Below are 72,089 nucleotides of genomic sequence, written 5' to 3' on the forward strand. Positions count from 1 at the left end.
CACTATGTTGCTGAGATTGATGTGCCATGTGAGTCATTCACGCCTACACATACATGCAAACAAGCCTTAACTGCAAGTGTAACCTTGCCACAGAGCTGTCCATTCCATCAAATAAGACACATTAGAGCTGTGGGTCATTAAAGTCACTCGTTAGCAACGAGCAGAACAAGCATCATCATCCTCAGTGTGTGGATGAGATGATTTAACGAGGGTCTGGAGGGAAGCATATTACGGGTCAGATGGGAGAATGTGATTACCTGAGCAATGAGCTGGAAAAAATATTTTGGTTGTAGGTGTTTTCTTTTTCTTTTCTTTTTTTAAATTTGCCTCAATGAAAAGTGATTTGGACCTTTTTCATGATAGCAATGATGTGCACTAATTGGGTGTTTAATATCGATGGCCCATACAGGCTGCCTCCTGTGTACTGCAAGGTATGGCTCTGATGTTGAAATGGTGCAACAAACATTGACATCAAATATGCTTTGTTATAGTGAGAGAAAGCATGTTTATTGGTTTGTTAATAGTATTGAGATTATGGTCCGGGGGCCATTTGCGGCCCACCACCCATTCTTGAGCGGCCCATGGCTTACACTAAAAATGACTTTTGACACAGCCCACAAATTTGTTTGTTTTTCAAAGGTGCCTCTATTTCTAATAAATTGATTAACATCAAGGGTGGTCAATTCTTTTGAAGCTGAGAGTTACTATTTGGGCCTACCAATTTGGTACGCACTTCTTAAATTTGGTGGTAAATCGTCCCCTCACCATTGTTTCTTCTACTAGCTTTTATCCACAAAATGCTATGAAACGTCAGAATTTGCTACAATGCTGACCTTTGACCTATATTTTCCCCCACAGATATTGTTACTATTAAATTTTAAGGCTGGGTTTAAAAGATCAAGTAATTGACACCAAATCGATTTTTCCTTTCCGAGCCCGATGTTGATTCATAAAACCATAAATCGATTATTTTAATATCTATTTTTCCCATAAATTCTTAAGAAACTAGAGTTTTAAAGGACATTTTTTTGTATCTTACTATTTTCTTGAAATTTAATGTTCAGGTGAATTTAAAAGTATTTTCTTACATTTATAAAATACCTGACTTATTCCACTTTAAGACAAATCCAAATCGATTTAATTTCTATTGACAATTATTAAGTTAGAATTATGAAAATATTTTCATCTCAGTCTTGCTGATGTTAATGTTTGTGTAACACTTACGTGATTATAGTCTGTTACTTTTTTTATAAATCATTTGACCGGTTACTGCCTCTGCAAAATGTACTTTGTAATGTAATATTTGTGGATATTTGATCATGTCTTTGACATTTAAGAACAATTGATGTTCCATAATTAAGCGATAACGTATAGAATTTAAGTGAATCGAATCAAATCAGGAAAAATCCAAATCGAATCGAACTGAACTCTTGTGAATTGAAATCAAATCGATTGATGAAATTAGAATCCATACACAGCCCTATTAAATTTACACCAATGCAAGTGGATAAAAGTGCTAAAAAAAAAAAGAATACAGTGCATACATACATATTGTACATACATACGCAGAAATTGCCTAGTTCCGAATGGAGTTGGCAGCAATGTGTATCCTAATAGTTTTCTTGCCCATGCACAGTGTGAGGTTATAGTGAGACATTTCTGCACAGAGACAATAAAGGTGGCAGAGGTTAGAGGTGGCAGATTGGTGTTTCTACCAAACACCAGTGAGTAAAGGTCTTATTCGGTCAGGGACCTGCAATTACCTTCCCTTCACAGTGACAGTAATTTTCCAAAACAATGGCTCACAGCATCTCAGGGGTGATATTGTTACATGTATACTGAAACGTACATAAGGCTAAAACATGGCTCAATGCAAAGTCACGTCCAACTTTTTCTACAGCTGCTTTGGTGCTTATCCGTCAGTTTGTCATTTGTTTTACTCGGTCGTCAGAGGTTGTTTTGCTTGCTTTCCAAAAATATACCTCTCAATAAAATGAAAGTGTGTTTACATGCCATCATTTGAAGCAAAAGTATTATCTTCAATGTGATAAAACGTTCAGGCACCTTACTAGCCAGCCCAAGCACAGACTCAGCTTGTTTTTATCATCACCAATAAGAGTTAGGAAGTTGGGGAAACATAAAGCAAGGCACAAATATGAAAAGCACTGACTTACTGACTGACTGACTGACTGATTATTGGATCTCAAATGGGAAAATATATATATTTTTAGAGGGAGAGCAGAAAAAAGGAGTCTATGTTTGCTATGCCAAACTTGTTGCATTTGAAACCTGAAGTGTCATTTTAGTTCACTTTACACTATCATTGACAAGGTTAACAGTAAACTTTACAAGCACACAAATAGCATGCATCCTTTCTTCTGTTTCTTATTTTCATGATAGGGACTGCTGACTTTTGCAAGGTGGAAAGCTTAATTGCCTCCAGACAAGAATCTAGGGTGTACCTAATGGTTTGTCCAACATGGCCGCCCCATTGAACACATGCAGGCTGTTACGTACAGCCTTATACTGCTGTAGCCTACTGTACTTGTTTATCACACACGGTTGTCCTGGCAACTGCATGGTTAATAACAAAGGTCAGTCATCTCTACATTGCTTTAGTGTGACAGACTGAAGCTAGCTTTACTGCAATTCCCATAAGGATTTAACATTCAACATTACTTAATTGCTTCGTCAAAGTGATCCACAGCATGTGTGTGCACATACAGTATGACATACCGTCGGTACGCTACACGACTTATACAGCCATTCTCTCTAGTGAGTTTGTCAGTATGTAAATTAATGTGCAATTCAAGAGAGGACTGAATCAGCTGCCAACAAAATGTCTGTTACTTACAGCTTAGATGAATTCAGCTGAGGCGTACAACAGACTGTCCACAGAGAGAAAGTGGAAAGCCAGTGATTCACCTATACTTTATATTTGTTGGCTTCCCTTTACCTGCGAAAACATTTCGCTACCTGTGGAGACCAGCTGAGAAGTTGTAATCAAAATCAGAACAAAACAAAACAAACAATCAGCTTTGAAAATCTCATTCAGGGTGCTGTGATGAGAATTAGCTTCCTTGTTTTTGGAATAATAATTCAAACAAAATTACCACACCCTGACAATACAATGGGATTACCTACATATTGAATTTGATGATGAAAATGATGTGTTCACATTGTGTTAATATTGGTTGATTTAAATGAGAGCATTGTATATATTCAATGATAATTAATTGCATCATTTCATCATCGCCATTATTCTTTTTTATTTCTTCATGCGGGGAAAAGTACTGCAGCAGATTTAGTGCACATCCAAGAGTTTATAAACCAATTTAACTTGATTATCCATCACAAAAATGTATCTGAAGGGTAGGAGCTGTTTTTGAAATTATAGATGCTTCACATTGTTGGGATCTATCCTAATATCCTACCCTGGAAAAATGATTTTGTTGGATTGACTTTTTGTTCATGGTTCTGTCCACATTACATGAAGTAGGCAATATATGCAGTTTTGTGTTGATCATCTGTGTAGGATAGGGAGACCGAGGCTAGTTGTATCACTTTTTATACTTTTATATATTTCTTGTATTCAATACATCATAAAAACAAAATGTATACCAGATGGAAGTCTTAAGTATGTATTTTTTGTATTCATGTAATTTTCATACTTTGTGTCAGTGCAGAGTTATAAGTCATCAAATAGAGGGAGTGAACATGTGACATGTTGCCCCACCAATGGGTAGATTATCACACTATAAGGGGTAAAATGTCACACTGGATTTTGCAACTAATAAAACAAGGAAATTATCCTTGTTCTCTTGTTTTGTTTTTGTTTCTATTTACAGCCAGATAAATTGTTTGTCATTGATCTTGAAAATTTACCATAGTCATTAAGCAAACGTTAACATTATTATAATGAAATAGATTAAAGTCTTTAGGAATTGCTGGCATGTAGGTCATAGCTCTCAGCCGCCCTTAATCTGGAAATTTGAAATAAAATTGAATCTAAAATAATAAAGCATTTCAGTTAATGGATTGATGGATGGTTCATCATGAAACTTCAATCAGTCCTGTTGTGGGCATACTGTAGATCTAACAACAACTGGAAAATACATTTTAAAATAATGAAACAAAACCTAGAAAACTAATTTCCTCACTCTTCAGACTCATCATCTGAAGGGCAATTCATACAAATTGTGAATAAAAACTGAATGCAATTATGTGGAAGTGCCAAATTTCAATATTTTGTTCAGAATAGAACATAGATGACAGGTCAACGGTTTAAACTGAGAAAATATATAATTTTAAGGGGAAAATTTGTTGATTGTAAATTTCATCGTGCCAACAAATCTTAAAAAAGTTGGGACAGGTAGCAATAAGAGGCTAAGTCATATGCACTTATAAAAAAAAAAACAGCTGGAAGACCAGTTACCACTAATGAGGTCCATTGGCAACTTGATTGGAGTATAAAAAGAGCTTCTCGGAGTGGAAGTGTCTCTCAGAAGCAAAGATGGGTAGAGAATAACCAATTCCTCCAATGTTACGCAGAAAGATAGTGGAGAAATATCAGGAAGGTGTTTAATCATCCAAGGATTCAGATAATCTGGAACAATCTGTGTGTAAGGGTCAAGGTTGAAAAATCATACCCATGATCTTCGGCTCTTAAACGGCACTGCACCGCAAACAGAAATGCTTACTGTAAGGGAAATCACAGAAAGGGCTCAGCAATACTTCCAGAAAACATTGTAGGTGAACACAATCCCCCGTGCCAGCCGCCTTTGCCAGATTAAACTCTACAGTACAAAGAAGAAGCCATTTCTAAAGTAGACCAAGAAGTGCAGGCGTTTCTCTGGGCCAGGGGTTATTTAAAATGGAGTGTGGCAAAGTGGAAACCTGTTTTGTGGTCAGACCAATCACGATTCCAAGCTATATCATACTGACTAGGGTTGCATGAGTGCATGTGGCATGGGCAGCTTCCACATCTGGAAAGGCATCGTCAATGCAGAAAGGTACATTCAGATTCGAGAACAACATATGCTCCCATCAGGCATCATCACTTTCAGAGAAGATCTTGCATTTCTCAACACGATAATGCCAGACCACATGCACCACCAATTACAACATCATGGCTGCGTAGGAAAAGGATCCGGGTATTGAAATGGCCAGCCTGCAGTCCACTTCTTTCATTTATAGAGCACATTTGGCGCATCATAAAGGGGAAGGTGCAACAAAGAAAGCCCAAGACAGTTGAACAGTTAGAGAGACGCGTGTTGGACAAGAATGGGACAGCATTCCTATTTCTAAACCTGAGAAACGTGTCTCCTTGATCCCCAGACGTTTGCAGACTGTTGTAAGAAGAAGAGGGGATGCCTCACAGTGGTGAAAATGGCCTTGTCCCAACTTTTTTTTTGATTTTTTGACACCATGGAATTTAAAATCAAATCGTTTTCCCTTAAAATGATATATTTTCTTAGTTTAAACTTTTTACCTGTTCTCTATGTTTTATTCTGAATTAAATACAAAAATTTGGCACTTCCACATAATTGCATTCAGTTTGTATTCACAAATTGTATAGTGTCCCAACTTTTTGGGAATTGGGTTTATACAAAGAAAACTAGTATTCCACTTTTTTGTTGCGCCCGCTGGTGGAGAAGAAAATTGCAATGTGACAACTTACTCGTGATACAACAAGCCCCGGTTTCTCTACACTTTTCCGATCTGGACTCATCTGGGCAGCTTCCTTAAAATTTTCAAGCCATGAAATTGCCAAAAATGGCTGCTTCATGCATCCTTTCTACCCATTTTTTGTCAAATAGGTGGAGGGCAAATTGTTTTCTCACTTTTTTATGGGAAAGCACTACTGAGTATGATATGAATAGGATTTTAATAATGTAGCAGATTTCTATAGCACTTTTCTTAAAAGACGCTTTACAATGGATACATTATTGATGCACTCACACATTCACACTGTGGTGACGGTAAGCTACTTAAATAGCCACAGCTGCCCTGGGGCAGGCTGCCGGAAGCGTGGCTGCCAGTTTGCACCTACGGCCCCTCCGACCGCCAACAAACATCCGCACCTTCCATACACCAGTGTGAGTAGCACTGGAGGCAATGTGTGTGAAGTGCCTTGCCCAAGGACACAACGACACATGACTCAGGGAGAGCAAGTATCGAACAGCCAAACTTCTGGTTACTGGACGATCGGCTCCTGAGCCACGTCTTGGGTCTGGCATAGACCTCAAAATAGTGACTTCATTAATTGTACTAAGAATAATAAAAATAAAACAAAAGAAATTTCAAGGCAACCTTCACACCACTTGCTCATAACCTCATAATGTTTTGGACAACAAAAAGCATTAGAGTGACAACATCACTTAATGAATGCCAGGGTATCATCCTGATGCTCCATTAATCTGACCAGCATCCATGCTATGATTTATATGGGGACGCTTGTTCACCTCTCCACATTCATCATATACATTTTTTAAATACATTATATAAATCCCACTGGAGGTAGTGGATACAAGAAAATGTAGGCGAGGTTTTCATGGTCGACCAGTGTTAGGGTGGTTATTAGCAACTCTGTGTTTGTGGTGGTGTCACTGCCTGTTTTCAATACCACTTCATTACAAGAATAGCTAGACTGCCATATAATATCATACCAACAGGCAGAGCAATGTTTCCCAGTCTTAAAAAAAAAGATGCAGAGATTCAGTTTATTCATCTGATTCAGTTTTAAATTTTGATTTAGGGTTTGCACGCTACACAACAAATTAGACTGTAATTTACTTAATGGCCATGTACAATATTAGCTACACCAAACTCAATATTTCTGATTAGTTTACCGTATAAAGCTGCATGAGAAGTTTAATATTATAAGAACTGTCCAAGCATTATGCAGTTTAATAACAATAACGGACATTTAATTATTACTTCTGACATGGTCAATCAATATGGAGCATTATGTAAAGGGAGATTTGTGCATACACTTATTGTATGTGGTGGCAGGTTGGAATCCAAAGTGTATATTTTCTTATTCTGATTGCCATCGTAAAATACTAACCAGTGTTTCCTATACTGTCCTTGATAACAAAGTTCATATTGTTTTGCTCTAATACAACATCGAATTTTGAGGGGAAAAGAAAATGTCTCAGTGGCGCAAAAAAACAGACATTCAAGCCAACATTGTGCAGGATATCATGTGAGATTACCATTTTGACTTTTCATGACACTACAAAGTGATACCAGTGATGACAAAAAGAATAATTGTGATTACGACCATAGAAAAGGAAATTTAAGTCGTTATGGCTGCCCATTAAAATAAGGCTGTCAACATTAAATTGACAACAGCCATAGGTGGCAAATCCAGGTCCAGAAAGTAAAAAACCATGCCACAGTTTGGCTTTAGCCCCTAGTGCTAGCTAGCTAGCTAGCTCCCTAGGAGCACCATGGGAGCTAGCTCTAGCTCCCTAGCTAGCTCCAGGTCCAGAAAGTAAAAACCCCGCCACAGTTTGGCTTTAGCCCCTGGTACTAGCAAGCTATGGGAGCTAGCTCTAGCTCCCTAGCTAGCTCACATAGTGCTCCTAGGGAGCTAGCTAGCTAGCTAGCACCAGCGGTTAAAGCCAAACTGTGGCAGGATTTTTACTTTCAGGACCTGGATTTGCCACCTCTGGCAACAGCAACAAAAGGTCAAAATCATATTAGATTTTTTTGTGACGACTGACCAGGTCGGGTACAAGTAGTAATCTATTAACCTATGAATTGTTCTCACCTTTATAACGACATATAATCAGAGGTGGGCACTTCCATCTCTCCATTAGTTGATTATTCAATTGATTAATTGACTAATCAGATTCATTTAAATTTTGCATTAAAGTGTATTACAAAAGCACACCCCCGCTCCCACCCTCCCACCCCCAGATTTATTTTTATTAATCAGTGGTTGGTATATAGTGATTTTTTTTTTAAAGTAAAAACAGATGTTTGCAAATGCCTTATTTTGATTAAAAACAGAAGCTAAAATAAGAGAAGTCTTCTTTCATGAAGGACTACAGATACTAGTGAACAATTACTGTGTGCTGAAATCAGAGGAAAATGGCTCCAAACTCAACTATTAAAATAGTTGTCGATTAATTTGATAATCGATTACTTGTCAATTAATTTATTAATTTTAACAGCTTTACTCTCCATCAGCCCGTCATTGACGGATGCCATGCCCGTTTTTTCGGGAAGTGCTTTATGATGCGAAGCCTCGAAAAAATGCACGGGATGAGAAGGTTCGGCTTACTAACCGGTTCGACAGACGAAAACCTGTTTCAGTCGGTGCTCAGTCTGTGTATTTTTGTTTTTAGGCTTTGCATCGTTGCTGAAGAAAATGGGTACTTCCCTATAGGAAAATTTCATTCTAAATTTGAACATTTGAAAGAATGTGTATGAGACTTTAGATCTTCCAGTGTTTGTGTTTACCTGCCACTTTGTCATGAGACACTTTATCGTCTGAGAGCAAGATATTTAGGCTATCTCTGCCACTATTATACCTTACCTTTATTCATAAGCAGGAACAATGAGACATTGCAGATCTTTTATCAGACTCCCCCTCAGGTTATAACCTGTGCACTCGTCTTGGGAGTGTTTCCTAATCTGCTGTCAAAAGAGGATGTACCTAAAGCAAGATATGCTCTGCTAGTCTCACCGTAGAGCTCAATCAAAAGGTGACAAGGTTACAAAGAAACTGCATCCAATCAGGAAAAGCCAGCTTTGAGATATCAAATCAAACTCAAAGAGTGTGTTTTTGCATATTGTATGTGTATCTAAAATGGAAAAGTCAGAAGGAAGGGGAGGACAAGGGACCAAGAAAGATGACTTTTAATCTCATGAGAGAAACATTTGCAGTTCCTGGAAAAATGCAATTTAAAGTAAATACAAGTATCACCCCCTTGCCCGCCAGCAATACAAACATGGTTTTCCATTTCACGACTCAGATTCAGGTTTCGCTCTGTACTTTTACTTGGGTACCCATTGGGCTATTTATTCTGGACTATAATATACAGTATTTGCTTATATATTTTCCCTTTCATTTTTCTGTCCAACTGCACTCCACCGCCCCTTTTGAATTGTACTCTGCACATCTCTAAGGAACTTCTCTCCTTAGTTCTTTGTTGTCATTAGCCACTTTATTAGCACTACAAAAGACTGGATTTTAAATTGTTCAAAGTATTTTATTGCGTCATTAATATTAGATGTGTTGTGCAATGGAGAGCAGTTACGCTATTCTTTCTGTGTAGGCCAGTCTTTAAAACCACATACATAATGCTGTCTGCAGCTATGAGTGAACACCCTGACAACACCCCTCCATGATGCTCGTTGCAAACATGTACTTACATTCTGAGCGAGGACAGCTTCCTGACAAGAATGCCTTTGTTGGATGTCCCTTATAGGTCCACTGACCTTGAAGGAGTGATAAACCAAATTGCTGGATTGGAGCCCAAATGGGATTGTGACATTTTTTCAAGCGCTTTATCACATGATGCCATAGGCATCTTCTTAAAAAAAAAAATCCCGATTTTTCAGGAAACACAAAAACTTGAACCATTTGCATCTTGAGGAGATGAAACTGTAAAGTGCTGTGGCGGCCTTGTAAGGGGGGGGGGGGGGGGGGAACGCTGTATAAGTGAAGGACCATTTACCAGAGTAAAGTGTAGTTTCAGTTAAAATGTTAACTCTGACACTAGTGCAATATACTTATAAGTGTTTAAACACCAGAGTTAAGTGAAGTTTGGCAGAATTAAATGTTTAACACTTACACTAGTGTAGAGTTCTTTCAGCCCTACACAGTGTTTATCAGTGTAGAGTTTTAACACTATACTGTGTTGGAGTAACACTGGTTAAGTGTGGAAAAAAGTAACACTTTGAAATGTGTCAGATTTACACTCATTGGTGTGGACACAAGCACTTTTCTAGTGTTAGATTTAACACTCTCAGTGTTAATCTAACACTGCCGATTTTGCTGTGTATTTCCAAATGAAACGTGTCATGTTTGACCAGCTGTCTCCCTGCACCAGCCACTTTGATGTCTGAGTGGCGGTAAGGTTTTAAATTGACTTCGCTACCATTAAATGGTTGTTTCACCAGGTGCATCTTCGCCACCAGTGTTGTACTCGCTACCTAGAAATAGTAACTTGTTACACTTACTATTTACTTCATTTTAAAAGTAACTCAATTACTCTGATGATTACTTAAGAGATCTTTGTGCAGTTTGTCACTTGTTTAGTCTCGACTGCCACCTCTGGACCAAAGTGTAACTGCAGCATCTGTGTCAGGCTCGTTCATAGTGCGCGTGCGAGTACGTGCACGATCTTAAAGCGACAGCCAGGGTTGACAAACGAAGACATGACTTCAAATGAGGTAAGAAAAACTCTGCCCCTTCCCTCCACAAAGAAACTGCGGAGTGTGCAGGGTCCGCACACTCTACTATAAAGGGAAGATAAAAGCTGATAGGTGCAGTCAGAGTAAAACAGTCAGGGCTCTTCGTATTCATCTGGGCATTGGTGGAGCATGCATAATGATGAAAAAACATTAACATTTTCTTTTTAAATGGCACAATGCACCTTTAAATAAAAAAGTAATGCATTACTATTAACAGTAACTCTAACACTGTTCCTTTATGCTCGACTAAAGTAAAGTAATGAGCGTAATTCCTTGTCGAAAAACTTGTCTTGAGCTCGCCTCGATTCTCCGTGACTGCCTAATCCAATACCCGCCCACAAGGCATCTTTTTCGTTAGCACGGCAGCGGCAATCCAATGTCAACAGGAAGTATAGTACAGTTCACATGAGCAGCCATCTATTCATTATGATTCTGAACCGCTTATCCTCACGAGTGTTGCATGGTTAAATTATTAAATTAAATAATCAAGTAAGAGACTAACTCACCATATTGTAACTGTAACTTAGTTTATGTATTTAAAAAGTAATGCGTTAGAGTATTGTTGTAAAAGTAACTAAGTTACAGTAACGCGTTACTGTAATTTAGTTACTGCCCAAGCCACCCGTTCCATGATTTTAGAGAATGTCACAGACAGTTAGACACCTGGAGAACGTACACTGCATAACGTGTTCAAGTTAAAGATTCTAATTTTCATCCTGGTGCATGTCAAATGTAGGCTAACGTGTAATATGTATTGTGAAAAATGTGAAAGCATATAGCCTAATTATTGATTACGTTGTGTTACGTGATCATCGTTCTTGCGCTCCTTGGAAGGGTGGGGGCTGAGAGGGGTTAGGAGGGTACGAGGGCGCACCGTACTTAAAATGAGCGAGTGGGCTACAGAGGAGAAGCAGACGCGAGAGGCGCGTGTAAAGATCCACACTGTAATTAGCCGCGGATATATCAACAGGGATAATCGGATTGAGGGGATTTGAGGAAACGAAATCACTCGAATCCGGGATTAAGTCGTGCGCCTTCACTCCTTCGGTGTTTCCGACGCTATGGGAATAGACCGGCGGCGGAGAGCGTCGCTGGCTCTCACCTTGAACTTTCTAGCCTTGTTCCTCGCGGTGTCGGCTCTCGGAACTAGCCACTGGTGCGCCGGTACCCGCAAGGTGGTCAAGCCGTTCTGCACCGGTCCGGTGACGACCAAGCAGTCGTTCTGCATCAGGTTCAACAGCTCCAATTTGAACGACACGCGGCTGGTGCAGTACATCTGGGAGACCGGTGAGGACAAGTACGTGATGAGGAAGTTTCACACCGGGATCTGGTTCTCCTGCGAACAGAACATCAACATGACCGGTAAAGCGAAGTTTTGTATTTGCTGGTATTTGCCAAATGCACTAAACGATTTTACTCCAAACTTTTGGCATTTTGAGAGTTTAGCATATACATTTTTTTAAGTCGTTCTGAAAAGTCTACTTTGAGTGCTGGGAGATAAACATTCACATACGTAGGCATCATAATAAAGAAGAAATATTTGTAGAGAGACATTCATTGATTGTCTTGAGCATCAATAAAATAAAATAAAAATCTGCAACAGTTAATGCAGACACGATTTTTTTCATTCTTGCTGAGAGACAATCACACAATGTGCTCAAAATTCCATAGTCTCGCTGCTACTCTACTTATCTACTATTAACATTAACACTAACACAATACAGTAATCCACATATTCTCCTTTTCTCATTATTATATCCGGAAACTCAATTAGACTAATACGATTCTACAGCATGAAACTTGCCCTTCTGTTTTTGTTACTGTGAGAATGCTGAGACACTATAAAATTCAGATTCCTGCGTATGTGTCTGGAAAATTGCTTTTCGTATACTTTTGTGTGAATACTGAGAGAAAAGCATTAAATAATTATTTTAGGCTATAGCATAAAATTATGAGTTGTAATTGTGTACAAACATAAAATATAAGTTTCCTGCTTGTTCTTCTCATTGCATGAATGCTGAGACAAGAATTTGCATTGTGCATCCAAGTATCAAATAAATTAATGCTAGTGTGCACAAAAAAAAATCTCCTTAATAGTCATGCTGTGTAAATGCTGAGATTCTATAGTTCAGAATCTAGACACTGAATGATGTTGATGTTGATTCTCATGAGCATCAAATAATAGGTTCTGTCTGTTTTTAAAAGTCCACTTCAGTTGACTCCAGGTTCCTATTTTCAGGTGCCAGTGGTGCGCTTGGCGTAAAAATGGGTGCATCTTCATTTTCGTGCCATCAAAGTGTGAATCTCGGTGTATTCTATTGCATACCCCGAGCGCTTCTGGAAATTTGGTAACCAAAAGTAGACTACATTTTAGATTAGCTAAAAGTTGGTCTAACTTGTGGCGCATTTGGTATAATCCGATTTTGATGGATTTATCTGCGGACGTGTGTGGCATGTCATGTTAAACTACATGCCCTTCCTAAAACAACCCAAACATTTTTTATCTTATTTGTGTATATGTTACAAAATTTTCAACATGACTGCAAAAGGATCAAAGACCCATGGGCAAAAAAAAGCAATGACTGTAGCATCAAATCAGATTGCTCTCCAATCATCCCTGGAGTGCTCACAGCGCCAGGGGTCATACAGTATTTTTATGGTATTGCAGGATTGCATTGGTATGCTGGGGTGTGTCAACTAGCTTGTCATTTTTTGATATACAATATAAAAATACTCATTTTAAATACTTTCTATGCATGTTTTTATACCATTTACACTTATTATGTCTTTAAACTAACTTTTAAAATAATACAAACACATTTAAAAATAGACAGGGCAAGAGAAAATAATAATAATTATAGTGTACCCTTTCATCAGTCTTTACATAAAAACATATCACCCCCCCCCCTCCTCCTCCCAAAATTAACTTATCTAACAATCAGAGGTGGCAAATCCAGGTTCAGAAAGTAAAAACCCTGCCACAGTTTGGCGTTAGCCCCAGGTGCTAGATAGCTAGCTCCCTGGGTGCTTGTTTGCCTGCTAGGGAGCTAGCTAGCTAGCACGAGGGGCTAAAGCCAAACTGTGGCAGAATTTTTACTTTCTGGACCTGGATTTGCCATCTCTGCTCACAATCTAATCATGTCTAAAGATGTATATTGTAAAATTAACCTATAGTTTTCGCTTTCTGTAGGTAAAAAGCAGGATTAACGAGGATTTCACATTGAATAATCTTCAGCAAAAACTATGCTGATCTTGAAATAATTCCTGTTTTCACTCTTCTTTCAGAATTACAGTCACAAATAGAGTGCAGCCAACTAGTGGCCGACAGTGGAACTATACCCAAAATAATCAGCTTTCTAATAAGGACAAGTACTATAAAAAATGGATAGATAGATATTTATGTTCATGTTAAAGTTCATGTTTTATTCAATGGTAAACATTGTATCTGAATGCACTTTCACTTCCAGTTAAGCCATCTGGGAAAAAGACGGTCTCCCACAGCACCTGCAAAGCTTTTTGAGCATTTCTTTGGTAGACAATGAAATCCTTGAAATCTCAGAACACTCCTACAGTCAAGATAGAAGGCAGTTTGTTTTCAGAATAGCATGGCTTTTACTTACACTTAGGAAATCCCTTCATCGATCAAATCAGATTATCCGAGCTGAACTAGCAAAGACTCTGAATCCTTTGAAGTAAATGCTAAGAAATGATGTCAGAATGTAGCCGTAGTAACGATTCACTGTCTGTTTCTATCTTGCAGGTGAAAACTGCAGAAATTTCATCTATGTTGCACCTACAAATGAAAGAGGTAAGATGACAATGAATATTAATGCTCATTCATATTCAAGCTTGTCATAGATTTTTTTTAGGACATAAACTTCATCACAATATACGTTAGCATCTTTTTTTATACTGTTGATACAGTGGTATTAGAGCAACAGGCAGTGAGCATTCCCCTTTCTCTTATTTGTAAGAAGGAAAAAAAACTATGTTAATCGGTCAGGGATGGGCGAGTACCGATACCAGGTATCTGTTTCGGGCTGCGATCAGGAACTAGAAATCAGAAGAATAAAAACTTGCCATTCGTTTTATGCAATTTTAAGGAAAAAAAATATATTGGGAGTCTTTAAAATTGTGTCTTTTTGGGGGGGGGGGGCATCAAATGTACTAATGGTATCGTTACTTGGTATCTGTGACTACTAAAGAGTTGAGTACTCATACTGGTGTCAGTCTGGAAAAAAGTGGTTTGGAACATCCCTATTTAAAATTGTCCAATTGTCCAAAGTTCAACTTCCGATTAAATTACTGTAAAAACGTCATTAGAAAATGTTTGCATTATCTCATTATTTATAGTATTACATGTGAAAATTTGAAATGTTGGTATAGAGTCGCCAAAAGGCGAAGCTCTTGATTTACCGGTCAATCTACGTTCCTACCCTCACCTATGGTCGCGAGCTGTGGGTCGTGACCGAAAGAACAAGATCCCGGATACAAGTGGCCGAAATGAGTTTCCTCCGTAGGGTGTCCGGGCTCTCACTTAGAGATAGGGTGAGAAGCTCGGTCATCCGGGTGGGATTCAGGGTCGAGGGTCATCTGGTTCGGATGCCTCCTGAACGCCTCCTGGACGCCTCCCTGGAGAGGTGTTCCGGGCATGTCCCACCGGCTGGAGGCCCCGGGGAAGACCCAGGACACGCTGGAGAGACTATGTCTCTCGGCTGGCCTGGGAACGCCTTGGGATCCTGCCGGAGGAGCTGGTTGAAATGGCTGGGGACAGGGAAGTCTGGGCTTCCCTCTTAAAGCTGTTGCCCCCACGACCCGACCCCGGATAAGCTGTAGTAAATAGATGGATGTAGGAGGTGCAAATCAATCTCCTCCATTGGCTCGCTCGCATTCGCCTTATCGCTTCTCTCAGCTGTGCCGCCTGGGATGAATCCTTTATGTTAGTCCCCACTGAGTGTTAACGCTGATAAACAATTTTTCTGTAATCCCCCTTCAATTTCCTTTTCATTATTAGTGGTGATATACCTTAGTTGAGGTAATAAATATTTCATTGAGAATATACACCAATACTATTCTGGTGTAGTTTCTGAAATAGAAACTCAGTTACCTTAACATATATGAATGGCAAACAAATTGTAAAATGTCCCAAAGAGGTTAATGCACAATTTCATATCTAAATAGCAAAAACACAGACATATTAAGGGGTTCCGTCTGGAGTTTGTGCAGCAATGAGTAAACATTCTGAAACTACGAACATTCTAGGAATGAGCTACAACACAAACAGACCAGATGGCTGCACATGGCTGCACAGGGAACACTTAAATGCCTGCCTATTCTTTGGCCAGCAATCTTTATTAACCAGACAACATTAATTGTGAGGCATACTAATGTCAGTTGGCTTTAGTTGATTGCAGAACTGCTTAAAACACTAGACAAAGTGCCATTTCTGCAGAAGCTGAATGCTAGTAGCTGAATGCTAAGATTTGATTGCATGTTCTTATGAAGTCAATTATGTGAACATTTCACAAATAACAAATGAATAAAAGGAAAACTTGAACTGCAATCTGTCTAAATTGGGATTTAATAATTTCAGAGAAATTATAATCAATTTGCTGATTTGATAGTCAGTTGGTATCAAACCATCGAATGTACTCAAATGTGGTCCAATCGAGGTTTGAACCCAGGTCCTCCATGGTGGGAGAGAATTGCTCTAAGCACTGACCTAACTTGACTTGTTCAAGTTCATGGCTAATGGCGTATTTATTTTGAAAAGTGTCATCTGATGCTGAAATGTAACATGCATTTAATCATTTGAGTGAAATTATAATCCATGTCCTGATCTGATAGTCAGTTGGTATCAAACCATTGAATGTACTTAGCATAACGGCCATGGATATATTTGCAATGTACAGTCGGAGGTGGGATTTGAACCTGCAACCTCCTGGTACCACCAAGCAGTATCAGGCTCCATGCAATGATGATCAATTGTATGTATGGAGTGGGCGTGGAAAATGGTACTTAGAAAAAGTTCAATGTCAGTCCCATTGAAAATTAATGGAGAAAAGTTTATATTTAATGTTAAATTGTGCGAATACTGTAAGTAATATGGAATCAGACGATATATATTCCCATTAAAGCGTGAATTTTTGAAAATAATTTAAATTTGAACAGTGTAAATCAGAAGTATTAAATGGGAGTTGCTTCATGGCAAAACAGTGTGGAGAATAAAAATCACAATAACATATTCAGCATTCCCACAATAAAGTGAGGTACATACAATGGTCCTAATTGCCACCATGACTGATGGATAAACATCCTCATCTGAAGTCATAGTTAGTCATGACTGCATATTTGATTGAGTATGTTATGTCAGTTGAATTCTCGGTGATATAAAATCCTCTAGATACTGTCGAGAAAGGCTGGCTGATGCGCCGCTTAGGTTAATTATTTCTTGGCTTCAGTTCCTAACGCTGACTTAGGTCATCTCATGTGAATGTGTCCTTGAAATCAACCTATTTTCCAATATTGTTACTTGTCTGGAACATATGCAAATCTGAAGAAGCAAAACAATACTGCTGATAAGATTTCATTTCATGTTTTCTACTAATTTTTCAGAAATTTAAATTGAGCCATGCTTTGCTCTACTGGATACATGTATCCTACATTATGCATCATTCCAAACATTATTAAATATATATTTAATTCAGTATGCATGCTTTCTTCATAATTACAAACTGGGGAAAAAAAGGCTTTACATTTCAGCAAATGTGTTCAAAACCATACTCTCAGACATTTTTACTCAATAAGCAACCGACTGTTCAACAACATATTTCACGTTGCCACTATGGGCCTTGGGCACTTAATTCAAGTACAATGGTGCCTTGAGGTATAAGTGTAATTCATTCTCTGGCCTTGCTCATATCTCAAATCATGTTTCCTCATTGAAATAAATGGAAAGGCCTTCCCAATGGGGTTTTCTAATAAGAAAGCACTCTATGATATTGTACTATAGAAACATATTTTAATCAACATAATCAATAGAATGTAAAGAATGAAATAGTTTATGCATCATGATTAATTATTTGTGGCTCCTTTTTTTATGTGACTTGGCCACTGGGGGCAGTATAATACAATTACGCAGGCACAAACAAAAAAGACTAACACAACTACTGTAAGTAACTCGGTAAGTTCAGTAATATTAGTCATTTTTTTGCAGAGGATAAAGAATATACACGGGGTGCATATAAACGGTGTGCAGGTGTGCATGCGTACTAAAACTCGTCATGTGCGCACTACTTGAGGGATGACGGCGGTGGTAGAACGCGGGGACAGCCTCGTTGCACCGCGTCTTCGACAGTCTGTCAACAGGTTTCCATCCAATTGTTTTGAATTTTTTAAGCAAATTTTCTGAAAATGCGCAAAACGGACATGCGACCTATGCCTGTTTCTATATGTTCTTCTTTTGCAAATATTGAGAGGGAACTCCACCGCTGTAGGTGGCATTATACACCATAGAGATGTGATCCACCCTTAATTTAAAAGAAAAAGAAGAAAAACAGGAAGCGACTGCGCCGTGCGATGACGTCGTATGAATTAGCTTATGTAATTATTGATAAATCATAACGTTTCTTTGCTGTTTTCCATCTAAAATTGCATTAATGTTCGCTTCTTTGTTTAATTCCAAAAATATTTCGGTTTTGTCGTCCCCCCCAAACTTTACTTTATCGTCCGACATTGCTTTGGGACTACAAACGTGTGACGTAATATCCGGTCAAAACGTGCGACGTGTATCCGGTCTTGCACAGCGGTTATCCGCAAAACATGATTTCATCGCCAAAATTTGCATTTTCCTTTTTTTCGATACGCTTCAAAATCAACTCCCTCCAAGCTTTAAAAACATTTTGGGCGAATTTTGGGCCCTTTTCGATTTTTTAGCAATTCGATTCAGCATTTCTTGAAAATTTGAATAAAAATGGGTGGATGGAAACCCCACTATAGATAATGGATACATGCGCTTATAGAAAGTGCCTCAAGTTTGAAAAACCTCCATCCATAAGCCTATCTATTTAAAAAAAATTAAATAGTTGCTAGAATGATTGTCAGAGACAGCGGCAATTTATAAAAGTTGGCAGATACTTGACTTCCTGAAGTCTACATATATTGTAGTGGATGGGTCAATGACTGAAAAAATCGCGATTTTAGTTTTTTGCCATATCGCCCAGCCCTAATACAGTCCAAGGTCACTTGTTAAAGGAACACTGTATTAGAATTGTCCAAAAACATCCTGTTGACTGAAGACAGTCTTTAGCCCTGTCTGCCCATCTAAAATGATCTAACTTAAGAAAAATAGCCACAGTTAACTCTTTGACCGCCAAAAACGTTAAATAACGTTTAGTAAAGTCCAAATGATTGCCGCCAAAAACATTAAAAGACGTTAACTATGTTTTTTAATGGAAACGAGTGGAGGAAAGCCTTGGCCAGCTGTGCCCAAAGTATCAAGCAAATCGAGTTAGTATAATGGCTATTTATGGGCACTAGATGGCAGCGATGACTCTCTTTGGACAAGATCGGGTAGGAGTCAGTAGTAGAAGACGTGAGGTGGAGCTAGAGTGTTGAGGGGAGAATGGCTGAGGAAGCGAAAATGGCGACCGGTTGCAAAAAAAAAATTCAAAGACGAAAAGCATCGACCGGTGCTAAAGAGCACATTGATGATGATGATGGTGACTCCGAGGTTGACGCCGAAGTTGGAAGCGTTGACGCCGAAGTTGAAGCGTTGACGTGGCGGCTTCGACCACGTCGTAAAGCCTCACCGGCTAGCGATGCTAACGCCGGAAAAAACGTGGTGCACAACCGAGCACTTCTGCACAGGCGGACGTTCAATCGGGCGATGAAGAGTACTCTGAGTCCAATGCATATTCATCGGAGGAGTGGGTACAGTCTGATCACGGAGAAGACACTGGTTCTGGACTACAATGCCACCATGAAGGGAGTGGATAAGATGGATCAGAACATCTTACCACCTATTCACACGGAAAAAACATTGAAATGGCACAAAAAATGTGTTGCCTATCTTTCAAATATGCATGTTCAATGCATATATCCTGCACAAAACAAAAAATCCTGGGAAGTGCCAACACTTTTTGGAGTTTATCCGGCTAGGTGGTGAGAGGGTGGCTTTTACCACAAGACAAGGAGGAAGAGGAAGTTGTTGCAGGTATAGGATGTGAAGGGCATGAGGAAGCCAGACGTAACACCAGGTCACCGTATCATGATCCTGAGAGTAGACTTGATGGCAACATGGCCAAACACACACTGCAGTACATACCTGCTACTCCCCGGAAAAAAAAGGCCGGCAAGAAAGTGTAGGGTCTGCACGCGAAGGGGCAATCGCAGTGAAACTAATCTGTGGTGCAAATCCTGCTGCGTCCCCTTGCACGCAGGGGAGTGTTACACAATATACCACACAAAACGAAAAATTGTGTAGTTGAAACATCCACACAATTGTAAATAGTAACATATACACACACCACACATGCACAGTTGCACACATTTGTAAATAGTTTGCCAAATTGTTTTGTCAAATTGTTACACTGTTGAATGTAAATAAACTTATTTTGCTATCAAAAAACACTTTTTCATTGTTGGTGGTAGTGTTTTATAGAAGTAAAGCACTGTTTAGGTGTTTGTGGCATCATTCATGGAGTGCATGTAATAATATCGTTTCACAAAAAGCTTGATTTCTATGTATTTTGGTTCAAAACAGAGCATTTGGGTGAAACTAACCTATTTTCTATTGTTGATTACTGAAAAACTGAATGAGGTAAAAACAAACTATTTTTTTCTGATGAAAGATGATCTTTCATTTGGTAGTATCTGTGTTTCCATAGTCCAAACACAAAATCTTCTGTGGACCATGAAAGATCAGTCAAAATTCTCTAAATCAGCTGGCACCCACTTTTCTCTTTTCTGAAAATGGATGGCAGTCAAAGAGTTAATGAGAAGCTAGTGAATTTTTTTCTTCCACTGAACGCCACAAAGTGTTCAACATTCCCCTTTGGATATTTTGAGCAACCAGAGTAGCTACTACACCTTATGATGAATTACTTTACAATATTGTTGTATGATTTACATGATTGCATCATAGCTTACATTCAATGATTTTAATGGTTTCCTCCTATATGTGCAGTATGTCTCTCTGTGGGTCACATGTCCTTCCACCGACTGTGAAGGTTAATCATATGGGTGACAGGGTCACTCATCCACCGTAACCGGCTCATTCCCCCCCTTGCCCTTCTTTGCATGTCCTCTCCAATTGCCCTTGCTTACCCAAGCCATATTTTCCTTCACTTCCCCTTCCCCCATTTCCCATTTGACTGCCTTCACCACCTCCATGAGTGATATCTTTTTGCATTCCAGCAACTTGAATTTACCTTCCCCCTTCAAATTATTTTCTGTCCTTGTGCTGTCTCCATTGACTATAGGGGTGCTGTGGTTGTGCATCGTCGCAGAGTCCCTGTATATCATGCTCTTGGCCACCGGGGGCATCCTCATGTTGATCGAAGTGTGCCAGTTTGGTAACGTCATCGATGGCCTCAAGCTCAATGCCTTCGCTGCCATATTCACCGTGCTTTCAGGTGAGCTAAATCCAGATCTGACCAGTAACCATCGAGGAAACTGAAATGTCAAGGGCCCAATAAACTTTCCAGAAGGGCTGCCAATGTGTATGTGCATCCATTGCAATTAAACGTTATAAATCACTTTCATGGCATCCATTTTAAAATGGTTAAAGTCAATCTTCAAGACACTACTTTTCTACGACCATGCTAGTATTATTGAGGTCAGTTAAAGCCACGTGAGATTTCTTACCACTTTGCATGTCGGCCTCCCTCCCTTGGTGAAGAAATTAATGATGACCTTCTGTCTAATCCACTGTGTGAAAATGATGCTGACCACCAAGCTCGGCGCAGTGAAAGATCCTCTTCTTAGCCGCAAAGACTTTCTGTGCATGATTGACTTCCCGCTTCTTAAGAGCCATCGGCTAAATAATTGAGCCCCTGCTCACCCTTCAGTCCACATTGAAGAACTGTAATTGAATGTATTTGTGTTGTGTCTGTTTCATTAAAGCCACCCTATAGTGCTCTAAAGGTTGAAAGTTCAACTTAATTCTATTGGGGTTTGATTTAATTAGGAAGGAGGAATCCCCAGCATCATGTATTCGCAGTATGACCTTATAGCAGGGGTAGGCAAACTCGGTCCTCGAGGGCCGGAGTCCTGCAAGTTTTGGATGTTTCCCCTTCTCCAACACAAGCTGATTATAATCAACAGGATAGTTATCAGGCTTATGCAGAGCTTGCTGATGAGCTGATCACATATCAGCTGTGTTGGAGAAGGGGAAACAACCAAAACCTGCAGGACTCCGGACTTCGAGGACCGAGTTTGCCCACCCCTGTCTTATAGTATAAACACCAGGGGTGTGGACTCGAGTCATGTGACTTGGACTCTAATCAGACTCGAGTCATCGCAAATTTGATATCTATTCTAAATGTACAATGAAAAAAAATGCTAGGTTTTCATACTCTTGTTAACAAAAGTGGAAAAAAATGTTAATCTAAAAGAAATAGTTTAGATGAATTTTCTACGTTTATAGCCGTCAATGGCAGTGAATGAATAAAAAAAAGAAAATAAAAGATTATTAAAAATTCAGGTGATTAAAATTTAAATCAAGAATCAATCGCATGACTTCACTAGTTAACTCACGATTAATCACAAATTTCATATCTGTTCTGAATGAACAATAAAAAAAAATCTAGCTTTTCATACTCGTGTTAACAAAAGAGGCAAAAAAATGTAAAACTAATGGAAATAATTCAAATGAATTTTTGACGTTTTTAGCCGTCAATGGCAGTGAATGAGTTAATGCATGTATTTATGTTTATTGCTCAAACACAACCTGTGCTACCTTTGACGTAACCCTCCGCTGTCAAGCTAAAGAATAATCTGCGGTCAAAATTAATAGTGTGATTAATCTGCGTTAATACATGATTAAAGCAATATTTTTTTGTGATTAATTAATGAGTTAACGCTTTAATTTTGAAAGCACTAATATAGTGATGCACCAAATATTCTGCCACCGATAATTTTCGGGCGAAAATTGGAAAAATTTAAATTTTCGGCATTCGGCCGACATGAAATTCAAGCCGAAAGAATATGGCTGAAAGAGGATGTTGTGGTGACGCATGCAAAAATAAAAAAAATAAACCGCTGCAAGCAAGTTTCTGTTTGAATTAAACACCAAACCTGGGAGTGAGTGTCCACCTTGCTACTTGCTGTTTGTGAGAACCGGCAGCTTCATTGTGCACACCGGAGAAGGAAAGGGTAGCTTGGTAAACTGTAGCTTGGTAAACTGTCAAAAAAGAGAGCACTGCCGAGTACTGCACTACAGGTGAACTACTCTTTCTCCTGCAGCGCCTTCCTTTTTTTCTTTGATGAGAGCCCTTCGAGCGCTTCCACTTTTTCACTTGCATTCTGGTGGCCGTGGTAAATACTTAAGCTAATGTTAGCACTATTGCTATCAACAGTTTTAAACAAGTAACCACTTACCACTATCTCCGGGTGACTACAGATCTGTACAGGATGTCGTGTGTGACTTTGCAGTCCGTTCCCAAAGCGAAGAAATGTATTTATTTTTTAACGTTGGTGGATATGTGAATGTGGTGATTTTTAAGTGCCCCGCACCGTGTCCCGCTCCAAATAGCCTACAAATGCGTCATCCGCACGGCACCGCACGCATTCGTGCCCGCCGGTGCGAACTACTGTACATTGACTATAAAGTGCAATTGCACTGCCAGAAAATGCTCAGTTGCTCACTCCACGTTTGGTGTTTAATGTGCCATTCGCCATTTTGTCTCTGATGTTTGGTGTGGATGCATTTCAATTTATTTTGTGCTTTGTTAAAATGCCCGTGCTAAATAGGCCTACATATTTTATAATAATATTATAATTTTAATTAATTATAATAAATGCAATGATAATAAAAAAAAATCATAATTTTTTTTCGCCGTTTTGGTTTTTTCATCCAGAATTTCTCATTTTCGGTTTCGGCCCCAAAAATTAATTTAATTTCATATATATATATATATATATATATATATATATATATATATATATATATATATATATATATATATATATATACTGAAGACGGGGTTTTTTGTGGTATGGACCGATTTGGGTCGGTACTTCTGAGTACCGATTCACGTAAATTCGATTTCGGTTCTGAAAGTGACTGTGCGGAAATGGAAGAGTTGACAATGCAACGTGCAACAGCGTACTAACATCACCCACTCGCACAGGATTTCACGTGCGAAGAACAAGGGCGCGGTTGGGGCTCGCAGGAGCCAGGTTGGCGGTAGTGACAGGTGGCGAGCGGGTGCGGGAGCGGATCCGCCGCCTCGGTCTGCCCCGCTTTGTCCACGCAACCTGATCCTGTCCTGGCCGCAAACGGCACGGGGACGCCTACATTTCTGGGTTTGGAAACAAGTGAGATTTTTCCACCTCCAAGCCAAACAAATATAGTTTATGAAGTATGAAAGCCTCTGCGCCGGGCGGAAGCTGTCCCCGCACAATCAGCGCACAGCTGAGGGAGGTGTCAGCGGCGGTCTTCCCCCACAGAATTGGAATCATGCTGGAATGTACATGGCTTCACCATTAAGGTATATAGACATTGTAATTTGGATATACTACTGGTGACCATATTTAAAGTAGCAAAAAATTGTAGCCAAAATGTCGCGAGCATTACAGACCACATTCAAATGATTAATTTCTATCAAATTGTTGTTCATTGCACAGAACTTAGATTCACACTTTGTTTTTTTGTAATATTAACTTATGTTTATTAATTATACTTCAGTAATTGTAAAATGTTAAACCTTTATTTTTACTATTCCTCTCTGGCTCATTTGAATGTTTTTTAAAATGTATTTTACATATTGAAAGGCAATTGTTAAATTGATTTTTAAAAATATTTTACTATTAAATAAACAATGATGAACATTTGCTACCACCCAAATAAATTAATAAATAAAATTTAACAAATGAAAAAAAAATAAAAACAAGAGAGAGAGTACAAAAGTACCGAAAATTGGTACCGTTGAGTACCGGTATCGATTCCCAAGTACCGAGTATTGGAACAGTACCGGTTCAGAAGATTTATATAACACTTTCACCACACCATATGGTGTTCAAAGCATTTTACAAAGCCCAACATTCAATTATTTGAAAACTTAGTCTAATCAACAGACTTATTGCTGTGGCTACATACAGGGACTCCTCAAGTTACGAACGAGTTCCGTTCCTATGCTGGGGACGTAGCCCAAATTTCCGCGTAAATCAGATTTCACCGCTAAAGTCTAAATTTACGTTGAAATACTTTGTACAGTAATTTTTAAAAAACTGATTTGTGGCACCCGGAAGTTGCCGGAACCAAGTATTTTGTGTTTCCGCATGGACAATTGTTGCTGACTTCGCTTTGAGTGGGGAATCCAGTCAAAGCGAAGGCTCTAAGTATAAATATCTATGCCGACATTCGTTTTCTCAAAATGCATATATATTGTATATTAGGGGTTCACGTGTGTATCTGTATCTATGCGCAGTTTATGAGTTCAGTAATTGAGTAGGTACTTTCCATAGGAGAATGCCCACTCAGTGTAAAACAAAGTTTACCAATGCAAAAATGCAAAACTATTTATTTGGATAATAATTGACTCGTGTTTGGTTAAGATAAAATGAAATGAAATCGCTTCGAATAGGAGCCGCCTACTTATTATCTGTAACTTATCTCACCTTCTTATTGTCTTGTCCATGTGGCATAACATTTTTTTATGGGTTGCACCAAATTAACTTTCAGCTGATGTGTATCAAAGGAAGGGTATTTACAATCCCCTCTGAGCTCAATGTTCACATGCTAAAAATATGTTAAAGAGAAAAGAGCTAGAATGTTGCACTGCGTGGCACATCCATTACCTTTAAAAAACATAAAGCAATTTAGTTTGTGCCTATTTCACAGAAATTATCCCGCTCGCTGCTAGAGGCGCACGCACACACACACACACACACACACACACACACACACACACACACACACACACACACACACACACACACACACACACACAACAAGCAATAATCCTGCCTAATAGATCTCCGTGGATTCAAAAAGTCCCTGACACATTTGCTGTTTTATCAGCGCCCAGGTTTTTATTTATTTATTATTCTTACACTTTGGAATCAATTTCACTCAAAACCTGCTTTTAATATTTACACCCAAAAACAGAAGCATATTTTTAATCCGTAATGCAATACGTGATTGCCTTCCAGTTGCGATAATGTTCCTGATCAAAACAACTGCCCGAGAGGAGCCATCCGAATTGACTGCTCTCAGCTATCTAATATCGTTATTGTCACTTTATTTCCGCCTGCTTTATCTGCGGGGTCGGTTGAACTTTAGCAAACAGATTTGTTTTGTTTCTATTGAACTTGTATGTAACTTCTTGGTTAATTCTGATCAATCCAAAATAAAAGGCTTAGTTGGGTTGGTGTGATTTATTTATTCGAATAGTAGCTGAAACTTTAAAGCCACTGTGTGTTTTATGTTTCTTTAATAATTGCAAAGGGGAACCTAAAGTTCCTAGTGTCTGTGTTTTTTATAGCTTAAAAAAAAAACACTTAAGTTCAGCCCCCTTTTTATGACGCGCCTCTCCAAGTTTATCACCAATCTGCTTGGAAAATGTTTCAACATGGGAAGATAAGCTAGTAAATGTTGTGTTTTTTTAACGGGATGAATTGATTGGAGGTAGTTATTGTAGTCACTTCAAGAGGAACTACAGTAGGCCTACACAAGATTACCTTTTCACTAGCTGTTAATCAACCATGGTGATAAAAAGAGAGTATGAATACAAGTAGTGGGGTGAGAGTGTGCAAGGACAATACAGAGACCTGTTTTTATTGCCTGGCGATACTTGTGATGTGGCTGACGAGCTTTATTATCACTATAAAAACAGCACTTCCTTTGGGGTTTAACTGTCTGTACTTCAAGTGTGGAGAAGAAACATAAAAGTTGGACAAAAAAATTAGGACACCTGGTCACATTTAAGAAGATTACAACTGAGTAGAACAATCTCTGTTTATTCAGGTGTGTTTGAAGGGGTTAAGGTCAGGGCTTTTAATTTCTTCCACACCAAACTCATCCAACTATGTGTTTATGGACCCCACGGTGTTCAGGGGGTAGTTAAAATATACGGCAAACATTACTCTTACTCAGTGATCGTGAGGCGTGGGTTCAGTCCCAAACAAGCCTAGAGTGGTAATTTGGACATTCTGGCAATTTCCCAGTGGGCTGAGCTGCTACATGCGTTCGTCAGGGCTGCTCGTTTACCTAATGCTAGCTAGCTAAAACCAAACTAGATTTTTACTTTCTGGACCTGGATTTGCCACCTCTGTAAATGATGACAGGATATGCCATGTCGCACATGTTGACAGGATATTACGTCACTCATATATATTCACAAACAATGGCGGCAGATGATAAAGTAAGGTATGTTTGGGCAGGGGTTAAGAAATTGAAATATTTCCAGAACTAGCAAAGAGGTCCGTGGTTGTTCACCGTCGGGAAGACATTCAAGCAAGCCACAGAAACACTTGTTCATGCTGTGCGTACATGACAATAACACATACTGATATGACAAACTTAAAAAAGAAACCAAAGAATACATGCTTTTATTTATGCTTTTATTTTGAAGTTGTTCCCAGCAGCGCGTGGTGGCATGGCGGCTGTCTTGCCACGTCTCTTGACTCGTAGTTCAGGCCGTTTTTTATCGTCATCATAAACTGTCGCCAACAATATCCACACAAAGCCATCCCCAAATCACGTTCTATTGCTAATTAAGGACGCTAAAAATAATTTCATTACAATGACAGTCAGCCATATGACGTCATCTCATGGCGTAGAGACAACTCTACTCTCAATATTCGCAAAATATAATAAATGGAAAAATTTGCAATTTTGTATGTATATTTTGTGCCTTTTCACTAAATTCACCTAACAATTTCAAAACATGACTGTCCGCCATTCCCCGACTGGAGCGTGCTGCCGTCTAGCTGAGAGGAGCAGCCCATAAGAGCGCGCGCTGCTCGCTCTTCGTTTCAGCGGAGACGAGCTCCGTCAAAACTGTTTTCACACAGCCCACACAAATTTCCCCCTCATTCACTGGCAATCCAGTAAAAAAAAGAAAAAAAAGAAGCATCTTTGACGTCTATAGTCGTTATTAGCAGCGAATGAGTTTAAAATATTGTGAACTAAATTGGGCCTGTCTGAGTCCTGAAACTCTAATATGTGAAAATGATTCCCACTCTGGCCCTGGTCACCACTCAGTGGCAGTGTGAATAATTGCATCCAAATGTGCCATTTCATCGATAAATAGATGCCTTCTAAATCCCTTGAAGGGAATAAATTTAGACTGGCTGGCTTGCTGAAATCAGCTCAAATAGGCTGCAGCTCCCCGTGAGTCTGAAAAGGATAAACACGCCATAAAAAAATGATAGAGGGATACTCTGAGGAAATGTCATAATTTAGTTCTGTTTTCAGCTATAGATATGGAACATTCTTACAGAAGTAGAGAAATGCCTTAGAGATGTTTTTTTTTTTGTTTTAACCGGAACAACTTCAATCCAAACAAAAGCTGGTCTGACAGTAAGCTGTGAAAACATGCTACCGTGAAAAGACACTCTTTGGAGAACTTCTGAAGTTGTACCATTTGGAATTCAAATAATTTGCATGATGTCATGTTCATTGCATGAGATCTTGCTGTACTTATTTAAATTTTTCCTACTTTTAACAATTGTTTATTGCTTGTTTTCTAATTTTAAGCATGTTTTAAATTTGGTGGTTTATTCATTTTACCGTGGTTAAGTAGTACCTACAATGGTTTGAGTTTCAAAGGTGATACAAAACTCACTGAAGCTCTGCTTACCTTTGCGTGTTGCACCCATGAGGGATTTGGGTGTGTTTGCATGATAGTGCCTGTAAACTATTTTTGAACTATTTAAGACACTTACCATTGCTTGAAAATTGCTCTGGTTCTTCAGGTCTTCTCATGGCTTGAAAAAAGTCAGTGTGGGGGCAGTTGCTATGTAAATAAGACAAATGATCTTATCTCATACTATATTTGTATCTGTTAGTTGACAAAAACATGGCCACTCAAAAGCAACACCACTAGAACCATGTACCATTACCGCTGAATGATCTTTAAAGCTGATGTTTTACGTTGAATGAATGACAGACTGCTGCTGTAAAGGGAGTACCCAAAACCACAACTCTCCTTAATTATGAGACTCTTGACAGCCTTTAGGTGTTTTGGGCCCTCATTTGTGTCATTATTATGTCTCCTTAAAGTAATTTAAATGGAAAGGCCACACCTTGAGGCATGTGGGGTTTAAATAGTTTAATGAGAACCTATCGTGTTCAAGGGGTTGAACTTGTCTCATTTGGGCCGGATATTCTCATGTTGCACTTGAGAAGATGTGCCAAGGCTGGGATCTCAAATTCTTAACACTCAATCTGACACAAAGCTGTCTGAACTGATAATGCTGTGTGTGCAAGCATGAGTAAAATGTTGGAATAAATGTGCTGTCTTTCTTTCCTGGTTTATTTTGTGCATGTCAGGCACCATCTCAAAAGTTGGCACATCAATTTGAGACAACTGTAAAAATACACAGAGTGGTGTAGTAGTGGGTGGGTTCCGTGAGATAATTCACCTCATGGATTGTGTTGGAAATCATTTTTGTAACTCTTTGTATCAAAAAAACAAATGCACACATTCACAGTGTTTATTATAAATTGTGGAAGGTTTTTACTTGCAACATGCTGAGGCTGTTCATAATATTCAGACCTGGCCATGAAGCATAAAGTAATGGAAAAATCTAATATTTTGTTCAGTCTACACTTTTCCAAACTCCAAACATAATAACTAGAAGATGCCATTTCTGGAGGAATTGAATGTGAATGCTGGAATGCTAAATTTACATTTTTAAAAGGTGTAATACATTAATTAAAATTGAATCATGTGGAATGAAACGGAAGGTTATTGAAATATATGGAATGAAACGGAATTATAAATAATATTGGTGAAAAATATGCAATATGTTGTTGAAAAATGTGGACTGATGCTATAGAATGATATAAAATGATATTGAAAATTATGGAATGATGTGGAATTAAATTGAGTACTATTAAATTATGTGGAATGATACTGGTGAAAAATGTGCAGTATTTCGGTGAAAAATGTGGAATGATAATAAATTATAAAAAATAATATTGAAAGATTCGGAATGATGTGAAATTTAATTGAATAGGCCTACTATTAAATTATGTGGAATGATACTGGTGAAAATGTGGAATGATATTAAATTATACAAAATAATATTGAAAGATTTGGAATTAAATTGAGTACTGTTAATTGATGTGGAATGATACTGGTGAAAAATGTGGAATGATATTAAGTTATATAAAATAGTATTGAAAGATTTGGAATGATGTGGAATTAAATTGAATGTTAAATGGACTGAACTTATATTGCGTACTATTGAATGATGTGGAATGATACTGGTGAAAATTGTATCGTATGTCGGTGAAAAAGAAATATAATATTGAAAGATATAATTAAACACAGGTCACCAATGGGGTGCCCACGGGCACCAAGAGCCCACGAACACTGGATGAGTAGCTCGTGGGTATGTTCTAAAAATAACTCAACAGTGACAGGACATTGTGATTTTCTAGGAATGTTTCAGAAGTGATCATTTAAAAATCTGAATATTAAAATGAGTCACCCTCACATAGATGGACATCATTAATTATTAACAATAATACGAAATACTAATTTTTTTTATGATAATTTGAGCAAATTTGTTACTTCAGAAGAAATTAGTAGCATGTTACACTAATCAGTAGCCAAGAAGTAGCTCTCACTTTCAAAAAGGTTGGTGACCCCTGATATAGAATGGTGTAGAATGATACTGGTGAAAATGTTCAATATGTTAATGAAAAAATTTGAATAATTTGACTGAATGGTATTGAATGATATGGAATGATGTGACGGAATGATATTGAATGATGTGGAATTATATTGGGGAAAATTGTGCATTACTTTGTGAAAATGTGCAATATGTTAATGAAAATTTTTAATGATCCTGACTGAATGTTATTGAACTTATGGAATTGTGGGGATAACATTGATGTGTTGCAATGAGAAAAAAAATCAAGTGGAATGGTAATAAATGTTTCAGCATTCACACAATGTATATATACATATATGTTACATCGCTTTGTCAAAATCTAATGTTGTGTCTGATTGACTGTATGATAATGATATTAGCCTGCTGACTCCACTGCTTCATGTAATGTGATACTGACATCAAGTGGTGATTTGGAGAAGTGCATCGTTTCTCTTCTTTGTGTGGCAGGCCTGCTGGGGATGGTGGCCCACATGATGTTCACCACAGCCTTCCAGCTGACTGTCAGTCTGGGTCCAGAAGACTGGAAACCTCAGACATGGGATTACAGTTGGTCATACATGTGAGTAAACGAATGTGCATGCTACTTACATGCATTGTGTTTTGATGTATAGTTTGAAAAGATAATTTGCCAAACTTGAATCACTTGTACTGTAAGTATTTAAAAGTTCTATGTTCATTACATATACTCCTCTTTAGATTAGCGTGGAGTTCCTTCACGGCGTGCATGGCGTCCTCCGTCACCACCATCAACCGTTACACCAAAACCATCCTGGAGTTCAAGCACAAGCGAAGGAACATTGAGAAGAATTTAAAGATCAAGCAGAAGCTGTTGGAGCTGGACGCTCCCGAGCAGGTGTGGGGCATGTACATTAGCTCGGTGCCAAGTACTGCAGAGGAGCTTCTGGACCTTTCGTCCAACAGCCGCAAACTCTCCAACACCTCCATCTTCTTGGACCTCAATGACCTGCCTGACCAGCACGGTGAGGAGTACTGCTAGAGGAGCTGTTTGTAGATTAAACATCATTATGTTTTTTAAAAATAATTTTGGATTATGTGGGGCTGAAAATAACTGTCCAATAGAAGGGGTTTATCTCCATTCATCCCAAAAAGCAGTCAAAACTAAACAACAGCAATAAGAAGTATTTTTGTTGCATTGTGTCACAACTAAAAAAGCATTAGTAAATAATCTGAAAAAATATTCTATCATATATCTATGTAATTGATGAAGGAAAAGGTCTTCTTGCTATCTTAAGCACACATAAAAGTTCCGAATCCAGATATCCGACTAAAAAAAAAAAAATAATAATTATCATAATTATACAATAAAAATACAGCTAGATGATTGGGTTTCATCAAGCAGCAAAAGTGGCATTTGAAAAGAATCAAATGCTTCTCGACCAGGCATTTAAGTGAAGAATACAGCTAATGAATGTTAAAAAAGGAGTCAGTGTTCCGTTTGAATCTGTGGCAAAGTTTGCACACAATTCACAGTGGTGTTTAAAAAAAAATAAAGTGCCACCAATAAAAGAGGCAGGTAAAGTAGATGATCCTGGGTTGCCAAGGCAACGATAGAGATCCTATTTTATTCCTTTTTATACAAGCCACCACTGTCCATCAAAACTGCATATCTACTTGCCCTCATCTCAAGTTATTTTTTTTCATAGTTTTCCCACTTGAATGTTTAAGATCGTCCCAAATTTATATATATATCAGACCATAATAACCCAAGAAAACATAAAACAATGTTTTTAAAAAGTTAAAAATATCCAAAGCTACCTGGTCTTGTGTGGAAAAAGTACTTTTTAAATCCTGATTTAACTGTGACTAATCACAGTTAAATGGATTTCATTTTCACTGACTAAAACTGAGCATGATTAGTGAAGTCGGCATAAAGAGCTCTAGAAGCTGCAACAAAATGTCACAATCCAAAAATCTGATGAAAAACAACAGAACAGATGAGAAATTACTTACTTACTTACTTTGTAATTGGCATCTTTCAGTTTGGTTAACAACGCCATTCCCAACATACAGTGACATAATGGCAACTCATCCAGGAGGTCACAAAGGTCTTCATGCCTCAAGAATAAACAAGATACTTGGTAAAAATGACACACAAAAAAATCCAAATGATTCCCAAGAATTTAGGGAGAATATTATTTTCATTGGCAAAATGAAAGTGTAACTTTTTGGAAAATATGCAACACAGCATTTCAGAATGAGAACATCATACATAAAAGTAATATATGGTAGTGATAGTGTGATGGTCTGGGGCTGCTTTGCACCTCAGGACCTGGGAAACTTGTTGTGACTGACGGAACCCTGAATTCTGCTCTGTACCAGGAAATCTTGAGGGAGAATGTTTGGCGGTCAGTTTGTGACAGCCACCAATCAACTTCTTAATGGATTTAGTGGGGAATTTAAGAAGAGGGCATATATTTTTTGAAGGGTTTGTACATTTTGTTTATGTGCTCATTGTTTACTTTTAAAAGTATTATTTTACATGTATTTGAGTTGATTTTTTTCACTGACTGTTTTTGTCATCAATTCACCCAGCATTTTATTAACATTAGATTATAAAATGCACATATGACATCATTCCAATATATACAGCTTTTTAAAAATCGGAATATTATGATTTATTGTGGTCAATGACGCAAAGAGATTAGCAAGATCAATGTGTGATCACGCACAATTTCAAATTGAAAGTGCCAAAATGTAAATAAATAATAGTAAAAATGTATTACCTTGTTTTTTGCTAACCATTTTTTCCAAGCATGCATTTCTGTATGTAGCATATAACAATACTTGCTAACAATTAGTCTTGTTGTTTACTATAACACTGTAAACATGCCTCAGCATCCATCTGTTGACCATTTACTTAATATGCTCACGCCAACAGGCCCTTTGCTAAAAAAATAAAAAATGCTGTAAAAAATGTGTAATGGATAAAATGGACTTGTAATGTACCACAATAATTAGACAATTCTTGAATAATGTAGTAAATGACAAAGTTTGGTTATGTTTATTATTACATTTCTTCACTGATTGACATTGTATACCTTAAGTGAGGCGTAAGTTATTCTTCGGCTAGTTTAAGCACATGCTTTAATATAAGAATCCTGTACATACAGCAGACTTGCTCAGTTTAATCAGATCCAATACATACAGTGCAAAATGATTGCCTTCACAAACCTAATAATACACCGTTTCAACGCTATCGAAGAAGTATTCATTACGTCTGCCAAGGAGACTTTCATCACACTTCATTTTTTACAAAGTGTTTGTATTAGATATCATTATACAGTATTGTGCACGACGGTGTAGCTAATGCCACTTATGTGGGCACAAAAAAAGTTGATTGTTTTTTTGTTGAATGAAAATATGCAGAACTGCTGATGAGGTACTGTAGTAAGAGAGTTGAGTTTAATTGAATAGTTACTGTACAGGCTATGCTGAGTGCCTTTGCTCACAGCAGGATGCTTTCCATCAAAGAGTGTTATATTCACACTCACATGTTGAATGACAGCAATACTGTTTCTTTAACTGGTATACCAATAACATGTAGCAATTGTGCAAACTGCCAAATGTAATCAGAGAAGGGTTACATGCTGTGTGAACCTATAATGTATAATGTAGCTGTTGTGTTACGATATAAATGTAAACATGGAGAAACACAACCGAGGCATTTTAAGTGCTTTTGACAGAATATATTATGTGTCTATTTCATTTATTTGAGAAATGTGCAAATAACTTTCCTATATCACGTTTGAGTCTAAATTCTAGTTTACTGGACTGGGTACTGAAGCATGTATTGTATTAATGTACATTTTGTAGCACTTTTATGTAGTGTCCTTTGGATAAATTTTGTGGATTATTTATTTGCAATATACTGTACATTGTATGATAGATTAAAGTTGAGGTTTTTACCACGTTGGCCATCAGAGGGCAGTACTGTCATAGCTGTTGTCGTGTTTCATTCCTACCGGTTGAAATGGGGTCCTCGTATATGAGCGACGTGAATGGAAAAATTCATTTTCTAGCCGTAAAAAACATTACAACTTTTTTTTTTGCTTAAAAATAGTTTTATTTTTGTTTTCAAACTAGTGCAAATACATGCAAAAATAAAACCCTGTAAGTAGGCAGCACAATGCCTGACATCTTCAAACACCCAAAGAACAATGACTCCGCGTGGTTCTGACCTTGTCACATATGGGTTTATCATCTGTAAGACCATTTGGCCTTCACATTCACCCGAATGTGTTGACCCGAGCCACGACGCAAACAAACAAACCGCCCTGCACGTGCTAAGAGGCCAAGTGATGCACATTACTTCCACCACCTCCATCCATTTAGCCACATTCATTATTCAAGAATACAAAACCACTCAGTCAAACGTGAGCTCATTTAAAGATTCTCTCGCTCATCCCTCTTCGTCGTTTGCCACATAAAAGATTCATCGCTTTTACGGGAACAATACAGGGATGATGTCACTCAGTAGGTATGTGTTGATTGATTTGGTGGGGATTAATAACAAACAGGTAAAAAGGAACAAAATTTGATGTGCTTCATTATGGATATTGGGTACCACTACATCCTATACCAACTAGCTGCTTGTGTATTTTAGCATTACTTACGCTTTTCTTGGATGCTTAATGTAGCTACCTGTGTGGTGGTTTTATTTTTTTAAATTTTTCTATAGATGAATCATGAAAATAAGCAAAAATCAGCTTACATTTATATATATATATATATATATATATATATAAAACCGGGTTCAGTATTTTTAACACGTTAACGATTGTGACATCGCACACATAATGATCTCCAATGATAATCTTGAGCTTCCAAACCAGATGTCTATCGTAGTACCAAGATTGAGCTGTGAGAGGCAGCAAGGTGCCACAGGGCAGCCAGACTGTGAATACAAAGAAAAGGAAAAACTAGTCATAAAAAAAAAGGGGGGGGAAAAATAGAAGCTATTCTAATCGCTAGCTCATCTGGTAACTACGGAAGCATGGAACTGCCAATGTGGTGTAAACAGTTTTGATTGGGCTATGTCATTCAAACATATTTATAAAGTCATTTGAACATATTTATAAAGTTGTTTAAACATATTGATAAAATGTAGGCCAAATGCTAATAATGCCCTGGGGTATTTTCCCATAATGCCACAGGGTAATGCTACTCCCATGGCATTATCATAAAAAAAAAATTATGTTTTTAGCATTTAGTCTACGTTTTACCAATACGTTTAAATGACTTTATGTTTGAATGATTTTGCTGTACAATCAAACAACATAGCCCAGTCAAAACTATTTACTCCACATTGGCAGTTCTACGCTTCCACAGGTCACTACGTTGCTATTGCAAACATTTCTCCTTGTTTCAGACCAAGATTCTGGTAACTTCCTGATTGGCTGGTCACCATTTTCGTCACAATCAAGGAGTCCGTGGCTAACACGGTGTTAACCTCACATGTCAAGATTTGCAATAAGAATGTTGAATTTGTTTACCATTTCAGATTTTTATGATTTTATACAACCGATCAGGATAGCCTTTCAGCGATATCTGATAATCAAGTCTTTGCTGACTTTAATCGAAAGAGGGGAATTAAGCGCAAATTAGACCAGATTATTGATATGTGTGGACCCTGTTTAAGATATTTTTGGGCAACTGCGTTGGACCCTGGTCCAGCAAAAACTGTCTAAGAGCCTACGTGGAAGAACCTTTTCACAAAAACGGTACCACTGCAGGTACTTGAAAATACACACACACAAACACACACACACCTTGATCAGAACCAGTCATTTCCAAATGACAAAGGAAAACAAGGATCTCCTACTTTTTGACATGTGGCTGTTGTCAATGAGACAAACTGTACTCAAGGGAAGAGCAGCAACAAAATAAATGTGTATTTTAATTAATGCTTTCTATGCTAACAAAATACTATTTGACATCCTCACTGCCACCCAAAGTCCTGCCCCGCCATCTGATAAAAACGCTGGTTATGGGGCCTGTAAAAATTCCTCAGTTTCTGCATTACGTCCGCGTCAATTGAGGCATGCGTCCTCCCTTTGGTCTTCCCCAGGCAGTGGGGTTTGCTGCTCCCCTCGGGCTTCTTCAGGCAGGGGAAACCTTTAGTTTTGTTGAAGTAAAAGTGTTTGTCTGTGACGATCCTCTGGAGTCCCAGAAAGTCCTGCACTTTCCCCACTTCCCCAGCTGGATCGGAGATGAGCCTTTCGCCGCTGACCAGATGGACCTGGCTCCGGGGGAACCAGGCCAGCCATCGCTCCAGGTGCTGGGCGTATAGGCCGATCCAGAGAGGGCTCCATTGAGCATCAATCTGACCTGAAACAGATAAAGCACAGTACTGAATGTCAACCATTGCCATTCTGATTAGGGAGTGTTTTGCTTTGTCAACATTCAGTACACAATCCAATATAAAAGTAGACACAGCACTGTATATCAGCAGAATTGCTCTGATACATTTTCCTGATCTTATCACTCGTCGACCCAAATTGAATGGCAATGTAAAATGTCAAAAGGATAATTAGACAAGTTAATAAATAAACAATTTAATTACTCTTGTGTGATATTTCTAGCTCTAATTTAAAATCCTAGGGGCATGAAAACATTTTTACCTCATATGGGGTATTTTGTCCAAAATTTGGACACACTTGTGTGACTGACAACTAAGTCATTTTTTATTATTTAGTTTTTTTGTTTTTTTTGTTTTTTTACTTTTAACCACTCATAATGTTCAGTGGCATCAGACCTATCCATACATATGTAGTTTTTATGTATTTATTTTTGATGTCCTCTATGGACAACAAAAGCTATAGTGTGCAATTATTAGACAAGTTAATGAATAAACAATGTAATCACTTGTGCGATATTTCTAGCTCCAATGTAAATGAAATACTTTGTGCAACAATGATGAAGCATGATATGTGTTTTTGTTGTTTGGATTGTATTTGGTGTTGTCTCGTGGTCTGTCTTGTTTTCCTGTCGCTCATGTTTTCATCTTCTTGTTAGGGTTTTTTGTTTCCACCTGTGCTTGTCAACCCTTATGTCCATTAAGTTGCCTACGCTGATCGTATCTTGTCCAAGTGTTCCTCGTTGTCTCGCCAGTTTGCTTGTATTTATGCTACATTCAAGGAAGGTGGGAAGTCCGACTTTTCCAACCTCTGTTCAGGAAAAGTGCATTGCAATGCCCCTTTGAACGGGGAGGTCTGATTAGGTCTTCAATCTGACATCATTCGACAATGGCGAGCCCCATTGAGATAGGCAGTGAATGGAAAACATAATTTATTATAAACATCTTTTTATCTATTATTATGTTAATTTTGTTATTCAAAATAAGGAACTTGACATAACAAACCATGATCTGTACTGACCAGAACAACAGACAATTTATCAGAATCAGCCATCTTTGCTCATTACATTCGCCTCAATCGCTTTGAGGTCAGTTCTGGGACAAGCCGAATTCTCGCCTTCCCCGAATGCAACATTAGTTTAATGGTTTCTTTCTGTCCTGGTCGCTTCATCATTGTGCTTGCTGCTTCTGCGACTTGTGGTTGTTGTTTATTGGATCCCCATTAGCACATATAATATGATAATATAATAATACAAAATATATAGAAAATAATAAAGGCATAATGTTAATGATACATTAAAACAATAATACTAATAAAAGAAAGGTTAAAGGACCACTGATTGTCACGCTCATCTAAGTGGGGTGAAATTCGTTCCCTGCATTCAACCCATCCACTGAGGGAGCGGTGAAGAGCAGCAGGGGCTTTCGCTCGGAGATCATATGGTGATCTAACCCCCCAATTCCAACCCATAATGCTGAGAGTCAAGGAGGGAGGCATATGGGTCCCATTTTTATAGACTTTGATATAACCCTGCCGGGGATTGAACCCACTACCTCCCAGTTTCCAGGCGGACACTCTACCACTACGTTACTATTACTAACTACTGTTCTTGTCAGTTTTTAATTATCCTAGTGTTTGTTTTTGTTTCTTCTGGACTTGCTAATTTAATACTTTGATAACTGCATGCTCCCTGTTTTAAGTTTTATTGTTTGTTTGTTTTTATAAAATAAACTACTTTTTTCCTGCCCTGTCTTCTTGCTTGTCTTCACTTGGGTCCCAACCATGCACATCACAGATTAAGAGAACCAATGAGAACCAATACCATATTTGTTTTAAAAATTGTTCAAAAACTTTCCATTCATCCATTTTTTATGCCCCTTGTCCTCATTAGGGTTGGATGATGATTAATGTAATTTCAAATTTGCATAGTGATGATTGTAAAATAAAAGGTTATTCACATGTTGATGACACAGGACCAAGGTGAGATGGAGGTGCGGTGCCTTGACCATGTCATCTTTTCCCATCTAAGAAATTTGAGGCGCTGATAACGACCCACCAGGTTGTCCATTTTTTCTTCCTCTGTTGGCCATTGTGATTCTGATCAAGGATAGTTCGACTTGGTTGCAATGGAGCAGCTGCTACTCCCCCCAAAACTTCATATTGGTTGAAGTTGATCTATTACTGCGATAGCCTCACCTGTGGTACGGTTCTTGAAAGCAAGGCTCTCAAAAGGAGGGATGTCTGGTGTCTTGGAGATTATCTGCGTGTAGTCAGATATAGCTCGGGTCACCGGGTCCCGCACGACCACGATCAGTTTCACCTCTTGCGACATTGCGTGGACTCTCGCTGGCGTTTCCACGGTAACAAAGTAGCGCGGCGTCTTCTCCATTACGATCTGGCCGTCCAGTGCTTTCGGCATCATAGTCCTGCAAAGTAGAATAAATGATGTCAAGACAGTTCAAGTGCTGCCCACATAAGTTTAATATAGTATTAGTCAAATTCAAACTCAAAATGGCTTGCTAAAACCACAAATGTTTGTCTTACCACTTATCTTATTGCACTATTTAAGACAAAGCCAAACAAGCTTTTCCCCCCGAACTATGCCGTATTTAGGCAGGCATGTTAAACAAATGAGTGTCTCACTCAAAGTGTTAATTGACAATGTTATTTAGCTAACATTAGAAACAATAACCACACAAACGCAGCTGGCAAATTTGACTGCATGTCAAACAATGTGCTTGTCTGGACTCCAGCTAGACGCTCAGCAGATGGGACTTGTTTAGAGAGAAATGACTCAAAAGGCCCCACAGGACCAGACGGAGACATCTGCTGGTACACCTGCCACACACCTGACTGAATGACCAAGCAGCATCTTAACACTGAATCAGCATCTCGTATTATTGCTCTAGATGTCAATTGTTGTCAAAGGTCTATTATTATTGTGTGATTGATTTGACATGATCGAGTGCATTTTGCTTGTTGCCCATGGTGTTATTGGATTCCTTTTATTGAGCTAGAACTAGAAGACACACCTGAAACATGCCTATGATTACAGCAAAGTAATTTATACAGAATTTGTCATCATTGGGGAGAAAAGACCAGATATTCATTTTAGGATTTAACTAGGCTAGATCTAAAATTCCACACAGGAAGGAACATTTGTTTACATTAGTTGCTCATAATTTTACTATAACAATACAGTGTGACTAAAAGTTGAGTAAAAAATTTATTTTTTCCAGGAACAAGAACAGTTCAGGATTGAGCAATTTAAATGCTGGAGGGGGTTGCAATTGTTCACTGGGACCACATTGGACCACAACTTCCTGATCAAATGTAAGACAAAAATGCCATTTTAGATATGAACAAAATCTAAATATGTGCAAAAGCCATGCTCTTAAGATATTTATTTTTTCATCATGCATTTCTTAATGCATGTATAAAAGATCTACAACAAAAGGTTTGAAGCAAACAATTAAACACACACACACATATAATGTGATTTTTTTTTTCCAGTCCCAAAGGTTCTCTTGCATAACAAAACCATTCAAGGATGGCAAAAAACTGCTGAACAGCAAACCAACATTAAGTGCAAGAACTCATTTTGTGCATTTTTTTCACAAAAATCAACTAACTCAAAAGTGCAAAATTATTGAGGTACTACGTTTGTCATGCATATCCTTCTAAATCTGCAAAATATATATATTAGGCCTATTCATGTTGTAGCAAAGGCCAGTGTATGACATGTGTATGCGTAACTCAGAGCCAACTGAAAATACGGACGCGATGTTGTTACCTTCGGCCACAGGAGGGGGCGTGCGCTCAAGCGTGTTACCCATGAGTATGCCTATCGTTTTGCACGCAAAACACTAAATAACTTTCTTTCACAAACTAGGTGTACAGTTTCTTTTATATTTTCTCCTTGTTGTATTTTTTTAACATTTTATGTATTTGACAAGCCGATAATATAAGGAATACACTGCATGTATGATGCAGGCTATTACTAGTACTGTATATGGTATATTTTTACTGTACATGGATTTTGATTTTCAATGTTGTGAATGCTGGAAATGTATCAGTGTGTTCATACATAACATATAATATGTTGAAATAAGGGATCTGATTACATGTATTTGCTTCATCTCCTGTCTTTGGCTCCTGATATAACAAGCAAGATATGGTACCTCGGTATCAAAACAGATTCCTCTGTATTTTGTTTGTCATAATGAATATATGGTCCTAAATTTAAATTTAAACATATTTCAGTGTAACTGACAACCAAATGTATTTTAAATTTTCAGCAATGGCTTTCAATTGTGCATGTACAATATTTAGAACTTTTATTTACAACACAGAATCCACAATAACTAATTTCCACATTATGGGCCCTGTTTTATCAAGCGTGAAAAAAAAATCGATAATAATTTTATTTTAAGTCCACTTACTTTGTACAGGCTTATAATTAGATTCAAATATATTTTATTTTCAATGATAACCCTTGATAAAAGGTCGAAGGCTGCATTGTGCAGTCCCACCTACTTCAAATCATGTTATTTTACTTGACTTTACACAACAATGTGTTATTTGCGTTCCAGTCCTCTCATTTGACTTTCACTTCCCACAATTTCCTCCTTTGTAGGTCTCCAGTGAACCGATGCATCATAATACCACTTCCTGGTCATTGTGAGCAACGCCATGCTGGGCACCAAGGTCTGATTGGAACATGGAAGTGGAAACACCTATTGCAAAACACTACGAGAACGCAGCAGCAAGGTAACAACATGGCGTCCATGTCATGTGACCAGCAGTTGACCAATCACAGCGTAGTAGCTCTGAAACCGAGTTGGCCAAACGCTCTCTATCTACGGCTCTGGCGTGACTAAGACATATCTGCCATCTTGTGGTGAATGGTGATATTACAACGTAAACTACAGTCAAAGCCTATCCGGAGTTTGGCATCCACAAATTTTCATATCGCCACCCTCTTAAAATAATTGCCTAAGTAATTTTTTCGCCTCAATCATTTCACGATGCAAATGATTAATTTTTTTGTTTCCTGAACAATATGAAAAAAAATATTATTTTAAGAAGGCATCAATATTCAGATGTATTTTTTTTGTTCAATATTTTCTTTTCATTGTTTTCATTTGTTTTACCGTTTTTCATGAAAAATGTATATTGAATGCTTGTTGTTTTGTTGTTGTTTTTAAAATGTCCTCACAATTTATTTTTTTTGGTTTGTTTTTAATCAAGGCTCCACAGTTGCCCATCACTGAGTTAAATGTAAGAAGGACACAACTTCATCAGCTGTTATCCAAGGTAGAGTATTTGTGTGACAATAAAACAATATAAACAAACATACTGCAGATATTAAAGGCATAATGAAGGAAGCACTTTCTTATTTTTACACAATAAGCTATTACCACAGACACAGTCAATGTTTATGCATCCCAAAAGTAGAAGACGTACACATTGGGGACACATGAGGAGATGTGGATGCTCCGTCATGACTCTCTTATCGGCAAAGGTTTCATATGTGCTTGTAACTAAAGAAGCCATCAATACAGCCACCTCCCAAAGCTGTTTATGAATCTGACACACACGTACACACACACACGCGCACACACACACACAGTGAATACATTTGATCGGACCAGAATGAGACACGCAGTCTGCAGACTTCCTTTGTCCTTCCAATAGCCTGAGCAGCAGGAGCCTTACAGTCTGCACGCACTCACAGACATGTACACCGATTTTCAAATCACTAACTCAGGAATTTTTCAAGCAAGCTTCTGCTCTTAGTGCTTTTTTTGTAGATACACAAACTTATGTTTGGCTATCAGACATTATGGACCCTGGTGTGTTGGAATGACGGCAGCGGATACAAATACATCCCCATTAGCAATCTGTCTGTGAATAGCCAGGAGCCAAGCGTGCCCCCCATACCGCCTCCACCATGTCATTACCTTAACACAAAGAACTAATTAGTGCCCTCAAGAACAACATAAAAAGATGATGTGTCATTTTATGTGTTTTGGGCAGACACTGATCGACTGACAACAACAACAAAAAATAGTTAATTTGTGCATTATTTAAACGCATTATTTAAACTTGCTTCTATACTTCCTTTGATTTATGAAATGTTGAGTGTAATTTGAATGAGGCCACAGTGATGACTTACAACTATAACCACTAACAGTAAGATTGCTTGGGTTGGGAACAACAAACATGTTAAGTATAACAAAATCATATATCATATATATATATATATATATATATATATATATATATATATATATATATATATATATATATATATATATATATAAACAATGAAGGAAAAATTTATGTTGACAATAAGTTCTGAGGTTCAGGGTTTAAATCTCAACATCTGCCTTTCTTTGTTTGCAAGTTCTACCCCAGGCACAGGGGTGGCGCTACATGGTGCCCGATGGTGGCAGAGGCCATCAGTGGCCGTTCTACGACCACTCCCACATCTAGCAGAAACGTTTTTAAGTTTTAGTGTTGAAGGACCTTTATGACTGTAGTTGAAGCAGCCTCTTTCTATGGAGTGGGTTGCTGGGCAGGGGGAGAGTGCTGAACTCTGATGACCCAATGGGGGGCAGGAGTATGATTGATAAGCTATCGAGTATTAATTTTATCCGTCAATTTAAAATTCTGTCTCACTTTTAGTACATTTTCAATCACGCTTGTGAGTCTTTATCATAGTCACCCTCATCCACTAGTTTAGGTTTAAGTGGTGGGAAATGTGCTTCTTGTAAGAATTATTACATTTTCTGTAAAAATTATTACTGCTGATATGATGCAAACTTCTCTGTTGTGGAAGTAAAAAAAAAAGTAACCTTGTGTTTGTAAATATTCCACAGGTTTTTTTGGGCTAGATTGGAAAGGAGAAATCACTGATACCCCTCAACAACAGTAGTATCGATTAGAATAATCTTTTAGCAACATCCAGCAATCAGGCAATTTCAGTAATCAATCGGATGAGAGGAAAAAAACTCAAATTTAACCAACATTTTTATTAAGGGTGTCAGGCAATTAAAATTTTTAATCGTAATTAATCGCATGACTTCAACAGTTAACTCGTGATTAATTGCAAATTTTATATCTGTTGTAAATGTACAATAAAATATTTTTTCCTAAGTTTTCATACTCTTAACATAAAAGTGGAAAATAATGTTAAACTCATATAAATATGGCTGCATCATTTAGTCATTGATATAGTAATTTCATAATAATTCATAAAATTTAGTTAAAATTAAAAACATGTACTTAACTGTAAAAAAATAGTGTAATATGGATTTGTGTTGATGTCATTTTTCTGCCACTAGATGGCATTATTGCATTTGTAAAACATTGGGGACAGCTCAGTGCAATTTTCATTTCATATTAAGAGCTATCTAATATTTAACATGAAGTAAATTCTGCACATTTTTAAAATTGTAAAATAACTAATAGAAATATGGCAGTATCTTTTAGTCATTGATACAGTAATTTTACAATAATTCATAAAATTGAGTAAAAATTAAAAAGATGTACTGCACTGTAAAAAACGAGTGTGATATTGATTTGTGTTTTTTGCCACTAAATGGCATTTGTAAGGCGTTGGTGACAGCTCAGTGCATTTTTCTTTTCATGTTAAGAGCTATCTAATCTTTAACATGAAGTAACTTGTGAAATTCTGCACATTTTAAAAATCATAAAAAACAACTTGACCCCAGTCTCCACAAAAATATGCATTGTTACTAAATGTATTACTGCTAAATTTTGACATGGACGTGTCTGCTGCGTTGCGACTGGAATTCTCCCAGTACAAGCTTTCCAAGTCAGGGGCAGTCATTAATCACGTGTTTAAAAAATTAATGGCGTTAAAGGAACTTTAAATTAACTAAAAATTAATGCACTAGTTTTGACACCCCTATTTTTGATATGTGTGTACCTTGCTTTAAATATTCCACTGCTGTTCCCACTGGGAATAAGGGTGAGTTCTTGTCTCAAAATGAAAAATCAGAACATTTCTATTCACGCTTTGGGTTGCCTGAGATAGAGGACTGAACTATTGCCCTTCTCATTTATTTCAATGGGGCCACTGTGGCATTGTGATGCTCACTGAGACATGATGCGGCGAAACCTTCCAATCATGTGAATGAATGTAAGCAATGATTGTAAAGTTTAATTATTGATTGTTGTGATGAAATTCAAAGTGATGGCAGCCATTATAAGAGTTCAGTTTGACTGGATTTGCATCTATTTGGCATCAGCCTTTGGAGGTGGTTGGGGGGTACCTCACCCCTCATTATGTGGAGAGAAAACGGGAGAACTACCTGGAAGATGGCTGCGACTCAGAGGATTTATTTTGCAATTCATGAGAAAGTTTTTAAGCAACATCTTGAATAATTTTTCTGCTTATGAAACTTTGCCATCCATGTTTAAATCTGGATTCATCTGAACCACATCTCTTAGATCGCTTAGATTTTAAACAGTTCACAAATACCCAACTCCAGATTTCACAGTATTAGTAATTTATGTCCATTTGGGAGCTCCTAGAATTTTATTTTTCACATCTCACTGGCAGCAAAGTCATAGCACGTATGCCTCACACTTTTGAGGTTCAGGATTCTAACACTCTTGGCTTGGATTTTCTCTCACCCAAATTGCCTGGGAATTGCTTCCCAGTCATGGTTTATGGAAACCTGGAACTGCCAATGTGGAGTAAACTTATTTAAGTGGCAAATACATTGCAACATATTTGTGAATATGTTTAAACGTATTTAAATATGTTTGAATGCATTTATTGTATGCATCCTTTACCTTACTGTATTATACTGATTAATGATGTTAGTGTGGCCGGTGGCCAGAATCCACGATAGACGCTGTTAGCTTTATGCTCAGTATATGTTGTTTGGTTATTAGCCATTAAAATAAACACATAGTCAAAATATAAATTCTGATTATTGTTTACTTGTAAAGTTAACAACCTAATTTTTTTCTTATTGATGTTTCCTATGTGTGTTTTTACCTCAGACAACCAAACATTTTGTTAATATGGCAATTTTTGGATAAGGTATTCTTTCATTTGTGTTATTTATAACTTTTTTGCACTATGGGAAAAAGTCTTCTTTTTTTCATGTTAAAAAAAATTCTATGCATTTTTAAAGAATTTGTCTTTCTTTTTTTTTATCTCTGTGGTATCGAAAATGGTATAAAGTATCGCGTATTTTCCTGGGTATTGATATCGAATTTCAAATTTCAGTATTGTGACAACCCTAATTTAATACGTTTAAACTACTTGCAAATACATTTAAACATATTTGGAAACACAAAGTATGTTTGAACGTATTTGAAAGTATGTTCGAACATACGTCTAGGCTAAATGCTAAAGACTAAGTATTGACTTGAAATTGAGCATACCATGTGGCATTACGGGTAAAAATGATTAACAGAAATCTTGCACCGCAGAAATAATAATAAGTCATAAAAATTATAAATAAACAATGTTTACTAACTTAATTTTTGAACATATTGGTATAATGTAGGTCAAAAAAAAACAAAACACTTTTAAGTTGCAGATGTACAAGTCAATACCCCGTGGCCTTATGGAAGAAAATTATTTAATATAATATTTATATATTAGCCTAAGTATTCTTGAATGTACTTTTTTACAACTTTATCTTGAAAACACCTTTTTTTCTCCCCCTTTTCTCCTTTATAAGAACCAGCTAGTACCATGACAGTGAAATACCCTGACCAAAGCAATCTGACTTTTAACTGACTTAATTGGCACTTTGAGTGAAAGATCAAACATCCAATATGATGAACACAAGGATTAGCCGGCAGTTTATCATAAGCCTCTGTTTTCCTTTGAGGAAGCTCTCTTTAGTTAGCAATTTCTCAATATTTCATCCATACTCCCTGGTGGGTTTATACGCTAGACTCGCCAAAGCCACTGGCTATTGATCTTCATGGGGGCTTAGGGTAACTATGCATCGTCTGCACCCAACAGTGTCCACTAGGATGAGAGTGTGATTGACACAAGGAGGTGTGAATACAAGGGGACAGAGAATTAGACTGAGGGTAATAATGCAGCCCCGGGACTCAGCTGGAAACAAGAGTGGCAGGTGGAAAATGGGGAAGTCAGGACCCACTAGAGCCCCATCAGTGGTATGCTGTGTCATGTGTTGGAAAATGTGAAATCAGATGGAATATGCAGCAATGGATTGTGTATAATAGTTGTTGGTGAATCAAATATGTAAACATTTACTCTGTTTAATTGGTGATCCTATGAGAGGAAAAGAGCATTGACTGTGTTATTTATGACACATGTCCAAATGTGAGTGCATAAATATGAGTCTGTATGCATGAGTGTGTTATTAGGAGGCCTCTCATTGCCTCTGTATGGGGGACCATTAAAGGGTCGGTCTATTGTGGCTGTGCCTTGGCCATTTCCAAGAGACATCCATCATAGAGGTGCCCAGGGTCTCCAGGGAGGGTCTTAATGAGAGCCGAGCTGCCCCACCCGTCTGGGCCTGGTGATGATCACCTCCAAAACAGATCCTGACCAACCACACCTGAACCCCAGTTAATTGCACAATAAACAAAACCACAAGGTGAAAGCCAAATCAGGTCATCTGTTTGGATTTGATTTCTTTCCAATTTGCTTCCGGGTTTAAAACAAAGACAAGCATGCTGAAGTTACTTAACGCATACCGTACTTCGGGGGGAAAACATGATTCAGCATTCATTTCTTTGTGCAGAACGTCCAATGTTATGGCAGGCATTCTTCTTTGATTTGCATGCCAATTTACATGCCATTGGCAAAAACACAAAAACATAAGTTGCACCATGAGCTGTGTCATTGTGGCACAAAGCCACCAACGGCCTCCCTTAATGAGCGCATTATGAATTGCAGATGGATCAGAGTCATCAGAGCAGATGATTTTGAAAAGAATGAGTCATTTTTCCTTTTCCTTTTTGTCATCGGATGACCTTGACGACATGCAGTCTCAGAAACAGGTACATACAATATGGTGCCAAGTCTTGCCACTTGGACTCATGTCAACTCAACTCGAGCCAACTCATCACATATAATACACAAAACCCAATAATGATAAGAATAAATATACTACATGCATCAACAAACAAACAGATACATAGATGAATATTATTTTCTAGTTTCCTTCACATGGGCATTTGTTGTCCAAAATTGTTTGTCGATGAGAGATGAAGAAGATTGCAGTCTCCATAGACCAGTATGAGGGTGCCAGCTGGAAATGCAATCTAGAGATCACAGAGTGCATGAAGTCACTCACCTTTGCTGTAGGAGATGAGGTTTGAATATATATATTTTTCTAATAGCAGTTAGTTTGTCCATTGGCATGTAAGCAACCTCTAGCTTAATCCCAATTATTTATTTATTATTGATTTATTTTATTTTTATTTTATGTTTTATTTTTTATTATTTTATTTTATTTATTTTATATTTTAATTATTTATTTATTGTTTTATTATTTCTTATTAATTTATTAAATTAAAATCCCTTTTATTATGTTGGCTATTTGGGTACATTATTACTAGACATTGAAGAGCAGAGTTTGACATTTATTTCTGAGAGTGTTTATTTGATAAGTGTATGCCCCTAATGGTATTTTGCAGAGGTGGGCATTGCGTCATTATTGATGGAAGGTCTGTCAATCCATCAATGAGTGGTGCCTTGTTTTAATGACGAATGATGGAAAAGTTAGAAAGAAATTGACGGACTAAGCTTTGATGACCAACATAATGGTCAATAATCAGGCCAGAATCGACTGATGGACTCCCGTTTTGCTGACTGTTCACCCCAAACAGTTCTTTTTGATAGTTTATTGGGGGGAAAATGTTTTCTACTTCTATTGCTGTGAAGAGTTGAGAGAATATAGACTACAGCGGGGTCAAGCCACACATAGTATGAAGGCTGCAAACCGCTAATTAACTAACAGAAGATGGAAGAGATGAAGAAGAAAAAGAACTCCTCCAGAACCATGAAAGGTAAAAAAAATCTAATTTTTAATATTTAATTTGAGCTGGTCGCGTCACTTGATAAAGTTCGATTATATGTAAAAACATTATTTCACCACTCACCAGTTCTTCACGCTAATAACGATGACGAAGATGGACTGGCGGACCGGCAAAATATACTGATGGTCTTAAAATGGTGGCTGTAATTTAGCGAAGATGGGAGCGCAGTTGAAATAATGATGATTACAGTTTGGTTCAGCTTAGAAATAATAACGGCTTGACAATGACAGACAGGTGTCCCAAATAACGTCAAAATTCTTTGATGCGACCACCTCTGATATTTTGTGATATTGTTCAAACTTAGATTCAAAAGATGGAGAGTGTTGGCTCATGGGCAACTGGATACTCGCAAACAACTAATGCAGTGGTCAATGCCTCACTCACAGTTCCACAACATTGTAAAGTACAGTCTTGAGATACGAGTGACACATCTGAGTCACCATTCAGCTGTTTTGCTTTGACTTACATTCGTAATCTTGTGTTTGTATGGTGGAAGTGAAGTCAACGCAACTCAATTCACAATAAGCAGAACTTTGAAGAAAATTGTCCATCCATTATCTGAACTGCTTAACAATTATTCAAAAAAGAAGCTTCAAGCTGTTTTATACCATTTCCAGTTTACAAACATAATACTAGGAGAATTATAGACACATGTACACATAGCTTAGCATTTAGTCTGCTATCTTAATGCTAATGCTAATAGTGAACTAAAATGTATATTCTCCTTCAGTTAGTTAATTTATGCACATTCATTACGCAAAAAAATATTTTACATATTTTTTCAAAAGAATAATCAGTATTAGTGTCCTAATAATTCCAGTTTGCTAATGCCAAAATTCCTGTCAAATCTCATTAAAACAGTAAAGCTAGTAGTGGTCTAGACCTTTGTTACTCCTTTGTCTTTGTTCTTGTTCATTGTGGCTGACATTGAGACGACATGAAAACAACCTACCAATCTTTGCCAGTAAGCCACGGTCAATAACATTGATAAACCTGAGTGTACCTCAAGAACAAAATACAAGCAGACCCGCTGTATGGAGGGCAGAACTGTCTCCAGTCTGTGACAGAATGTGAAGAAGTCAGCCTTTACACACAAATGCACACACATGCACGCGCGCACACACGTGATCCTCGCTCTTATCACATTCCGCAGGGTTGAAGCAGAGGTCAGCCCAGATGTGCGAAGTTGTGGTAACAGTAGTCACCCTTCAATCTCAAGTCCAGTATAGCTATATATCTCTCCTCCCTGCAATTCATCTCCCACTCTATTCACTTCTGCCCTGAATCCATCAGCAACAAAACATCAAGAGTCAAATGTGAATTTTCATCTGAGCAATTTTAATGGAGGCCTTCGCAGCTGCGGGGGTGGAAGAGCTGCATGTAACATGACCCCTTGTGTTTGACATAATCCCACTGCAGGATAAAGCTTCCTGTTAATTGTAAGAGAAACTGAGCTGAGCTGACCAATGTAAAATGCTCTTATGCTGGAGTCAACCCAAGGTTAGAGAGAGGAGATAGAGGTATCGATCCCAGACAACACAGTACACAGTAAACTTCCAGACCAGCTCAGGGTTCATCACAGTGCTTTCTCTGATTCAATCTTGCTTCAAACACCATTCATGCATCTTTGTTTGGCGTTTGGATCTCAATTGCCCCTCTGAAGCCAAATGCTGCTTCGGGGCGTCTCATTGCCTATTTGCGTCATTGTGATTGGAGTTTGGGGGTTACATTTTCTGGATTATTTATTTTACACAAGATAACCGCAACACCCCAAAAATCACTTGATTATAGTTTGCTCATATAAAAAGTTTTTCTCTTTTTTTATTTTCTTTTTTACCCCATTTGCTTATATATATATATACATATATATATATATATATATGCTTATTTATATATATATATATATATATATATATGCTTATTTATATATATATATATATATATGCTTATTTATATATATAAATAAGCAAATGGGGTAAAAAATAAAAAAGAGAAAAACTTTTTTAATGGGGTCAAAAAGTTGGGTTAAGTGAATTATCCACAAAACAACCACAAAAAAATTCAATTGATCTTTGTTATTTCAAAGTGAACACTTAAAAAACAGTTAACCCAAATGGAGTCAAAAAGCAAGGACAAGCGGTTAAGAAAATGGATGTTATGGATGGATGGAGTCAAAAAGCAGGTTTGGATCAAATGAATAACCCCAAAAATTGGGTTGTTTTGTGGGTTATTCACTTCACGCAACTTTTTGGGTTGTTGATTTAATTTATTAGATTATTTATCAAACCCAAAAAGTTGGATCGGTCCCTTTTGGACCCCATTTGGGTTATTTTAACCCAATTGTTTTTAGAGTTGTTTTTAGAGTAAACATGTTGCGATTGAGGACCCAAATGTAAGAAAGCAGGAGAAACCATGCAGGAGTGAGTGTAGGGTAGACTGAACAAAACGATTTATTAACAAAACTCAAATTCAAAATCGACAAAGTCCTGACCAAAAGTCAAAGTAACAAAGACACACTAGAGAACACCACAATCACCAAAGAAAAGTACATAACACTGACAATGATCCGACAAGAGGCCCCCGTCCATACGAAAGCCAGTTTCAATGTATTCTCACAAGTTTCTTACGGCTTAGGCCGTTCGTCCACACGATGACGCCGTTTCGGAGCTTGAAACCGATAATTTTTTAAACCGGGCTCCAGAGTGGAAAGATTTCAAAACGCACCCATACGCGTCCGTCTGGACACCATATGTAGGATACTCCTCCAGTGATGACGTAATGGTCGCAGCTCGATGACAACGCATTGTCGCAGATTGACAAAATATGCGTCAATTCTGGCATGACTGTGCACGAATCGACAGTCTGTCAACAACAATGGCGGATAGCCGTATCGTAGTTTTGCGCAGCCTCCTCAGCTTGCTTATGCTTTTGCAGCAAATATTTTGCTTCTTTATTCCCACGTTCAACAAGCGGTGTTGTACTCGAATCACCCGCCATTGTCACTTCTCATGTGTTCGTCTTTTTCATGTTGTTTCGATACATGCAAAGCCATGTTTGTTCTGTAGAAAAGTAGAAAAGTGTTTGTCTTCTTCGCTGATTCTTCTTCTATGCTTTCTGTTAACTCCCAGTGGCTGCGCTACAGCGCCACTCCAGACTTGGCATATACATTACAGCCGTTAAACATCCTCAGCGTCTTCTTTTGGACACACGCAAGTCTTGAAATGCTTCTGTGTGTACGAGATTTTTTTGAGGAACAAAGCCGACTTTGCTTCCGTCTAAACGGGCCTAAAACTGACCAAAACCAAAAATCAACAAAAACCCAGTTCATAACACAAGTGAACTGTTTTTATCACATAAAGTACACAAAGCATGAATTAAAATCCTTACTTTTTTGTGCAAACATTTTGAGGATTAGAATTTACAACAACAAAAAGTCCAAAATTCTCTATCTCAAATTTTTTTTAATATTACATAACAAGCAGGGAAATTAAAATTATGTTGGAATTGGGTACAAGGCAGTCTCCAATTGCCCACGTCACATACACGAATGACGACACCATCCGCAAGCCTAGCGAGTCAATTTGCTTCCTTAATATCAAGCATGGCGTGCATTCCGGACCTGTCATTTTAATGCAAATGAAAGATGCTGCTGCGATTGGCCGGGAGTCAACTATGTTCCATCCCGTATTAGGGCATAACAAACACACTTTTCTAGCGAAAATGTCAAAAGACTAGATTTGCGCTGGGTATGAAAATAGGGCTTTAGACTTAGACTTTTTTTTAAATAAAATGTTCCATATAAATATGCCCCAACAACTACAAGATGCACTGGGAAACCATTATTGTCTATTTTAATGTATGTTTGACAAACCTTTTTATTCCAAAACATTCCATTCCATTACACTTATCCTCATTAGTGTCGCATGGGAGCTAGAGCTTATCCTAACTGACCAAATGCCAGAGGCGGGTTACATCCTGGTCACCAGCCTAAATGGAACCTGACCACTGACACAAACAGCAAGAAGATTTAACCAGCTCTCTGTCACAAACTGTCGTCAGTCAGTCCATCTGAGCTTTTAATGCAATCAATTAACTTGTGTAGTCAGTCATACTGGCTCCCAAAAAAGTAACATTTATATTCCCCGCCCTTGTTCAGTGGTGTACTCTAGTGTAGTATTTGTTAATGAAGTGATGTGAGCACATCATTAACTCATTGTATCTGTGACCCGAAGTCAGAGGTCAATTGACAGAGCTGACAGCGATGTCAAGTGGCTCTACATGCCATGAGCTCCATCTGGCCCGCAGGGATAGGTGACAGTCTGGTGTCACACTCACATCACCTGGTGTGACATTCTCTCCAACACTCTCTCCAAACACACACACTGAAATACAGGCAACAGTGCAATTTTGTTCTGGTTAGAACCCAAGCTGCAGCAATCTGAATGAGCACTACACCATATAATTGTAGAGCTAAGTTTTATAGTGAATTTTGTGGCTCAAAGAATATTGGCAAAGTCCTCCACTAAAATTGAGAAATTAACGACATTGTAATTATTAAATTCCAAGCTTTATTTTTGTAGAGGCTATTGACATTGGTTGTCTGTTGACAATGCTCACTCACAGATCGCTGCATGCTTTTCCACACAGAGATCTTTCCATGCAAAATTTAAAGGGAATGACAGGAGCTGCCTTGATTGGCGGCAAATGCGGTCAACTGTGTTTGCGCCCACAACGGTATAAGCCTTTTTTAAATACGTCAGGATTGCGTTCGGCCGTGGAATTACCAACACACGGTCACAGACACAAAAACAGAACAGTCACTCTAAAATCAGTTGGGTCAAAAGTAACCCAATTATGGATCAAAAACGGACCAATCCATTTTATGGGTAAATTTGACCCAACTTTCAGGGTTGTATTATACAAAATGTTCAAATTTTTTGGCCCAAGTAAAATATCTGACCAATATATATGAGTTGTTTTACAGTAAAAAGACCAATTTCTTGACTCAAAGTGGATCAATCCATTTTTGACCCATAGTTGGATTATTTTTGACCCAACTGTTTGTTTGAGTGCTCTATGTGGTCTCTGACATGAATTGGAGTCAGCGGTGTTCACGTCCACATCGGCACAAACTGAATTTTTTTTCAGATGTCGGGTTGCGCACAGGCTAAGACATTACCAGCACACGGTCTAACACACATCCACGCAGATTTAGACCACACCGCGCTGGATATGCTCCGATCGCATGTGTATGTGCACTGTAAAAATTAAAATTTAAATTTAAAAAAAAGTATTATTTACTTGAAAAACCTAGTAAAGTGTTTTTCACTGAGAAAGTAAATTTCACAAGAAGAGTTTTGAGTAAATTTTACCAATTTATTAAAAAAAAATTAAAATACTCAACGGCTGAGGAACAAACCCACAAGCTTCAGGTTGGGAGACATCCACTCTACCACCTGAGCCATGCCGCTCCTGCTGTGTGTTAGTATATTGATGGTGTCATTCGAACACACCAGAAATGCAGTATAGTGGCAAACAGCAAGAGTGGCATGGCTCAGGTGGTAGAGTGGCTGTCTCCCAAGCTGAAGGTCATGAGTTTGTTCCTCAAAGCTTGGGTAGATTCTTTTTTTTTAATTAACTCATTTTTTACAGTGTGGGATCACGACAATAATAATAATAATAATAATAATATAATAATAATATAATAATCTGTTCTTAGGAAAAGATAAATAATTACAGCACACTTAACATGCACTTTTGTCACTAATTTTCACTAATTTTCATGCAAATGAGCTGTGCTTTCCTCCATTGCTGAAAAATGTCTGATCTTGCCCAAGCCTAGCTGCCAAATCACAGGCAGAACGAGAAGTTGTAGGAGAAGTTATGGAAATTAGCCCCACTGTTGCAACACAAACCAGCAAAATTTGACTTTCTCACATGCATATTTTAAAAAATTTAAAGCTCACAAAAGTATGTTTTTATGTCCGTCTAATATACAATGCTGCTTATATCTACCAGCTAAAGCAGAAATTCTGGTTAGGCTGCATCATTGAGCCAATGCCAATATTGAGCCTCAGCAATATAAAATAAAGCTGGTTAGCATTTCATGACACACAGTCCAGATTTGGGTGCAGTGTTAATCTGCCATATTGGGATCATATTTAGGGGACTTATTTATTGCGCAATATGCACAATTTTAAAGAAGCCGAATGCATCAATATGAGATTCTGCCTAGAGTTCTGTGTAGAAACAATATTTAGTTTACTTAAGTGACAGATCCCTTGTTTTCAGTGTGTGTGTTGTATCGGCAGTTTTGACGGAACAGGCTGAGAACAGAGCCACATGACAACAGTAACATCTGGCTCGGGCTCCCGAGATGATTACTCTGCAGCTCTGCGAGGACTCATCCTGCAGGCCCTACTCTCACACTGGTTTACACAGACTGACAGACAGTAACAAACACGCACAGATTGGTACAGCCAGATGGCACATTCTCTTTGACTGTCACCTAAAGCTCAGCAGAATAGTTGTAGGGGTATGTTTTGCTATGCAAACATAAAGATGAGAAAGCTGAAGGCTGCTAATTGGTGCCTCAACTTACAGTTGCTGATGATGATAGACACCACGGTTCAGCATTTAACACTGTGAGGCTAGTTAAGGCTTCCCTTATCATACTTGATGTAGTATAAATATATGAGCTCAAATCATACAAATGGACGGATGCGTCATGCAAGGCAAAAGTGCCTTGCTATGACTTTTGTGATTAACCAGTTTTAAATAAATGGAAACTAGTTGGTGGACAATTGCTAGTCTACTTCCTGGCAACTGCCAAGGTGCCCTTGAGCAAAACTCAGTCCCGAACGCCCCAACTCAAAAGGCACTGCACTGTTTGTGTGGCCCTTTGACACTGACATCTCTTCTAGCTTGTCTGTATGTGTGTGATTTTATTCTATACTATGCAATATAGTAAACATAAACTTTGAGACACTAGCATTGTTTGTTGGCAACCAACTCAGCTCACTTAACAAAAAGCAATGGTTTGGCATGAAGTGAACAATTCTTCAAAAAAGAGCTTCATTGCTACCCCAAGTTGTAATTTACCGTCAAACTAAACATTGAAATAAAAACAATTACTTATTGTGTATTTAAAACAACCATATATCTTTGCCTTCCGCTAGCTTGACGCAAACACAATGCAAAACACCATAAATGGGAAAACAGCATTGGTAGTTATAACACGATAAGCAACGGCTGTTTGGACACAAACAGTAAATCAACACATATAGACAAACAATATAACAATAATCAGAAGCATATGTTCTTTATCCTCCGTGAAAAATGATCAATATTACAGTATAAGGAACTTTTCAACCCTAAAATATTTTTACGACTCTTCTGATGAAACATCAACTTAAAACTAGTTGAATGGTACCTTTGCCATGACCTGAGGGGGTCTGTATCATTTTTACTGGCACTAATCAACTTTGAGGAGGATGGTAGGAACACTGCCACACAAAAAAACTATAAATGTGCTGACTGCTTTATGGCATACATCGAAAGCTACCCCGAATGAAAGGACAGTCAAGGATCAACATTGGCCCGGATTTCAGTTGCTGTAGTGAATTAAATAAATAAACGACGGAATACGCTTGTCCTTATAGGTAATGTGGTCTTCCTTCAGACATAACAATACTACTTTTGTCCATATGGTGTCGCCATAATCAACGTAAACTGAAAGTTCCTTAGTGTTGCTTAAAGTAGTTGTTAAGCTATTCCACTTCATTTGTGTTTACATAACTGTATTATACTGCCCCCGGTGGCCAGATCACACACATCAGGAGAAGCTGTAATTTGATTAAATAATGATGTTACTAAATTTGAATATTATAGTGTTTCGTTCAGAAAAAAACACACACATAATAACATTTTCATTTTTAGGGAGGCTGGAACAGGTAATGACATTTCCATACATATCCATGGGAAAGACGATTTACTCATCCACTTGAATACAGCAGAGTGCACTTTTCCCCTGAGGGATTATAATCAGTATGTTTTGTTTTGTATTGTGTTGTTTTATTTTGAGTAAAAATGTGAATGAATGTATGAATATGAGTACAATTAATGTGACTACTAAAAGCATCGAGTAAATGGGAAAATATGCACTTTATTATTTTATTTTGTGAGCTACAACAGCATGTAATAACTTGTCAATTGAAGTCGGAACCAATGAAAAGTCACAGGAATAAAATGCAAGTGCCTTTGAAACTCCACGACTCCTACCTGTACCAATCCAATCCTCGTGCGTAATGCCGGTCAAAGAAGTGCGGTTCGGAACCAAGGGCTCGGATGTCAGGATGGAGCCGCAGAAACTCCAGCAGAGCTCTCGTTCCTCCCTTCTTCACCCCGATGATCAGAGCTTGGGGTAACCTCCGAGTGGCCGTCCATTCCTTCCCGGAGCTGTTCGCCTCTAGTGAGGCCTGACCCGTGAACGCACCGTCGCTCCCTGACGCGACTTTGGAAGCCCCGGTGCCGTTCCTCTCGTACGGCCATCCCGGCGTGAGGAATCCGAGCGTGGTTGGCTTGCTGTCAGAGTTTTCGACGAGCCCTGACTGGCAGCATCCGGCGAGGAGGTAGACCAGGGAGAAGCAAAGGATGCTCAGAGAGGACGCGATGGTGAGCCGGTGGAAAAGTCTCCGCAGGTCCGCGTTTGGAAGATGATGAGTGTAAAAAGCTGCCATCCCTCAGTGATCCATGGGAGATGAGAGGCCATTCTACCTCGCGTTCGGCTCACATCCCGTCATATTAACGCTCCTTTGAAATAAGAAAACTCTTTCAGGGAGTCTCGTCTTGTACGCCATGCATTATCCTTGTTCCTAATTGGTCACTCACACGAAATCAAACTTGATTTTTGCGTCAAATCAAGGATGTGGCCTCACTTAGAAAACTCGAGATCCCCTGTGGTGCACAGTAAACTTTAAGCTTAAATTCGAATCATGTGGAGAATGTTTCTCGTCCTTTTCACTCCACGGAATTACTCTTCAACTCTCCAGCATGGTTTATCTCAAGGGGCTCTCTCTCTCTCTATCTCTCTCTCTCTCTCTATCTCTCTCTCTCTATCTCTCTCTCTATCTCTCTCTCCCTCTCCCTCTCCCTCTCCCTCTCCCTCTCCCTCTCCCTCTCCCTCTCCCTCTCGCCCTCCCTCTCTCTATCTCTCTCTCTCACTCACTATTTAAGATTTTGTTTCAGCTTTAAGTTACCCTATTCACAGTCCTACCATGATTAATGATGATAATTACAAGCTCGTAGCTCAATTATCTCATCAATATCCCCTATTGAAATGTATTGGAATTCCATTAAACATTTTAATTAATTAATTTTAAAAAATCAACTTTGCTTTCATCTTTCCTGAATTGTTTGCATAAAGACATAATAAAAGAGAATTTAAACTGAAAAAAATAGGTTTTATAAAGTGTAATTATTGTATCAGGAAGTCATAAAAAAAAAGGTGTCTGAGCTGTGTGCTTTAAAGAGTGTCAAGATATGGTGTGTGTGGATGAGTGTGGACCCAAATGCGGGGAGAAACGGCAGGGAGACAAATATGAAGGGCAAAGTGAGGAACTTTATTGATACTTAAGGACAGGACAGGACAGGACGGGAGGAGGCTGGTCGCCATGACAGGACAGGACAGGAGGAGGCTGGTCGCCATGACAGGACGGGACGGGAGGAGGCTGGTCGCCATGACAGAACGGGACGGGAGGAGGATGGTCGCCATGACAGGACGGGAGGAGGCTGGCTTGACTGTGGCTGGCTTGGCAGAACGAGGGTAACTTGGCAGAACGTGGGCGACTTAACTGTGACAAGGACAACTTGACTGAGGCAAAGAAGACTTAACTGTGACAAGGACAACTTGACTGAGACAAAGAAGACTTAACTGTGATGTGGACAACTAGACTGAGACCTGGATGACTAGACTGAGACGAGACGTGGACGACTAGACTGAGACAAAGATGACTTAACTGTGACAAGGTCTTGTCTTAACTTGCCGTGGACTGACTGACTGACTGACTGACTGACTGACTGACTGACTGACTGACTGACTGACTGACTGACTGACTGACTGACTGACTGACTGACTGACTGACTGACTGACTGACTGACTGACTGACTGACTGACTGACTGACTGACTGACTCCCACCACATGTGACATCAACAATGCTCCCAGACAGACTGGACAAACACAACAGACTAAATACACCAACACTAATGCGACACACCTGGGGAACACAATAGGCTGAGGGCACTGATTGGTCACACACACTGGGAAGAGAACAGACACACAGGTGGACGTGATCGGACGTAACGAGACCTAACTAAGGACACATGACAAACACCAATTACAGACGATCACAACAAACACATCTAAAATAAACAAAACCCCAAATCTTACAAAACCAAAACATGACACAGGGTGCATAATATGCTGGACCCTTAACATGGCAATAGCCAGATTAATATTTTGATTCACTCAAGGGAGTTTTCCAACAATATGACTCTGTGACTGCTCTATGGTGATTTGCTCGGGAAAGGCGGGACATTCTGTACAATATTTCGAGCTGATTGGAGAATGCGGCATCTTGTGCACATTTGTTTTGACCAATCACAGCAACGGATGAAAATGTCGTCTTCGCTCTCGTTTTAGGGGGGGGAAAGCACGAACATCTTTAGCAGATAATAATACACAAAACGCCTCTCGCTGTTCAACATTCAACAAGAAAGCAGTGTCCATTCATCCATGTTAAGTTGTTTGTTTCCCCCAGGGTCAGCGCTTCTTGGTTTCGTCACAGCTGCTTATCCCAAACACAATACCGCTTTGTGATTGGTTGTTCCGATCCGTGAAAATCAGCGGGCTCGGTACAAGATGCATTCTCGGGAGTTTGTGAACTCACAAATACAGGGAGTCCTCAAGTTACGGCGGAGTTCCATTCCTACTCTGGCGATAAAACCTGAATTTCGACTTAAGTCGGATTTCCCCCTTAAAGTCGAAATTTACATCAAAATACTTTTTTTACTGTACAGTAATAAAAAATATATATATATTTGCGCGACCCAGAAGACGCCGGAACCAATATTTTGTGTACGGACATTCATTGCTGACGGATGGCAGAGCTTAAACACGAAAATGTGACGCACCTGATGTCGAGCCGAAAGGCTGATGGACGTCAGTTGCTGGAGGTAACAACACAACTTTACATAACTTTAAAATGGGAAATTAACTACGATGTAGTTCAAGGACTCCCTGTACAGCAAGAATTCAGCTTGCAGAGCAAGGTTACTGGACCCTTACTGTACTGAGTGCATTTTTCGAGACACCCTGTATATGTAAGGTGGAAGGTACCATAGTCTGTTGTCAAATTGGCGTGTATAATTATATAGGTGACTTATAGACCGTAACCTTTATCCCAGTTCTGCATCTTCCTATCTATCTGCACCCTTGCACACTTAACAGTTCAAACCAGTTAAGAGCAGGGAAGAATAGGAACCATTTGGATCTTCAGCTTAACTGAAACCTTAGTTATATATCATGTCTAGAAAAAGGAAGAAAAGATAAGTGTAAGTTAGAATGCTTGGAATTGTACACAGTGAACCAGATAAACAAGTGTAGGTCATTGGGACCTGCGTTTGAAAACAGATGACCTAATTGGCTTAGTGGTCAGACAGCATGTAGTACAGCTGCCAGTCAGTTGATCCTGACCCACAGGATAGTCTGTGTCGGGCCCATTCTCAAGCTTTATGTGTTGGAATTCCTGCATCAGATTTTCTTTTTTTTATATATGTGATGAAGAAGAAACTTGAATGATAAACGAAAATCTGATGATTTCTACTTCCTTGCTCCAAAAATAACTAAAGTGTAGCGTTAATTGCTTTTATCAGCACAAGTGTGTTGTTTTTGTTCTTGTTGTTAGGGACCACTGTCGGCTTGTATTATTGCAGAGTGGGGCTAAGGTACATATAATAGCTCATATGAGACTCATTAATTCCCCCTTTGCAACCCACACGGCTCAAGCACATAACTCCCCCAACACACACACACACGCTTCATGTTCCATTTGGCTTACCCCTGTCATTATCCCATGGCAGATGTGACCCATGCCATAAAACCACCGCATCGTCCTCCAGTGACTAAAAAATACCCATCCTTTTTTATTTTTATTTTTTTTACTATTAACATAAAACTTTGTGCCAATTTGACTTTTGTTTTGTCCTCAGAAAGGACAACTGGTATGCTGGCATATAAACATTAGCATACACGTTGAAGATTCAGTTGCTGCTGCCAGCTAGTGATGTCATAAAAACTTCAAAATAAGATGGTGTAAGTGATTACTACAAACCACTCTTTGGCTCTTAACTTTTATAAAGTAGATCATGGTTATGGACTGGATTTAATCAAACTTTTGGATTTTGAATCATGAGAATTAAATTATTTCTTAAAGTCTCCCTTTGGTTAAAATTTTAGAGTTACTTCCTGACCTCCTATGTTCTATCTACTTACATTTGTGATTGTCTCAAGAAAGATGCAATTAATGTTTTGTAGTTTTATATAAATTGCATATTATACTTTATATACATATATATATATATAAATAACACCTTTTAATGTTTTATTTTGATTAGTCTAAAATGTATTCTTCTATTAAGAAACTCCAGATAGACAATAGATGACAATATATTTAAGAAACAATTTGAAAAACACATGACAACACAAATGTTACGGATTTATTAAAAGTGTTTGCATTTTATTTTTTATTAAATATTGAGGGCTCATCAACAATTTGCTAGCAGATGTCGGTTGACCTCTGATGTGTTCAGGTATGGAAAACATTCATCCCATAGTAAGCAATGACGATGCAAATCCCCTTGCTAACTTTCAAGACAATTTTTAAATATTATTTTAACATTCAGTAATAACACAACTAAGTTATTATATATAAATAAAGTTATGCATGTTGAAATTTAAAAGACAATGAAACACTATAACAACAACAACTGATAACTCCAATATTACCGTGGTGAAGGCAACGGAGAGTACTTAAGCCTGAACAGAATTAATTAAATTAATTAAAATTAATTAAAATTTAAGCAAAAAAAAAATGCCTTGAGCTCCTGATGTCAAGCATATTTTTATGCACATTGGTCACGACACTAATGTGAATCAGTCTTTCAATTCCTTGTTTATTTTATTCCTTAACCTCTGTCCATGGATCATGGGGCAAGGTCGTCAGGTGAGCTTGCGTGTCTTTTGTCTGCGATCGCCCAGCAGATTGTTCCGTGATGAAGTGGTCGTGGAGAAAAAGCATGACCCCAGGGGTCAAGGCCGAAACCAAGGCAGTGATTCATTATGGGACACAGTGACCGAGCAACCTGATTAATGCAGCTCTGCATGTCGGTTCTTAGAGGGGTTTTATTTATGTATGTATTTATTTATTTTTTAAGAAAGAACTCATCAGTGTGGGCGCCCTTCGTCTAGGGGGACTGTGTAAATCAACTGCTCTCAGACTACAAGTCAAGAGTTTCTATCTTGTTCGCAGCATGATCATCTTTGAAATTATATTTGTTTAACACTGCACCTGCGATACACTTATATCGCTCGCGTCCTGCTGAGTGACAGTCCAATTAAACATCAAGTAATGGTTAATGTCATCATGGCTAAATTACAGTCATAAGTCAAATGCCAAGCCAATCACAGACTAACAAGCTCAGCAGTCAGCACATTAACGGTAGCTTTCATAACACATAATATAATCGTCTTTAAGCAGCACAAGCAAACCTGAGGTGCATTTTTTGTGGCGATTACAAAAAGGTCAGTTGAATCAAACTGCTGACTTATCTCTTAAATAGATTGAGAGGAAATATGTTGTTTTGTGATTTGGATTAAGTAACTCTTTAAAACTGGCTCATTCCACATGGCAAGGTCATTTTTTATTATATCACTTAAGTCTGCTTTACAACAGTCAGTAGAATTGAAGGAAAACATGAGCGATCAGATCTATATGTTTATTCTAAAAGTGTGTAATCTTTTTTTATGGAGTTTATATAATCTAATTAAATATTTAAAATATCTACTAGAGTAATACTTGCTGAGTGTACGGTACATAAAATGTATTATGGTAATACTATCTAATGTCAGTAGACAGGTTTCCAGCCAATTGTTTCGAATTTTTTAAGCAAATTTACTGAAAAACGGACATATGACTTATGCCCGTTTCCATCTGTTCTTCTATTGCGAATATTGAGAGGGGACTCTGACGCTGTAGGTGGCGGTATACACCATAGAGATGTGATCCACCAGTAATTTAAAAGAAGAAGACCAGGAAGCGACTGCACGGTGCGATGACGTCGTATGAGTTTTCTTTTGTAATTCTTAATAAACCGTAGCGTTTTTTTTTTTGCTGTTTTCCATCCAAAATAACATTAATATTTGCTTCTTTATTTAATTCCAAAACAATTTCTGTTTCGTCGACCCCCCAGACATACCTTACTTTATTGTCCGACATTGCTTTGGGACTATAAACATACGTGTGCCGTAATATCCAATCAAAACGTACGACGTGTATCCGCTCCAGCACTCTTTTTTTGTTTTAGCTCCCGGTTTCGACTTTGCTTGCCTAGGACCTCCCTGACTTGTCGTTTTTCTGGTAATCACCTCAGCTTTCTCTTTCTGCCTTTGAAGTTCTTCCTGCTTTCTGTTTGCCAGTCCCCGTGGCTGTTTGTTTGTGTTGTGTGCCTGACAGCAGGTATTTGGTTGTTTTTTTAAAATAACAGTTTAAAATGTGATTAGTTTTTAAAACAAATTAATTTTTTAATAGAAGTTTTCACTTAAACATAAGAAGCAAGTTGTGTGATTAAAGTGCAGATCATGATGTTATTTTTCTGAAAAGAAGAAAGTTGTGGTTTGCCAATGAAGCTTGCAGTCCATAAATATGATTCATAGTGTAGATCACCTGTTGTGAATTTTGCCATTCAGTTCTTTGACAGAGAACTTCAAGCTGTGCAAGAAGACCTGAAACATTGAACAGCTGGACATTAAAAGTTTAGAGAAGGTCGAAGTAAGCTCACCTTTAAAAAAATATTTTAGGTTAATCTTGAAATTGTACCTAAAAGCCGAATAGCTCCAACTTTTTGTGTAGCCTGGTTCATGAAGAAACGCAAACAGAAGAATGTTAATAGGACCATCTCTGAAATGTTAAAACCAAGCAAATAATGAGAGAACTTGAAACATGTTTTTTTTTTTCATTTTTTGCCTTAAACATCCCTTACAGTGGCGCTCTCATTGTCAGAGAATATGCAAGGAGAATTAGCTCCTTAGCAGAAATGTACTTATAACAATTGTATAATCAAATTATTCTATTTATAGTCGCAGTGGACAGTTGGGCATGTGTGAAATAGTTTCTTCTTCCTTCTGGGGAGAGGGGACAAAAAAAGTATTGAGAAGCACTTTTGTATAAGTATAATATTAACATTGTTATCGCCTTGACCAGACTAAATGGTTGGTTGTTTTTTGTTTTTGTTTTGTTTTTTTACTAATTTTACTTACCCTACCCACTAGTGAACAGTAGTGAGCCAACACCTCCCAGTATTGTTGAAAGGCAGAGTGTTTATAGCATCATTATTAAGAATTTAATAAGGGTGATCTCATTGAAAAGTGGTGCCAAACATTACACCAGTCAAATCATCATCTGTACCTGTTGTCCTCCTTTTCTGCAAAAGTCCCAATGGCAGAGGACCATTATGTCGTCCTCCACCTGCTATCCAGCCATCAAGCCATGCATGATCCAAGACGCCCTTACATTTCAGAAATTGCGTGTGTTTGACCCAGGGGGTGAGCAGGGATCAGAGTTAGGAGGCAGATCAGAACAGAGCACTCCAAGAAGGGATAAGCTCTACTTATGCAGCTTTGGGGATGGTGTCGTTGTGTGTATGCATGTGTTTGTTTGGGCCAATTCCTCTGTGTGAACACTCCTTTTCATGTGTATCTATGGTTTTGGTTTTAATGAGCCCGCTACCCCTGTGACCCCCACCTTGTCAGAGCTGCAGTCCGGTTATTGTGTCGTTGTAAAATACAGGTCATGGTCCACTGATTGACTGAGAAATTTCAATGAAAAAAGCCTGCTGAGGCTGAGGTCAGCTTGTATTTGAATTTTGAGACTTTTCAAACGTACATTGTGTTATTTCTATTTCCATTAGAATCTGTGAAGTGTAAAGAGTAGGAGTGTTGAGTACAGACAGAAATATTGACAAAGATACAAAAACCAGTACAGCACGGGTGGAATGATTAGTACAGCATAACATAAAGAACAGTACTGTTTACTACTGTGTGCCAAATATAGCAGTTGTTGTGGGACCTATGATAAGCTGTGTTGAATCTGAGTGTTTGAAGCAAAATAAGCACATATTATTTTGCCAAGAAGTAAGTTTTTAAGTGGATATTTTTTGCATTTATTTCCTTATTTCTTTATGTATTACAATTTACAACAGTTACCAGACGTCGTTAAAATACCTCAAGGATTAAGAATTGTGGGAATGATGGAAGAATATCCAGATTCTTTATTCAATACGAATATAGCATTTTATTCTCCTCAGTTTTTTACAGTACAAAAACTCGCACATAATACTTCCAATTTACACCATTCAGATTTCAACTTGCTTCAAAAATTCACGCCTCTAATGGTATTTATTGTCTGATTCCACGTTATAACTGCACTGAAATCATTAAACAGTAAACACGTGTCCCCATTCATCATTGATAGCTTTCAGCTTTGTACAAAACTTTTAAATATAAATACGCAGTTGAGCTGAGCCATGAGTTACAAGACTTCAGTTAGCTCTGTGCTTAGATCAATAAGCACTGCCACCACAGACAACCTAGGTTCAAACCCCGCTTAGACCACATTTTAGTTTGAATCCTGCCTTAGACTGGTTGCACCTCAACTTATCTTTTTTTTCATCTTTCAACTACAATTAATAATGAGTGATTTTCACAAAATGTATCTTTCAATTTACTTCATAAGCATTCCACATGCATTCAGATATTAGCATTCAGCTTTATACTGAAGTATTCCCTACAATTACATATAATGTCACAGATTCATCTTTCAGAAATGGATCAGTAGTTAGAGCAAATGCCTGCCACCACAGAGGACCTGGGTTCAAACCCCGCTTAGACAATTCTTCAATTAGTGCAGCGGAGCTTTCACCGGTAAACAGGTGGCAATGGTTCGAATTCCACCTCAGACAAATTGTGGAATGAGTATTAGTACATCTGCAGAGGTGTATTTACAACAGTTTCACGGACAAATGATACAATTTATTTATATTTGTCTCCTTCCTTAGGAGTATAACAAAAAATAATCATGAAGCACTGGGCTAAAATCAGTTTTGTCGTGCTGGCGTCAATTCATTTGCTTATGTGCGTGTTACTGTTATGTGTAGATTATGCAGGGATATATGGCTGGGCAGCAAGTGTAATGTGTTGTTACACTGACCCAAGTGTGAGTGACTGTCTGAAACATGAAAGGAAATGTAGCATTTTAGACCTTTTGTTTTTGCAATTGTTTCTAAATTAACAGCCCACTTGGCTTCTATAACATTAGCATCAAGCTTCCAATGAAGTTCACTGAATTTAACTCGGTTTGTAAACATACACACAAAAACAAGTAAATCCAATAGTACATATTTATTATAATTTTGACTATAGTTCAGAAAGAAAGCAATGAAGAACTGCTAACCACTATGAGCTGTCCCCTTCGTAGTTTCACTGAATCTGCTTGTGTTGCTTTATTTTATTTTATTTTTCATTTCTAGAAATCAATAACAATGTTGTCAATTATAAAGCCTTGTTTTGGACTGACCAAGCAACCGTAACGAAATTACGCAGTGACATTGTGGTACCTGTACCTGGTGGTGCTCTGTCATACCTCCACTTTAACTCAAGAAAAGGAAAGCTTGCTTTAATGGACTTGCTGGTTCGACCCTAATCTGCCCAAATGCCCTCCTGTCTGCAACAACACCTCAGTCAGCATGGCTGCGTCTCCACAGTGAAGCAGCAAGACTCTTCAAACACCTTGGAGTTACCTGAATAATAACCCAGTTGAGATGAGTAGAGATGAATGTTTCTCACATGGAAGGACAGACAACATTTACAGTCTGGCTATTTGCCATAACTCGCTCCTATTGACAGTGTCCTAATGGAATATTAATGAATGGCAATTGCTAAGTCGTCTCTCCGCTGCATATTTTACATCGACCTGTGCAGTCAGTCGAATCATGAACACCTCAACTTTCATATCGATTCAGCTTTTACAAGGAGCCAAATGTGTTTTTTTTCGTCACGCTTTCTGTCATCAAAATGCATTATTATGTTTATGCTTGAATGCTCACCTTGCGCACATACAGGCACAATAAACACAACTATCAGACTGTGAACCAACAGGTTAATATTCTGTACACTCGGGGAAAGAGTGTGCATTTTTAGGAGAATAAAAAAAATATATAAATAAAGATTACCTGTTGGAAAAACCTGCCCTCATTTCAACAGGCGGCCATGCACAGCTGCTGGTATTGTTTAACATCCTGTTACAATGGGACCTGGATTATTGGTCTCTGACAGGAGGGGAGGCAATGTAACAACATGGATTTTTATCCTGGATAAATCTGTTATCAGGGACTAGTACAAGCGGGATATTCTCTGCAGGGGGATTAAAGCACAAGGGAGAATAAAACAATATGGGAGTAATCCCATCCAGTTGCCTGCTTCATATTTTATCAAACCGACAGTTGTGAAGATAATAGTATCTTGTAAGAAAAATGGTCAATATCTCATTATTGTTATTATATTGTTTTCTATTTACATTGAGTCATATTGGTGGTTGATATGAGATATGCTGGATGATGATGATGACAATAATAATAATAATATTAATAATTCATTATTATTATTATTATTAATGTTATTATTATTATTGTTATTATTATTAGTATTATTATTACTGTTGTTATTATTAATAATAATAATAATAATAATAATAATAATAATAATAATAATAATAATAATAATAATAATAATAATAATAATAATAATAATAATAATGATTGTTAGGGATGTTCGATTTTTTCAGACCGATAGAAGTGCCACAGTATACAACTTTTCAGTAGTCACCAATACATATACCAAGTAATGATACCACTAATGCTTTTAAAACCTAAAATTTTCCGGATAAAAAAAAATAACAATGACAGATAATTTTAAAGAAAGACCTGTAGGCTTATATCCCAATATAGTATTTGTTCTTAAAATTTGATAAAATTAATGGCAATTTTAAATGTTTCTAATGTCTAATTATCGTAAAACGGTCACAACTTGGCTTGAGTCTGGTGTTGGTACTCGCCCATCCCTTATTATTATTATTATTATTTATTTTTTTATTTTATTTTTTTTATTTTTTATTTTATTTATTTTTTTACATTATTATAAAACTGACACATTGTTTCGGCTTTCTGGGTGGGGTTTGCATGTTCTCCCCGTGCCTGTGTGGGTTTTCTCCGGATACTTCGATTTCCTCCCACATTCCAAAGGCATGCATGGCAGGTTAATTGAGTGCTATGAATAGTCCCTAGGTGTAATTGTGAGTGTGGATGGTTACCCGTATCTGTGTGCCCTGCGATTGGCTGGCAACAGGTTCACAGTGTACCCCTCCTACTTTCCGTAGCCAGCTGGGATAGGCTCCAGTGACCCTTTTGAGGAATAAGCAGTTAAGAAAATGGATGGATGGATTTTACAACGACATACTGTATTATTTGTTTAATTACATTAAATTAGAATACAAAAAACTGTTGTAAACTAGATTACAATGAATTGCTGTTTTCTTTTTTCTTTTTTAAGTAAATACAGTAAGTAACTGTAATTTCTATACAGTAAATACTGTATTAAAAAATACAGTAACACAGTGTAATAGATTTTCACATTAATTAAAAGAGATTTTACAAGAATTAACTGGCAACTTTTTTGCCAGTTATTTCTTGTAAATTCTACTGTCAATTCGTTACAGCAACTCAACCTTATTTATAGACTTGATAACAATTTAAAGGATTTGTATAGGAATTTATTATTAAGGATGCAAATTGGTATTATCTTGGACTCAATACCTTTCCCAGACATAATGGTGCTCCCATTTTCTAGATTATAAACAATGGAACTTTTATTTGACCTCGTCATTATCATTGTTAATTTGCATCAAGTGACCTGCTTTCCCAGTTTTAGTGATAATATGATGTAAAACATATGGAATGCTAACCCTTATTTGCATGTCTGGTCACGGAAATGGCGTATGCTTATTCAAAATGTATCATGTATTGCTGATGATCCCCCACCTCTCACCAAGGCATCTACCACTACTAGATTAGCACCCAACAACCTCTAATCTCAAATGGGATTAAAGTACGTTGCTAACGTATTTACTTGGATTTCATCAAACGAGGAAAGTTTGTGATGAGCAATGCAGTATATTTGGATAATTTCTCCTGACATAAACTAAAATCTGCTCATGTCAAATGGTATTTGTGGACATACATATACTAGATAGATAGATAGATAGATAGATAGATAGATAGATAGATAGATAGATAGATAGATAGATAGATAGATAGATAGATAGATAGATAGATAGATAGATAGATAGATAGATAGATAGATAGATAGATAGATAGATAGATAGATAGATAGATAGATAGATAGATAGATAGATAGATAGATAGATAGATAGATAGTCAATACTCAGTAGGTTGTAATATACACTATGTCCACATTTCAACCCAATAATGTCCACATCCCCCAAAATCCTCATATAATTTTATGACTTTCGTCCTGACAACAGCAAGTAGTTAGAACGTCAACCCTGTTCTTGCAGCCTATATGCCCCTGAAGTCTTCACCTCAAGAAAAGACACACATATTGGCACAACAAATCCACAGTGGCACATTTAACGTGCAAGATAGCTCAACAATAAAGTGTAAAATGTTCAGTTTTTATGTGAACTTGGAGTACAATACGCTATATTATGGATAGGTATAGATATATGATTGCCTCAAGGTGTTTAGGATATTTTTTACATATGACATTTCAAGATTAAGAATACAACAAAAATAATTTGATTTAAAAAATAATAAAAAATAAAAAAATAAATAGCATGTTCAATTGCTAGCAGTTTGGCATTTAATTGTTTTAGAGTTATGGTTTATAAGGGTTTTTCATATAGATATTTAAAGTAACTTTGATTTCAGTTTACCACAGACTCTATGTGCATTAATATTCTCAGACTTTTCCAATTAATTATTTTTGTTTTTTCCTGAGACATCCTTAACTCAATTCCTCCCAAAAACCTATAAAAACGTTCAATATTAAGTATTGCCATGGTACCAAAAACGTATTTATATGCTTTGATGCAGCCTCTGACCTGAAGAGGTTGCTTAATGCAATAGTAGTTATTACAAAAAATGGCTAGCAGGTGGCAGCAGAGTATAAGACATCAGCCAGGGCCATGTTGCCACAAGCTCTTTTTGCCATTGTTTTTACCAGGAATGTAAATAATGATTAAATGTAGCTATATTCTAATGTTAATTGCTGCAAAACTAAAACAGATACAAATATACTTTTTTTCCTGATGAAAGAAGAGTCTCTAATCTTTTTTTGGTAGGTGTTTTTTGTAGCAATAGAACACAATATTCTGTGGGACTTGCAAAATCAGTCAAAATCCAGAAAACAGCCGGGAGAGAAGGGGGTTGCTTCAGTGAAAATGGCTGGGAGTGAATGAGTTAACTATTACTGAAAATATTTAATAACTGTTCTATCTTTATCAAGTCTTTTTCATTCTTCATATGATTAAGCATGTATATGGTGGAAAAAAAGGTACAATGTTGTATCATTAGAAAAAAGTGCCTCTAATATAGGGGGTTTCAATATGGTATAACATTTACAAATAACTTTTGTAATGCCCAATTATCTTTAATTGTGTCATTAAATTACCCCAATTCCAATATGTGTGCATCTGTGCATTCGTGTATGTGTGTGCGCGCACATGTGTGTGTTTGCGTGTTGGCATGACTGAACCCTGACATATGCTACTCTCACATAATGGTCAATCACATGCAGACACTCCCCCCTTGTATCCACACAATAAACTGGCACACACACACAGAATAGATGTGGGACGGCGTTTTTTTAAACAGACCAGTTCAAGGCGGAAGGCTAATGAGGGCACCACTGCGACTATTATTAAATAGATACACAGAGGAGAAAGAAGTTTCAGCTTTGACTCGCAATGTCAAAGTATTATCATAGAATTTTAGTAATGTCTATTTTTTTTAATCATCTAAGATGAAAAACGCCAGACTTACCATTACGTATGTATTCTAATACTCCCAAAGAGGCCACAGTGGCTTGCTGTTATTTCCCGTTAGCAGAAAAGATCACAGCCTGCAGTCGCTGCATTGATCCTCAAGTCCCCTGAGTCCAGCACACATTCTCCCAACGTCCCTGTGGTGACTATTGTGGCCGAGGCCCCCATCACAACTGATAGCAATCCCAAATTCATCAATTTGTAATAGGGTTATATAGCAATGCCAAAGTCGATATTATGGTGCTATTATCGTAGCGTTGGTTTTGTCAAGTTATCATTGGCTATGCTTAAATATTGCACAATTGCATCTATTTCTTCTATTTCTAACTGTAAATTTTAGCAACACCAAATATATCAGTTTCAACTGTCACAAACATCTTTAGGCTCAAAGTAAAATAATGGACAAAGATAACCAAATTTCATTAAAAAAAAATTAAACTTCCTCACCCTGTTTTGCGAACCCCTGCCAACATTCACAGGGATTTAAAAAAAAACATGTATTTTCTCATTTTATGCCTTGCTCAACTTGTAGCAGGATGATGGAAAGAGAAAAGTATGGGAAATGAAAGAAACAGCATCATAGGCTCTATTTCTGCACCAGTGCAAATTTGGCACATAAATCTACGCAGGGCAGGGTAGACTTAGGTTTGGTATATTCTGCAGATGCACGCATCTTGGTGCTAGGGCTGG

At 37.9% G+C, this 72,089-nt stretch overlaps 2 protein-coding genes across 2 annotated transcripts; one reads left to right on the forward strand and one right to left on the reverse strand.

The window, feature by feature from the left end:
• Window positions 1–11,331: 11,331 nt before the first annotated feature.
• Window positions 11,332–34,432, forward strand: gsg1l2b (gsg1-like 2b). Its single transcript, XM_086064364.1, has 5 exons — window positions 11,332–11,793; window positions 14,192–14,239; window positions 20,913–21,065; window positions 30,949–31,060; window positions 31,198–34,432. The coding sequence occupies exons 1-5, from the start codon at window positions 11,493–11,495 to the stop codon at window positions 31,496–31,498; spliced, it is 915 nt and encodes a 304-aa protein (XP_085920490.1). The 5' UTR covers window positions 11,332–11,492; the 3' UTR covers window positions 31,499–34,432.
• hs3st3l (heparan sulfate (glucosamine) 3-O-sulfotransferase 3-like) lies at window positions 34,299–58,023 on the reverse strand. The gene is made up of 3 exons (XM_086064363.1): window positions 57,231–58,023; window positions 39,075–39,304; window positions 34,299–36,849 (listed from the first exon to the last, which is right to left on the reverse strand). The coding sequence occupies exons 1-3, from the start codon at window positions 57,686–57,688 to the stop codon at window positions 36,461–36,463; spliced, it is 1,077 nt and encodes a 358-aa protein (XP_085920489.1). The 5' UTR covers window positions 57,689–58,023; the 3' UTR covers window positions 34,299–36,460.
• Between the last annotated feature and the right edge of the window lie 14,066 nt (window positions 58,024–72,089).

This window comes from Leptonotus elevatus, chromosome 20 (assembly GCF_054856555.1).
Source record: "Leptonotus elevatus isolate MCC_2025b chromosome 20, RoL_Lele_1.0, whole genome shotgun sequence".
Classification (NCBI taxonomy): domain Eukaryota; kingdom Metazoa; phylum Chordata; class Actinopteri; order Syngnathiformes; family Syngnathidae; genus Leptonotus; species Leptonotus elevatus.

Excerpts from the sequence above, each read along its gene's own strand:
- gsg1l2b (XM_086064364.1), top strand. The coding sequence starts at position 11,493 with ATGGGAATAGACCGGCGGCGGAGAGCGTCGCTGGCTCTCACCTTGAAC. Across the intron at positions 14,240-20,912 it reads TGCACCTACAAATGAAAGAG|GGGTGCTGTGGTTGTGCATC; the intron begins GTAAGATGACAA and ends CATTGACTATAG. Across the intron at positions 31,061-31,197 it reads GATTACAGTTGGTCATACAT|ATTAGCGTGGAGTTCCTTCA; the intron begins GTGAGTAAACGA and ends ACTCCTCTTTAG.
- hs3st3l (XM_086064363.1), bottom strand. The coding sequence starts at position 57,688 with ATGGCAGCTTTTTACACTCATCATCTTCCAAACGCGGACCTGCGGAGA. Across the intron at positions 39,305-57,230 it reads CGAGGATTGGATTGGTACAG|GACTATGATGCCGAAAGCAC; the intron begins GTAGGAGTCGTG and ends TCTACTTTGCAG. Across the intron at positions 36,850-39,074 it reads TTTCAAGAACCGTACCACAG|GTCAGATTGATGCTCAATGG; the intron begins GTGAGGCTATCG and ends TATCTGTTTCAG.